This window comes from Oncorhynchus kisutch, linkage group LG6, assembly GCF_002021735.2.
Source record: "Oncorhynchus kisutch isolate 150728-3 linkage group LG6, Okis_V2, whole genome shotgun sequence".
In the NCBI taxonomy this organism is placed as follows: domain Eukaryota; kingdom Metazoa; phylum Chordata; class Actinopteri; order Salmoniformes; family Salmonidae; genus Oncorhynchus; species Oncorhynchus kisutch.
The window spans coordinates 60,588,674-60,660,762 of NC_034179.2; the positions used below are offsets into that span (position 1 = coordinate 60,588,674).

The window sequence follows — 72,089 nt, forward strand, 5'->3', positions numbered from 1 at the left end:
TATCCAATAAATGTCGTTCCACTTCATGATTGTGTCCCACTTGTTGTTGATTCTTCACAAAAGAATACAGTTTTATATCTTTATGTTTGAAGCCTGAAATGTGGCAAAAGCTCGCAAAGTTCAAGGGGGCCGAATACTTTCGCAAGGCACTGTATATACTGTACTCGATACCATCTACTGTATCTTGCCTATGCCGCTCTGTACCATCACTCATTCATATATCTTTATGTAGATATTCTTTATCCCCTTACACTTGTGTGTATAAGACAGTAGTTTTGGAATTGTTAGTTAGATTACTTGTTGGTTATTACTGCATTGTCGGAACTAGAAGCACAAGCATTTCGCTACACTCGCATTAACATCTGCTAACCATGTGTATGTGACAAATAAAATTTGATTTGATTTAACAGTATAGCTTCCATCCCTCTCCTCACCGCTACCTGGGCTCAAACCAGGAACACATCGACAACAGCCACCCTCGAAGCAGCGTTACCCATCAATCCACAAGGGGAACAACCACTCCAAGTCTCAGAGCGAGTGACGTTTGAAACGCTATTAGCGTGCACCCCGCTAACTAGCTAGCCATTTCACATCGGTTACACCAGACTAATCTCTGGAGTTGATAGGCTTGAAGTCATAAACAGATGCAAAGAGCTGCTGGCAAAACGCACAAAAGTGCTGTTTGAATGCTTACGAGCCTGCTGGTGCCTACCATCGCTCAGTCAGACTGCTCTATCAAATCATAGACTTAATTATAACATAACACACAGAAATACGAGCCTTAGGTCATTAATATGGTAGTCAAATAGTCAAGCTCCTTGGCTACTCCCCTGCAGAGATAGACAAGATTGTCCAGCAATGGCATGCCATCCATCTTAGTAAATGGAATGAGACAAAAAACACACTGAGCTTCTTGGAGTGAGATTTGGAAGTTCAGGGATGCAACTGATATCAACCCGTTTCAAGAACTTGCCATGGCTGCTGTGTCTGTGTTATCCTTGCCACACTCGAATGCTGAAGTCGAGAGAGTATTCAGCCAGATGAATGTGGTAAAAAGCAAACTTAGAAATCGTATGTCCTTGCAGACCCTTAACTCCATCCTGTACATTCGATATGGACTGAAGCTGTCTGGTGAGGCTTGCTATGAGCACCAGCTGCCTGATAATGTTTTGCAGCTTTTTGGCACATCAGCTTATTATTCATTTTAGTCCAGACTAGTTACCATAATTTTCTCACATTGCCATTGATAGTTTTTTCTATTGTCTCTTTTTGGTCCATTTAGATTGTTAATGTAGATTGTATACAAAAATATATATATATTACGGTTAAAAATGTTCATGTTTTACTGTGACCTGTTGTAGGCTCCTAAGTGGACCATAAGGTTACAAACCAAATTAAGAAAAATAAACTCCGCCAGAGTGTCTCTTTTGGGTCACTTTTGCCAGTCCCAAGCCCGGATGAAGGAGGAGGGTTGGAATTGTGACATAAAAAAAAACAAGAATCGACAGAAGAAAGTTCATTTGTAGTTTTAAACATATTTAGGGTGTTTTTTACTCACTTTTTGTCTGTCCCACGACGTTATTCCTCTCTCCTATAGCGTCCATCACAATTACATGCACATGGACAATTATGCTATGACGTCATTTAGCGACTTCTAGCAACTTTTAGGACAGCCAATAGGTACTTTCCTTACTGAGGAGTTGGCAACACTGTACTACTGTATCCACACTATAGTAGGATACCGTTGTGATATTGTTAGGCATGATTTTAGGTCTTCGATCAAAGTTGCATGTTGTACCTCGTTTCCCTTCAGTGAAAAGTAGTTATTTCATTGAATTAATCCATTTTTAAAAAGCATACAATTACGGTATTGTACACTAGCCTACCCTGCTATCAAACACAGTAAATAATATTGCCAACGTGCTTTCGACAATACGTTATCAACAAAACATTTTATTTTCAAATAGACCACATTTGCCTTAACCTAAATATTTCCTAAGATATCACAACTTAAATATAGCCTACTTACTCCTCAATTGGATCAAGTACATCTTGGTAATTATTTTCATCGTCTCTAATGAAACATATCTGGGGCAGGCAGACACTCGATAAAAGCTTCTGCCGCTTTAAACAAAAAAATGAATGTCTGTCGCCGCCAAGCTCTCAAATTCCGTCTCTCACTCTATGAACGATCACTGCAATCCAGATTCATTGGGACGTCCTTAACCAATTTACATTTATACTTGATAGTGGTATGGACATCCCAAGGAGCCCGAATAGCACGGACCCGCTGAGAAAGTCTATGAACTGCTCTATTCGACTGAAGGGACATCCCAAGGAGGCCGAATAGTACCTATGAACTCATGAAAGCCGTGGAAACAACTCTTATTGTTGTCTGATGTGGAACAGGTAACAACACAGTCTGTGATTGGCTAACAATATTTTGATATGTATACAGCGGGATAACCAACATAGTTATTAAAGTGACTATGCATAGATGACTATCTACGTGTACATACTACCTCAACTAACCGGTGCCCCCGCACATTGACTCTGTATCAGTACCTCCCTGTATATAGTCTCGCTTTACTTATTTTACTGCTGCTCTTTAATTAATTGTTACTTTTAGCTCTTATTTTTATCCGTATTTTTTTTCAACTGCATTGTTGGTTAGGGGCTCGTAAGTAAGCATTTCACTGTTGTATTCGGCGCGTGCGACCAATACAATTTGATTTGATAAAATAACATACTATGAGATGTTGAGGGAAAGACATTATCTATAGATTAGGCATAATCTTTTCTAGGCCATTAGCGATAAAGGAAATACACAAGCCATAGGCTACACTATAGTTCAAGGTAGCTACATTGGAATGTTTGCTTCCACGGGAAAAATTGTACAGTTCTAACATTTATGGTTGAGATTTAATTAGTATAAATATAAACTATGCACGTTTTGATTTTCATTAACACGCGATGCAGGCGTCAAGCAGATGTAAGACGTTGGTATCATGTCATGTAAAATCAGACAACGCAGGAGGAGCCAAACAGACATTAGTAAGGCGTTGGTATCATGTCTACTTGCACATTCATCTTCTGCACTTCTATCACTCCCGTGTTTAATTGGTAAATTGTAATTATTTTGCCACTATGGCCTATTTATTGCCTTACCTCCCTAATCTTACTACATTTACACACACTGTATATATATATTTTTTTCTATAGTGTTATTGACTACGTTTGTTTATATCAATGTGTAACTCTGCAGTTGTAAATGAGAATTTGTTCTCAACTGGCCTACCTGGTTAAATAAAGGTAAAATCAATTTCAGGTCAGGTCAACCGTACCGGTTGCCTCGGCTTTTATATGTCCCGTATCACCCTCCATAGCATGGGACTAAACCAGGTCAAACGAAGGCGTTGTAAATGTAGACACGTTATGCTATATGGAATCCTTGGGACGTCACTATGCCGTTGAAATAAAAAAAATGTTTGGGGGGTGTATGGACGTCCCAATGACCCTTTATAGCACTAACATACTGTTGGATTTGACAGTGAATGACTGGACTGCGGACGAATCAAAACACGATTTGTTCTTGCGTAGCGGGTTGCGTAATTATGTCAGTCTTTTCTCTAATATTCACTCCGGCGACACTTGGCATAGGCGGTTGGGTCATTTGTGGGCTAGCCTAAAACGTGTTTTTCTTGCATTGCGTCGTCTGTTTTTACTGCGGGTCAGACTGGACATCCTTATCTCTATTCTATTATTCCACCAGTGCAACGAATAAAAAAACGCTGTAAATCAACACTCTCCAATCGCGTCCAGTCGGCGAGAAACGTCCACCCACTTCACCGCATTGCCAGACAAGGAGCCTCTCAATGATGTCATCATATTATCATTCGGGAAAGGAAACAGACATGGCGACGATGACCGAGCCGCTCTGTCTAGAAAGAGGTAACTACACAGAAGAGCTTTTGTCAATAGCACAACCTGAGCGCATCATCGTACCACAATCAGACGCGTCTTGAGATAAACACACTGGTGTTTTATATGACATTTGTTGTGGGTTTATTTAGATGGAGTCCTATTGCGAACATTGCGGATTAGCGACCAGCCGAAACGTAGGCTATTAACTGACGTATTTATATAGGCTTAGCCTAACAACTTTGGCGTATGTACTTTATTTGCGTTATCCGTGTATATAGTAGGTGCATAGCATAGCCATATCACATCCACGCCGATGACACCTGGAGTTGTCATGCGTAATAGTGCGCATTTTTATTTCACTACTTTTTTATGCACAAATTGGGTGGAAAAGCTCTGCAGGCTGTAGGCAGTTTATCGCAGCTCTGGTTGATTTGATATGGTGTGTCATAGAACCCCCTTGTTTGGTCGATTCATGGGGGATTCCCGTTTGAAATATTTGATTGAACAATGGTGCCACAAAGTATTACATTGTAGCTACATTGTTCATCTGATCTGTTGCTAATAAATCCGTTTAATAACCACTGTTAGAATGAAACAACATTTTTACAGTAACACTATGAGTAACGTTGGTGTTCATTTACGGGCTACACTATGTATTCCAGTGCTCTACAGATCCTCAAATGGAGGGACCCACTCACTGTAATATATTCCCGCATGTGTTTAATTGTTAAAATGTTTAGTCATGAGACATATTGAGGAGCATATCAGTGTGCAGATTCCTCTCCTTTGTGGCCATTCATACAGTACATGCACAAATCATTGGAAGTAGGGGTATGCAGGCTTTTGCTCCAACCCTGATCAGTTGCTTATCAGGTATTTAATTAGCCAGATCAGGTGTGTCAGAGCAGGGCTGAAGCAAAAGCCTCTGAAGCAAAAGCCTGGACACCCAGTAGCTCTCCAGGAGAAGGGGTATTCTACCCTTTTTCAACTCACCCTCTCCTCGCTCCTCTCTAGATGTGTGCAGGGTGATAGAGCTGCTGGACCGGCTGCAGAGAAGCGGTGAGCTGCCTCCTCCCAAACTCCAGGCCCTGCAGAGAGTCCTGCAGAGCAAGTTCTGTGCTGCCATCAGGGAGGTAGATATTAGAATAACTTACCCACTATGTCTGATCTAGTTGTAGCCTATATCCATTAGAGGTAGGACAGGCTACCTAAACCCAGCATGTCTGATCTAGATACTGTAGCCTATATCGATCAGAGAAGTAGGATAGGCTACCTAAACCCACCATGTCTGATCTAGCAATATAGTTTATATTGTTTTTAGATTGGTTTGTATAGATGTGTATATAGTATGTATTCTTTGGTACTGAATTCCAAACAGACAAGGTTTATCATGATGTCACAAAACATGTATATTATGTAACAGTATATGTATTTACAATAAATAAAAGGTTTCATATTTACAGTGGTTACAACTAGGGTAGTTGTGGTGAACATATTACCGCCACACTGGCAGTCATAAGTCATGACCGCAGAAAAATTACACGTGAACGTTGAGTCACAGTAATCTCCTCTTATGCACCCTGGACATGTTTTGGTAGTTAGGTCCTAATGGCCTGGTACTCAGGGCTCTATTGTCCCTCTAACCTAGCGTTTCCCAAACTCGGTCCTTGGGACCCCAGGGGGTACACGTCTTGGTTTTGGCCCTAACACTACACAGCTGATTCAAATGATCGAAGCTTGATGATTTTGTTCAGCTAAGTTCAATTATATTCTTCTTACTATAATATCATATAAAATAATGGCACAGAACTTATAAGCATATTTTGTCAGCTAAATATACAAGCCTACAGCCTATGGCATGGAGCATAGCCAGATAACATACAGTAGGGCCAGATCATATTCTGTTCTTCGGAAATACATTTTCTTCATATCATGTTTCTTTAGACCTGACTAAAGTAAGTAATGGATTTACTATGATGGTGTTTATTAAATTGATTTGTTAGACGTTTTTTTAAATGTAGACATTCAAAAGGCATGCATTAGCGACTTGCTATGCATGGAGGCCTGGAGATGCTAAGTGTTTTTATGTTAATTAACGGTCAATTACAGTGAGACCAGCAGACTTTTTCATGATAGTAACTGGCTGACAAATGTAATGTAATGACCCCACAGTCCTAGTTACAACATGCATAAAAGATAATTCTTAGATACCATACTACCTATTTAATTAAAGTCCATATTCAAAGTTTATATTCGAAAACCCCAACCCTACCCTATTTTCAATACTGCAACAGCAACATTGACATATTCTGTGTATCACACAAGTTATACTCTTTCTATCTTTTACCTATGTAGTATGTCTGTTTGTATGCTGTTACAGTACACTTCACTACATACACTACAATACACTTCACTACACTCAATTGTGTGTCATACCAACCACACGCACATCTATAAACATTGTATCACGTTTCATACCTGTCACAACAAGTAGACTGCTCTACGCAACATATCTCAGTACACGCTCCACGTTTCCTACCTGTCACTTCAAGTAGACTACTCGACACTACATATCTTAGTCCACGCTCCACCTCACTTCTGTGTGATATATCGTGTGAGGTTTCATTTTGTTTATGAATTTACTTTATTATCGTCTGTGATTTATACATTTTGTAATCTTGTGTTTTATAAACAGGTGAAACTCATTAAAGTGCCAATGTCTCCAATGATTTGGATGTTTCTTGGTTTCCCCTCATGTTCTCTCTACATTTTCCAACAGGTGTATGAACAGCTCTATGACACTCTTGACATCGTGGGAGGGCCTGAGGTTCGTGCCCAGGCAACTGCCAAGGTATTGACAACAAATATTTAACACGCATACATAAAATGTACACTCCGGGAAAGAATAAACATCACAAATCCCATAACAGTCATATTAGTGTAATTGGCGTCCAACTTCTCATGCAATCTCACTTTCAACCTTTCCTCCAGGCCACAGTGGCTGCATTTGCAGCCAGCGAGGGACATGCCCACCCACGGGTGGTGGAGCTGCCCAAGACAGAGGAGGGCCTGGGATTCAACATCATGGGGGGCAAGGAGCAGAACTCCCCAATCTATATCTCCAGGGTCATCCCCGGGGGGGTGGCAGACCGGCAGGGGGGGCTGAAGAGGGGCGACCAACTGCTCTCTGTCAATGGAGTGGTAAGAGGGATTGGGAGGAGGGTGTGCTGTGTGTGTGTGTTTATCCTTACTCACATACACTATATATACAAAAGTATGTGGATACCCCTTTAAATTAGTGGATTCGGCTATTTCAGCCACACCCGTTGCATAAAATCGAGCACACCGCCATGCAATTTCCATAGACAAACATTGGCAGTAGAATGGCATTACTGAAGAGCTGAGTGACTTTCAACGTATCACTGTCATAAGATGTCATCTTTCCAACAAGGCAGTTTGTCAAATTTCTGCCCTGGTAGAGCTGCCCCCTGTCAACTGTAAGTGCTGTTATTGTGAAGTGGAAACGTCTAGGAGCAACAGCGGCTCAGCCGCGAAGTGATAGGCCTACACAAGCTCACAGTACGGGACCGCCGAGTGCTGTAGTGCGTAAATAAATGTCTGTCCTCGGTTGCTACACTCACTACTGAGTTCCAAACTGCCCCTGGAAGCAATGTCAGCACAATAACTGTTGTCGGGAGCTTCATGAAATGGGTTTCCATGGCCGAGCAGCCGCACACAAGCCTAAGATGACCATGTGCAATGCCAAGCATCGGCTGGAGACTTAGACTCTGGAGCAGTGCGTTCTCTGAAGTGATGAATCACGCTTCACCATCTGCTAGTCGGATGGACAAATCTGGGTTTGGCGGATGCCCCTGGTGGAGGAGGATTAATGGTCTGGGGCTGTTTTTCATGGTTTGGGCTAGGCCCCTTAATTCCAGTGAAGGGAAATCTTAATGCTACAGCATACAATGACATTCTAGACGATTCTGTGCTTCTATATTTGTGGCAAAAGTTTGGGGAAAGCCCTTTCCTGTTTCAGCAGGATAATGCCTCCGTGCACAAAGTGAGGTCCATACAGAAATGGTTTGTCAAAATATTTGTGGAAGAACTTGACTGGCCTGCACAAAGCCTTGACTTCAACCCCATCGAACACCTTTGGGATGAATTGGAATGTCGACTGAGAGCCAGGCCCAATCGCCCAATATCAGTGCCCGACCTCACTAATGTTCTTGTGGCTGAATGGAAGCAAGTCCCCTCAGCAATTTTCCAATATCTAGTGGAAAACCTTCGCAGAAGAGTGGAGGCTGTTTTAGCAGTAAAGGGGGTACCAACTCCATATTAATGCCAATGATTTTGGAATGAGATGTTTGACGAGCAGGTGTCCATATACTTTTGGTTGTGTGTGTGTGTGTATTGCAGAGTGTGGAGGGGGAGCACCACGAGAAGGCAGTGGAGCTGCTGAAGGCTGCCCAGGGCTCAGTGAAACTAGTGGTCAGGTACACGCCTAAGGTGCTGGAGGAGATGGAGGCCCGCTTTGAGAAGATGAGGAGCGCCAGAAGACGCCAGCAGCACACAAGCTACTCGTGAGGGAACACACAGACACACAAACAAGCAAGTACGTGAGCACGCTCACAAGTCTGTTTTTTATGTAATTATTTTTCTCCGTCTCTCTCGCTCTCTTCTTCTCTCCCTCTCTTTCTCTATCATTTTCCCTAACACAGGTCTCTGGAGTCCCGAGGCTAGCCACTCCCACCCTCAGTCAAGCCTGTTGGACCTGCCACCTTAGTTCTGCTCCAATAGGAGGTCAGATGATAGAGAAGAAGGAAGTAACCAAAGTAGCCAACTTAGATCTGTTATTTATATATGTTTGTGAAATGCATCTATTATCCCCCTCCACTGCCTAACCCTTAGCAGGGGACTGCCTAGCCCTAGGTCATCCTTTACCCTCTGTGATTTTCTCTCCCCGTGTGAAACCTGCATCCTAGCGTATGGCAACCACGTGTTTAGCGTAGGAACAGAGGAGAGTAAGCATGGCGGATGTAGTTTAAATACATAGGTCTATTTACTTTTCTACTCTATAGTGAGATGATTCTGTATGTATGTATGTACACTTTAGGTAGGGTAAGCATTCCAAGGCTTTCATATTTACTATTTGTTTATTTATGTACTTATTTATTCATGAAATAAAGCCGGTAAAGGTTTGAACAGTCATTGTTTGTGATCATATTTGTGTAGCCATATGATTTGAAAAGAAATTGGAGTTGTATTAGAAATTCGTTCTTGGGGTGGCAGAACTCATGTCAGAAAGGGCTAGCTGATGATGTTTCATAGTCAGATTTGCTTCAGATTTTGACACTGCAGTCTGCACAGAGTGCTTATCGCCACAATCAACTCTATTTCTTGGAGTTCAATGGTAATAGCAATTAAAGACAGTGCTTGACTTAGGCAGGAGCTCACTGGAGCTGAGTTCCGGCACCTCAAATGTTCTACTGCTTGAGCCCCTGTTCCTCTTAAAGAATATATGTTCAAAAGTATTGTGGAGCTCCTGCACCTAAATATAAACTGTACAGCCACCCAAAATGAGTACCGGAACCTATTTTGGTCTAAGTCAAACACTGATTGAAGATAGTGATTTATTCTTGAAGAATTTCACTTGTAAATCATGAGGAGTCGCCAGGGCCGATATTCATAAAGTGTTTCAGACTGATCCGAACTGATACTAGATCAGCACTTAAATGCACCTCCCTTCTTACACCCGGGAAAGGTCTTTTTGACGATGCCCATAGGTCTGTCGTTTCTTTTTGCTTGTCTGTCTTTCAGCAACACAATGTCTTCTGGCTGAAGGTTGGGCTTCTCATTTTGCCACTTCTGACGACTCTGCAGGGAAGGCAGATATTCTGGCACCGTTGGAAGAAAGAATGTGTCGGCAAGGCTCTGTACTTGCCTCCATTGAAGACTGAAGTGGTCTTTCTCATTGAACTCCCCTTGTGGTGGGGGAACCTCAGCAACCTTTTCGGTGAGGAGTGTCGCTGGTGTCAAGATGAGGGGGAGTCTGGATCTGTAGACACAGGAACCAGTGGACGAGCATTCACAATTGCTGAGACTTCTGCCATAAATGTGGTCAAGACTTTGTGTAAGCTTGGATGGACCCACCTTCAGCAACATGAAATCAAGGATGTGCCTCTTGACTCCGATCATTCTCTCCACGGGCAGGTCCAACATTCTGAGATTCCAACTTCCCACGTAGTCTTCGGCAAATGACGCATTGGTAGAGTGTGCTGCTAATGCAGTGACCCACAGACCAGCTTCTCTCAAAGCACCCTTCATGAAGTGGCGCCCTTGATGGTGGACCTGCGCGTGGTGGTGGCAGCGGTGGATGAGTAGAGTAGTCACATGGCCCATTCCAGGGAGGATGAGAGGGTTGATTTCCTCTTGACCAAGATTTGTTTGGGACAGGCATCCTCCAATCCTCAGTAGGCCTGAATCATCCATGTAGGGGCACAGACCGAAGAGTGGGCTCTGCTTAGGAATGGCTTTACCTTCTCTGATGCATTCCATTTTCTTGTGAAAGGTGCTGTGTTGCAGACTGCGTATTATGATTGTCTTGGTGTGATCCAGGTCTTCGATGGAGCAGGGTTTGTCACAGATGTGCCATCCTTTGCAGCATTCTGCTTTGTTTAAAAGAGTGAGCAACATGCACAAGCCAAGCTGTTGCATCTGTCAGTGCTCACCAGCTTGAGAACCACTCAAAGCGCTTGGGGTCAAACTTCTTTCTGGAGACGTTGGTGGTGTGGCAGGCAACTTGAAGGCGGATCTCGACATCAGATCCGGAGTCAACCAAGTCGAAAGTTGTCAGAGGTTTCTGGCTCTGCTGACCTGAGCAAGGAAGCTGGTCCTGTCAACCATATGCTGTGAACAGACATCATGTGGCTATGAAGAATATTCATGAATCTCATTAAAAAGATCAGCCGTACAAAATAATATAATGAAATGAAAGCTAAATTTGTTATGATTAATTTTACTTACAGACAATGCTTCTACAAAGTGATAGCAAGCAAAAAGTTATTTCTCACATGAGCCGAATACAACAGGTGAATACAATCCAACCTTACAGTGAAATGCTTATTTGCAAACCCTTAACCAACAATGCAGTTTTTAGAAAAAATAAGTGTTAAGTAAAAAAATAGATAGGTCTAAAATAAAGTAACAAATAATGAAAGCGCAGCAGTAAAATAACAGGGGGTACCGGTACAAAGTCAATGTGGGGGTAATATGTACATGTCGGTAGAGTTAAAGTGACTATGCATAGATAATTAACAGAGTGTAGAAGCAGTGGAAAAGAGGGGTGAGGGGGCAATACATATAGTCTGGGTAGCCATTTGATTAGCTGTTCAGGAGTCTTATGGCTTGGGGGTAGAAGCTGTTAAGTATTTTGGACCTAGACTTGGCGCTCCGGTACTGCTTCCTGTGCGGTAGCAGAGAGAACAGTCTATGACTAGGGTGGCTGGAGTCTTTGAACATTTTTAAGGCCTTCCACCGACACCGCCTGGTATCGAGGTCCTGGATGGCAGGATGCTTGGCCCCAGTGATGTACTGGGCCGTACCCACTACCATCTGTAGTGCCTTATGGTCGGAGGCCGAGCAGTTGCCATACTAGTCAGGATGCTCTCGATGGTACAGCTGTAGAACTTTTTGGGGATCTGAGGACCCATGCCAAATCTTTTCAATCTCCTGAGGGGGAATAGGCTTGGTTGTGCCCTCTTCACGACTGTATTGGTGTGTTTGGACTAGAGGTCGACCGATTATGATTTTTCAACGCCGATACCGATTATTGGAGGATCAAAAAACAAAATAACACCCCGGTGCCGATTAATCGGACGATTTTTATTTTACTTTTTTATTTTTTAATTTTTTTAATTAAATTCTTTTTTAGATTATATTTGTAATAATGACAATTACAACAATACTGAATGAACACTAATTTTAACTTAATATAATACATAAAATCAATTTAGCCTCAAATAAATAGTGAAACATGTTCAATTTGGTTTAAATAATGCAAAAACAAAGTGTTGGAGAAGAGAGTAAAAAGTGCAATGTACGAAAGCTAACGTTTAAATTCCTTTCTCAGAACATGAGAACAAATGAAAGCTGGTGGTTCCTTTTAACATGAGTCTTCAATATTCCCAGGTAAGAAATTTTAGGTTGTAGTTATTATAGGGATTATAGGACTATTTCTCTCTATACCATTTGTATTTCATTAACCTTTGACTATTGGATGTTCTTATAGGCAATTTAGTATTGCCAGTGTAACAGTATAGCTTCCGTCCCTCTCCTCGCCCCTACCTGGGCTCGAACCAGGAACACAACGACAACAGCCACCCTCGAAGTAGTGTTACCCATGCAGAGTAAGGGGAACAACCACTCCAAGTCTCAGAGCAAGTGACGTTTGAAACGCTATTAGCGCGCACCCCGCTAACTAGCTAGCCATTTCACATCAGTTACACCAGCCTAATCTCTGGAGTTGATAGGCTTGAAGTCATAAACAGCGCAATGCTTGACACACAACGAAGAGCTGCTGGCAAAACGCACGACAGTGCTGTTTGAACGAATGCTTACGAGCCTGCTGCTGCCTACCACCGCTCAGTCAGACTGCTCTATCAAATCATAGACTTAATTATAACATAATACACAGAAATACGAGCCGTAGGTCATTAATATGGTCGAATCCGGAAACTATCATCTCAAAGACAAGATGTTTATTCTTTCAGTGAAATACGGAACCGTTCCGTATTTTATCTAATTGTTGGCATCCATAAGTCTAAATATTCCTGTTACATTGCACAACCTTCACTGTTATGTCATAATTACGTAAAATTCTGGCAAATTAGGCGACCCAAAATGTTGCATATATACTGACTCTGTGTGCAATGAACGCAAGAGAAGAGACACAATTTCACCTGGTTAATATTGCCTGCTAACCTGGATTTCTTTCAACTAAATATGCAGGTTTAAAAATATATACTTCTGTGTATTGATTTTAAGAAAGGCATTGATGTTTCTGGTTAGGTACACATTGGAGCAACGACAGTCCTTTTTCACGAATGCGCACCGCATCGATTATATGCAACGCAGGACACGCTAGATAAACTAGTAATATCATCAACCATGTGTAGTTAACTAGTGATTATGATTGATATATTGTTTTAAGTTTAATGCTAGCTAGCAACTTCCCTTGGCTTACTGCATTCACGTAACAGGCAGGCTCCTCGTGGAGTGCAATGTAATCAGGTGGTTAGAGCGTTGGACTAGTTAACTGTAAGGTTGCAAGATTGAATCCCCGAGCTGACAAAGTAAAAATCTGTCGTTCTTCCCCTGAACAAGGCAGTTAACCCACCGTTCCTAGGCATTCATTGAAAGTAAGAATGTGTTCTTAACTGACTTGCCTAGTTAAATAAAGATTAAATAAAGGTGTAAAAATAAAAAAGACCGATTTCCGATTAATCGGTCGACCTCTGGTTTGGAAAATGATAGTTTGTTGGTGATGTGGACACCAAGGAACTTGAAGCTCTCAACCTGCTACACTACAGCCACATCGATGAGAATGGGGGCGTGTTCGGCCCTCCTTTTCCTGTAGTCCACAATCATCCCCTTTGTCTTGATCATGTTGAGGGAGAGGTTGTTGTCCTGGCAGCATACGGCCAGGTCTCTAACCTCCTCCCTATAGGCTGTGTCATTGTTGTCGGTGATCAGGTCTACCACTGTTGTGTCATCGGCAAACTTAATGATGGTGTTGGAATCATACCTGGCCATGCAGTCATGAGTGAACAGGGAGTACAGGAGGGGACTGTGCACGCACCCCTGAGAGGCACCTGTGTTGAGGATCAGCGTGGCGGTTGTGTTGTTACCTACACTTACCACCTGGGGGCAGCCCGTCAGGAAGTCCAGGATCCAGTTGCAGATGGAAGTGTTTAGTCCCAGAGTCCTTAGCTTAGTGATGAGCTTTGAGGGCATTATGGTGTTGAACACTGAACTGTAGTCAATGAATAGCATTGTCACATAGGTGTTCCTTTTGTCCAGGTGGGAAAGGGTGTAGAGTGCAATAGAGATTGCATCATCTGTGGATCTGTTGGGGCGGTAATGCAATTGGAGTGGGTCTAGAGTTTCTGGGATAATGGTGTTGATGTGAGCCATGATCAGCCTTTCAAAGCACTTCAATAAGATTCCATCTTTGATGGTTAGTTGGAGGGCATTGCAGGATTTCTTAAAAGCTTCTGGGTTAGAGTCCCGCTCCTTGAAAGCGGCAGCTCTACTCTTTAGCTCAGTGCGGATGTTGCCTGCAATCCATGGCTTCTGGTTGGTGTATGTACGTACAGTCACTGTGGGGACGACGTCATCAATACACTTATTGATGAAGCCAGTGACTGATGTGTACTCCTCAATGCCATCAGAAGAATCCTAGAACATATTCCAGTCTGTGCTAGCAAAAGAGTCCTGTATTAGCATTTGCTTCATCCTTACCACTTTTTTATTGACCGAGTCACTGGTGCTTCCTGTTTTAGTTTTTGCTTGTAAGCAGAAATCAGGAAGATAGAATTATGGTCAGATTTGCCAAATGGAGGGCGAGGGAGACCTTTGTATGCATCTCTGTGTGTGGAGTAAAGGTGGTCTAGAGTTTTTTTCCCCCTCTGGTTGCACATTTAACATGCTGGTTGAAATTAAGTCAAACGGATTTAAGTTTCCCTGTGTTAAAGTCCCCGGCCACTATGAGCGCCTCCTCTGGATGAGCGTCTTCCTGTTTGTTTATGGTCGTATACAGCTCATTGAGTGCGGTCTTAGTTCCTGCATTGGTTTGTGGTGGTAAATATACAGCAATGAAGAATATAGATGAAAACTCTCTTGGTAAATAGTGTGGTCTACAGCTTATCATGAGATACTCTAGCTCAGGCGAGCAAAACCTTGAGACTTCCTTAGATTTCTTGCACCAGCTGTTGTTTACAAATATACATAGACCTCCACCTCTTGTTTTACCTGCCGAAAAGTGTAAAAACCTGCCAGCTGTATGTTATTCATGTTGTTGTTCAGCCACAACTTGGTGAAACATAAGATATTACAGTTTTTAATGTCCCGTTGGTAGGATGTACGTGCTCGTAGTTCGTCTGTTTTATTATTCAAATATTGTACATTGATGGTAAAGGCAGATTACCCACTCCCCGTCGGATCCTTAAAAGGCACCCAGACCTACGTCCCCAATATCTCTGTCTCTTTCTCCTGTGAATGACGGGGATGACGGCCTTGTCGGGTGTCTGGAGGAAATCATTTTTTCAGTACGGGGTGAGTAATCGCTGTCCTTATATTTTGAAGCTCTTTTCAGTCATAAGAGACAGTGGCAGAAACATTAAGTACAAAATAAGTTACAAATAAAGCGAAAAAACACCAGGGCACAATTGGTTAGGTGACAGTAAAACAGCAGCCATCTCCTCTGGCTCCATTATCACATGATGGATGATGGAGTTTGACAATATCTGCAGCTCCACAGTGACTTTCACCATTTTGGAATGTAAACAATTATTTTTCTACAGGATTGAGCACATTAAACGAACAACACACATCAACACAGGACAGTGGCCCCCAAGTGGTCAACAATGGAATTCCAAGATAGCCTTAAGGAACTCAAACCCAACTACAGGGGTCAGAACAGTAGGGTATTCACTTTTTACATTTCAATAATAATGCACAAGGAGACACAAGTAAAGCCATTACAGTGCAATTCCGAGATCTGAGTACAGAAATGGGGATCAGGTTTCTTACCAAGCAGTATAAAATGTTCTATAAATGTTTAATGCAAGACATATAGACTATGATGCTGTGGACAATGACAAATACACTGACCTAAATGTAAGAAAATGAATTGTCTAAATATGTGAAGACACCAAGAATGACAAAGTTTCAATCATGTCTCAATATTCCCGCTTTCTAGCTTATGTAATAGCCTAACATGAAAGAATTGACAGGTCAATGACTTTATTACATTTAACCTAATTAATGTGGACCCAATGAACAATGTTATGCGGTTAATGTGTTTAAATGCAGTCCTTAACACCCCCACCTTGACAGATGGTAAACAGTGCAGGGGCTATAATAATGTGGAGTGAATCTCATTAACGCAACTGTTTGGATCTGAATTAATCAGACATTCAGCCGTCATATTGTTTTAAAATAAACTTTGTTGAATGGTCAATTTTGTATTGATTTTTTATTAATAAAAAAGGCACACATTCACACGTACTTGTGCTCACTTTCACACGTTTGTCACACTTTTAAGTAAAACATTTATGAAATAAATAGAATTAAAACATTCACAAGTTCACACTTCATTGGGTTATTTATGTATTTATCCCCATTCATGTACACTACACTCACTCACACACACACACACTCTCTCTCACATTCTCTATCTCACATACAGACAAACGCACACACACATGATCCAATTGCTAAAAGGCTGGATTTCTTCTAATCACCAATTGTAGAATTTCAATTACATTTGTCAACCAGCCACTCACTGAACTTAAGGCTACAAAATGATTAGGTAACATATTTATGAAACAACTTGTAAGGTTAGAGAACATAATTTTAAGATTGTGATGGTCAGAGACAGAAGAGCTTATAATCACTGATGTTCATTTTTAGAGATTTATGTTTACCTAAACCTGTCGCTGCTTTTATACAGGCAACCCAATTCTGATATTCCACTAATTGTTATTTTATGGCAATAATTGGGCAAAAATATCAAATTGGGCTGCCTGTGTAAACGCTAGCCCCTTACGAACCATCTTGATCTCTCAAACTTACATTGATAGTCTACACGGATACAGTCTTGCCTAGTCTTGCTAACACCTGCTATTCTACGTCCTTGATTTGAGACAAAGACAGTACAGTATTGTCTAGCACACTTTGTACAAAATAATAAAATGCAGTACTACAGGATATCTCTTAACGTAGCTCTTTATTAGCTAGCTATAACTGGCATGTTCACGTATCACCAACCAGGATCAAACTGCCCATGACCTAACCATTTATGTGGTCTTAACCAATCATAGCACAGTATGATGTGACGGTAAAATGCATTCAATTCCAATTCAGTATGTTTACACATATGAATATTACAAGTATGGAGATAGGCAGAAACTGCTTCTCCAATAGAAATCCCGATCACACTTGTAGGCGATGTCATGGCGACACTGGCTAAGCTCATGCAGAAACACATAATCGGGTGTGCAGGCTGTCAAAGCAAAGGCACTCATTCAATATAAAGTTCTTTTTGACTAAAATAAAAACGTTTCAGTTTGACACTTTCACGAGGTTGTAGTAATAACGCGTTCATCTACTTAAAACATTGGCTCGAATCTAAGTTGTGCCTTTAGATTTCTAGAAAATGAACCACTAAGGAATATTTTTTTCACTTCCCAAACCCCAAACAAACCCTGGTCTGCTTGGTCTGTTTCTCAAGCGTTCCCGGAAGTCTCGTGGTGTTGTGCCTCTGAGTTTAGAAACGATGTGCTTAAGAGTCTGGAACAGCTAACAGCTTTGATGTGTCGTCACAAAGCAACTATAATGAAGGGCTGTGCCTTCAGACTTCAGCTACACTAGTTGGATATACCGGTTTTGAATTGAACGGATCGTGAAGTTTTACGTTAGGACCGACCCAGCCCTTCTGTTTCCAGCCAGCCCTTCCGTGGTTACCACTAGTTACCACAGCCACAAAGTAAAAATTGGCTATATCGTAAAAATGTATCAACACGAAAATGAGCTTTTTGGTCTTGCCTTTTACTACAGTGGGCTAAATCAGCGTCACACCGAGTTTTTATTGGTTGTCTACTTTGAAACAAAAGTAAACACCTCACACATGGTTATGGGCTTAAAAATAGTTTTTTTTACCATGTCAGATATAGAGTTGAAATGTATTCAATTTTGAGTTTTCATCCCAATATTACACTTTATATACATCACAGAATACTGAAATATAACAAAACAATTTGACATAGAAACACAGGGTTTTCAACGTAAAATTTTTTTGATTAATTATTAGATTATGAAAAATATTAATAACATTCCACCCATGAGGCCACTAGGTAATTTGACAGCAGGAAAGGGGTACATTTAAGGTTGGGCATAAGGTTAACAGTGTGGTTAGGTTTAAAATCACGTTATAACCCCCTGGAGTCGATTGACGTGCAATTGTAGAAATAGGCAGGGTTTATGACTTTCCGTGATAAACAAAAACACACACACACACAGTAGCTAGCTAGCAGAAACCTTCGGTGTTCAGACATCGTATCATGATAGGGTGTCTAACTCATGACACACACTTTCTAAACGTTAAAACAACCATTTTACACTAAAACAAGTGACATATTAGACATTCTAGCTAGCTAGCTAGCTACTACTGTACTATCCATGTTCACTTCTGGCAAGTTTCCTTCCTGCCCCCTAATTTTGCTGATACATGAACATTATGTACCCTAAACATTAATAGATCATAGTCTGGCCCAAAAAGATCAGACTACAGCAAGTATGACCAACAAAACCAAAACAGATATGAATCATCTTTCATCAAGTCAACCTAAAATGTCTATCTAATGCAACATTTAGAAATGTAAAGATATAGAAAACAGAGCATGCACAAAATGTACTTTATTTTACAGGATGAAATGTGAAGGTGTGGAGACTCAGTGAAGATGTAGAGTAAAGGTGTCTTTCATCCCTCTCTGTACCCGGTGCAGTGGAACAATTCTTGTTCAGCCTCATAGTAGCATGATCCCAGTTCCGATTCTGGATTGCTGAACTCTGTTTCAGTATGATATGTTGGATAAAGGAATAAAGACAGACACCAATGTCAGGTTCAATAGCCTTGTTAGTGCATTGTACAAATCCGTACAACTGGAGTCCGGGGAACAGTCCGGCTAGTCGATTACCTATCAACTAGACTCCGTAACAAACTCCTGCAAATAGTGAAAGGACATTTAGATGTCTATGGGACAACCATAACATTGTAACCATTAACATTGTAAAACACTCAGTGGGCTAGGAGTTATTCCAACTTAAGACCCTAGGGAGGACGAATGACCTGTCGAACTGCAGCAACCTTGTACTTGTTCATATGAATTTGAGACTAAATGGGGGGTCCCTTACACAGACACAGACAACTGCAATTGGACAATAGAACAAATAGGTCTGAGCTTGCTTTATGCAGGGTGCATCATTTATTACGCACCTGTAGTTAAAAAATTATTCACACAGTATATGTCATCACTATGTTGATAGGTTAGTTTCAGTCAATTTGGAATTAAAAGTCTAGGTAGCCTAGCCAGCGTGTTTGTGGCACACCTTGAATCTCAGTGGCATGGGGGTCATGATGTGCTGAAGGATAAGTGGGCAGGCATTGCCAAAGACACCTACATGGGATTCTGATGTTAAGTTAAACCACCTCTGCCACTACTTCTTGCAGTACTTGAGGAACAACTTGTTTCCATAAACCATTCCATAGACATTCCCTTCCTAAACCAGACTATAGTCTTGAGACTCTCTCTTTCTCTCTCATGCTGGTGTAACCGATGCGAAATGGCTAGCTAGTTAGCAGTGGTGCGCGCTAAAATAGCGTTTCAATCGGTGACATCACTTGCTCTGAGACCTTGAAGTAGTGCTTCCCGGCTTTTGTGGAGCGATGGGTAACGATGCTTCGTGGGTGACTGTTGTCTGTGTGCAGAGGGTCCATGGTTCGTGCCCGGTTATGGGCGAGGGGACGGACGTAAAGTTATACTGTTACACTGGCACTAAGAAGACCTCCTTTACCATCAGTATAATTTGTTGGCATTGGGAAATGATACAACAGTTACACCTCATTAAAAGACCTAGAGGTTTCTGTTTTATGTTGTTTCACTTTGAAGACACTATCTATGAGTGGAGATGGCCCCTAGTAAAGTAGACAGTCGACATGGGCTATAATATATAGTAAGTAATGCCTTCTCAAAATAGCTCATGTTAAACTGTCACTCAAATAATGTTGTCTGATACCACTTTTGAACATTATGTGCTCATATATATGTGACAAAGTGAAAATGTAGAGTTTCCATCCACCTCACGTGCAATGTAGATATAAAAGAACGCAGCAGTTAGAGTAGTGAGTGAAACCATTCACTTCAGGAAAAGGTGTGATATAAATAAAGTTTCCTTTCATTATGTTTTGTTGAATTCATAAGAATATTTGCTGCCATTGTAGTAAGGTTGGCAATACGAGAGGTCTTTGGACTTACCATTTTTGTATTCTTTTCTAGTCGGTTTTGAGTGCTTCTCCCCTATTTGGGAAGTTTGTCTGCCTGCTCCTCAGTCAGAGTGATATTCTGAGAGCATGTTCATGTCTCCTTCCTCTGTATATAAAAAAACTGTTTAAAACTGTATAACACAATAGTGTCTTTGGAAAACGGGTTCATATATCCTAAAGTCAATAGTGAATGTGACTGTATATATTTATTTTGCCGTTAATGTATTTACACAGATGCACCTTGTGCTGGGGACAAAAGGCAACTAAAATGTGCTGTTTCGTCGCAACAATGCCACATATGTCTCAAGTTGAGGGAGTGTGCAATTGGCATGCTGACTGCAGGAATGTCTACCAGATCTGTTGCCAGAGAATTTAATGTTAATTTCTCTACCAATTATATTGATATGTTTATATACTAAACAAAAATATAAAACGCAACATGTAACAATTTCATTTATTTTACACAATGCCATACACGTGATCTGCGGTTGAGCTGCAGGTCAGACGTACTACAGCCTCCATCGTTTTAGGGCATTTGGTAGTACATGCAGCTCAACCGCAGATCACGTGTATGGCATTGTGTAAAATAAATGAAATTGTTACATGTTGCGTTTTATAGTATATAAGCATATCATTATAATTATATCATTATACAATTCATGGTATCAGGCAAGATTGGGTCTAGGCTTCAGGTATTATGGGAATAGCTATTCAGGGTTGTCGCTGTTTTATTTCAATCTAGCTCGCTAACCCGCTCTGAGCAAACCTTTCACTACGGCTGGCAGCGGCTAGCTGGAACATTAGTCTTGCGATTCATTCCATATCCATTTGGCTAGTCTGACAAGCCAACGTACTTCAAAATTGTCAGTCACGGGTCAATAATGTACAGATATTAGAAGTGTGTCAAACACATTTAATGACAAACCATGTAACTATTTAGGTAAACATATGAATTACCTGTTGCCCAAAGTTCGGCGCAGGTGTTAGCAACTGGTTTGCCATGTTCAGAACATGTGGCCACAGTGAGAAAGATTTGCAGTGGTGACGTCAGACCATCCGGTTAAGTAGCCAAAATTATATGAAAGTTAATTGATTGGGTTAAGGTGAACCATCCCTCAAACTAGTGGACCAATGGAGACTCATTGTCTACACCTCCCTCTAAATTACCACCCTTCACAAAAAAAAGCCCAAACTTAATCAAACTGGCAGTGAAAGCAAAGAAATCGAGAGCCAAGATGTGAGTAGCATAACCAAAAGGTAGAAAATGCAGGCAAGAGTGTAGGCAAAATGGATTCAATAGGATTGGTTGTTGGGAAAGATTAACTGAAAACCTTTAAATCATTTCGGTTTTGCTCTCACTTTAAAATAGTGTTTGCAAGTTTTGGGGTTTTGCTTTTGATGTTAAATACATTTTGCTTTCAATTGTTTAGCTTTTGATTAACAAATTTCACTCTTCCTTGAAAATACGTTTACATTAGCAACTTTTATCGTGTTTACAATTTATTTTTGTCTAAATGCAATACACATGGCGTGAAATTTGCCCCATAAAGTATGATTTAGTTCTCCCAGTCACTGGCCCACACTCCAGTACAGTAGGTGGCAGCAATGCACCATGTCGGATGCCAACCGACGATAAACCTGGTAGTTTAGATTACTGAAAAGGATGACCGACTAAATGTTCAATATTTAAAATTTAAAAAAAACTTTATTTCAGAAGAATCAGAACAATTCCATTCAGGGGGTTCCCCCATCTTGCTTTACAGAATAAAAATGACATGCACTTTGCAACACATTTCCTTACTCCCCCCCCCCCATTTTTAACCAGGTTTCCATCCAACCTTTTTATGCACGCAAAGTACGGCAGATTAAAAAGTAATGACAGGCCTGACGGAAACAAATGTCAACTAGACAAGATGGAATGTGTTGTTAAAATGAATGCGAGAAATGTCAGTGGAAACACTTATGCGCAAATATTGATACAATAACCATCATATCGACCTAAACTTGGGAGTCACGCGTTGACATGTGGTCCTCCCACTACGACTAGTCGGGAAAGCGTGCGGTTCATTAAACTACAGATTAAATCAATTAATATAACTCGCAGGGTGGTGAACTTGCACGGTAATTAGCTTGATGTTACTTTCCAATAAATATCCAGGGTCTTATTCTGGTGACATGATAGTCAATGCTTGGCTGCTGTTTGAAAAATAAAGACTCACTCTTTTGTCCACATCTCATGTAGGCTATGTGTGTGCTCTAGCAAACGTCGTGCTGTTGGTTAGAGGACATATGCCAATAACAAAGGGGGCACACGCTATATAACACATTTTTTTGTAACAATCAGTGGGGTTAAATGCGTTAAGGAAAAGCTAGTTCAATGGGTTTCGATCCATCGGAATTTAACCGCAAAATGCATTTTTATTTTCACTAGATCACGCACAGCCTTTTATTTGCAACAAGTCAATTGGATGGAAACATCTTTGGTGGGAAAATGCATATAATGCCTTATGCACAGAAGAATATTTGCATGAAAATCTGTCGCCAATTGGATTGAAACCTAGCTATTGGTGTACATTTTCTTGAGAATAGCTAGACATATGGGTTCAGACAGTTGAGTAAGATGTTCTCAGGGTTGTACTTTAAAGTGAAAAAGGAACATATGAAGGCTCAAATATATATATTTTTTATTTTCTCATCTGCTTTTGTGGGATCATGGATTGATACAAATCACTTGGGGGGGATGTTACAAAACCTAAACAACTTAGCCCCTATTAACAACCCCCAGAAAAACAACCCAGGTTGAATTAACACCAATAGATATTTAAGAAAAAGAAATATTTGAACATAACTATGCAATCTCTGCCTCACTCATAAAGGGATTGTAATCAGACAAGTACTTGACAGAGCAGAATGTCAGATTAAAGTTCCGGTTGGGGGAGAGCGTGAATGTCAAGGGACAGTGAGCACAGTTCTCAGTTTGGAACCGAGGGACGGGTTTGAAATAATTATTTTGTGGTGTGGACCTTTTGTGGGGGTTCAAATACAGAAGAAACAAAACCCTACTTAACCCATAAAGACAGTTTGTTATACCTACACTGCTCCGTTGTGGCTTCTAACAGGGCAGCAGCTCATTACAGTATCATTCACACAAAGAGGGAAGGGGTATGTGGGTTTGCTGTATATATAAAATAAAAAAAACAGGAACTTAAAAATGGCAACGCCCCGCTTAGAACTCGTCTGCCTGGGTCTCCACCTTGTAGCCGTTCTCATTGGAAACGTAGCCCTCCCCCGACTGCACAGACTCCTGGTCCATCATCAACCCATCCTGGCTGTTCTCCTCTGGCTGGGGCGGTGCTTCCCCCGCCTCCCCGTTACCCACGTCGTCCTGCTCGGCCGAGGGGGGCAGGAGAGAGCCATGCCGGTCCTCCCTGCGCTCCCCGCCACCCCGCTCCCTGTCTCTCTTATGCTCCCTGTCCTTCTCCCTGTCCCCCCTGTGCCTCTCCCGGTCCCTCTCCCGGTCCTTGTCCCTGTGGCTGCGCCTCCGGTCACGGTCCCGCTCCCTGTCTCTGTCCCGCTCCCTCCCGCCGCGCTCCTCTCCCACCTCTCCCCCTTCCTCACCCACACTAGGCTCTTCAGGCATCTTCTCTCCTCCCTCCCCCACCATACCGTCTCCAAGCCCCATGCCCTCATCCCCCTCGCCACCCTTGCCCCTCTCCCGGTCTCGCTTGCGCTCTCTGCTGCGGCTCCTCCTCTTCCTTTCACCCTTGTCTCTGCTCCTCTCCCTGCTATGACTGTCTCCCCCTGGTCCTCCTCCCCCCCGCTCCCTCTCTCGATCTCTCCTCCTGCCACCCCCTACGCTCTCCTCTGCGGGCCCTGCCAGGCCCAGACCCCTGTCGCCCCTCTCCCTGGAGCGGGAGCTGCGCCTGCGTCTTTCCCGGGACCGGGACCGCCGTCTTTCGCCACCACGCTCTTTCTCCCCCCCACGCTCGCGCTCACGGCTGCGCTCTCTGCGCTCCCCCCTGGGCTCAGGTCCACGTTCGCGCTCTCGTTCCCTGAGGTGAAGAGAAGGGCAAAAATAACAGTCAACTGACAAACCGCTACAGAAAACTTCAAGTCAGTCACACCAAAATGTCCAATCCCAAGTCTACCGCTAGCCCATACCCTCTAGACTTGCATAGATCTAAAATAATTGGATCGATGTAACTAAGGAATATGGTAATAAATCCCCTTCGTCTTCAGATAATTTTTCTATATTGCTACATCTATCCATTTCTTTCAGGTCTAATGGATAGGGCCTATTTAGAATAGGGTAACATAACCCTCTCTTAGTGGACCACCCCAAGGGCCCAGTGTAGTTACTCACCCTCCAATTGGGGGGTGGTCATCGTAACGTGAGGTGTCGTCTCTTCCAGAGTGCTTGATGTTGACGTCAGCCCCGCCTCTCCTTGTCCCACCAAGACCACCGCCTGGTTGAGGATACATTCAAATGTGTCTATGATTTGTATTTAAAACTGACTAACATGAAAGGGATTCATTAAATGGCCAGTGCAAAGAGAATCTGTTAATTATACAGTCACAGAAATCATGTGCAGTTCCTCACCTAGCCTGCGGGGATGCCATCCCTTCACAGTGCGGCCTCTCTCAACATCCACCAGCACTCTCCTTCCATCGATCTTCTTCCCGTCTGCATGCTTGTAGGCAGCTGGAGGAAAGGGGGGGGGGGGGGGGATGAGAGAAAGGTAGAGAGGGGTAAGATGGAGCTCTGCGGTTTCAAAGGTAAGGTTAACAAAGAGTGCATGAATATACTGACCAGGAGCAGGTGAGGTAGTGTGGAGCTGCTCTCTGGGCAGACAGACCATGTAGTAGTAGACCTTTTTCCACCACTAAATGCTGCATTTACCTGCACAGCGATCTTTTTTTGAAGAAGTATTTTGTTGTGCAAGCACTTTACTTAAGTAAATCTTTATTTAGAAAAAGTTAGAGGGATAAAGAAAAGCATTCTAGCCGCAAATTACAAGTGAGCCGGTACAGCAGATAGAAATGTTTTTTTTTGTGAACTACGCATTAAATCATAAAAATCTCAAAACATTCCATTTTATTATATACATTATATAATATATTTTAAAAAACATTGAAGTTTGGCCTATAATGATTGCTCTGTTTCACGTGGAGCACCAGAGACGGAAAAGTGAAACGCCGCTTAAAATAATTTAAATCTTACTTAGGTCAAGTGACCACACTGTCAGAGGGTCAACCTCTTACTGTTGCGTGGCTCCTTTTACCTTGAAGCTAAAAAGGTCATAGTTTAGACCAGGGGTACTCAACCTACGTGGCCCAGAGCCCGCTGCTTTTCTGTTCTGCCTCATAATTGCCAACCTGGTTTCCCAGGTCTAAATCAGTCCCTAATTAGAGGGGAACAATTGGGGGATGGGGGGGGGGTAACTGGCGTCGGGGTCCAGAGTTGAGTTTGAGGAGATTAGACCAATCAACGGTCTTGACATTGCCTACGACTATAAGCTAATACATCTAAGGAAGCAAGCAAAAATGCTCAATATCAATTATATGCATACCCTTAAATTATAGCGTGACGCATGAAAGGCTCAGGTAGCTTTGGCTAAGATTTACCTACAACTATGCATTTAAATTGCTCCATAGTGATATTGAAAATACACAGCCTTTCATAACTATAACTTTAATCTCATGGGATTCTGTGTAAAAATGCATTAAAGCTACCAGTGTCAGCTAGAGACCATTACCAATAATGCACTATTACTGAATATTGCGTGTCCCTAGCGGTTAGCCTAGAGTTTAAGAGTGGTGGGACAGTAACCAAAAGTTTGCGGGTTCAAATCCGAGCGGACTAGGTGAAAAATCTGTCAATGTGCCCTTGAGCAAAGCACTTATACAGAGTGACTTACAGGAGCAATTAGGGTTAAGAGCGCCTGCTAAATGAATTAAATGTAAACGAGTGGTCCAAGCAGTTGACAGTACTTTGATGTGGAGTGCATTTGAGAGCATGCGAAAAATGCTTGTGCACTTGAAATAAATCAAGACAGTAATTCATATAGCAACATACTATTTATTATATTACCCAACCTGACAAATTGATGAGAAATGCATTTGTGCATGTTCACCTAATTGTCACATCTACAACCTCTTACCCAGAAGGAACATCGAATAGGAGTCACCCCCATGGATCAAACAGCCACACACTTCGTCTAGCCTCTTATAGGTGGAATTGGGGATTTTATACCAGCAGCCAGGTTTCCACCCAATTGGCGACAGATTTTAAAACAAATTACCTTAAATCCGCATGAATGAAAACGTGAATTTTCCTACCAAACCGAATTGTTGCAGATAAAAATCAGCGCGTGATGACGACGTTCATGCATATTTATTTTTTATACAAACATTTAACAACCAATTGTCACAAACTGTTGCGTTTAATAGTAAATGTGCCTACGCTGGTCTTGGCGTGTGCTCTAGCCAACAGCTCGCATATACAGTAAGGGTAGGCTAGTCTACACAAGATAATGATGAGAGAATATTTTGTCAAACAGCAGTCAAGCATCATGTCACCAGCATAAGAACAAACATTTATTGGAAAGGAGAATCAAGCTCATCGCCATGCACTTTCATCACCATGTGAAGTTCATCATTCATCTATTTTATCTGTAGCCTATTAAACTGCATGGTTGCCAGAGTCATAGAATTGGAGTCGCTTGACTCCAAGTTTTTACTTCGATAAGACAGTAATTACTATCAATATTTGCCCCTAAAAGCACTAACAACGCTATTTCACACATTTAATTTTACAGAAAGATCCCACCTTTTCAAACTCCGCATTAATAAAATTGTACCGAAACTTCATGTTTCCATCACAGCTGTCGTGATTTGCTTTAATATGGTATGACTTTTCAAAAACTGGATGGAAACGTGGTTAGTTACAAACCAGGTGGATACTGCCCTGCAAATGTTGACACCTTAGGCACGTCCTGCAATAGCCATCATCACTGGCACGACCACTTCTGGTGTTCTTAGCCCCCAGTTCAGTGAGACATAAAATACCAGTGACATTTGTTTGAATATTTACTCCAATTGCCAGAATACACAACCTTGTATGACAATGCTGCTTATTACACAAACATATCTTCTTACCCTATACATGTTGTGCTTCAGACTATAGTGAGGCTAATGTAAATTAGGTTGCCTTACATACAACCTCTGACCTTGTAATACTTGTCTGGAGGGGGAGATATAGTGGAGGGAATCATCGCGATATGAGAAAATGTGTCAAGTTATATACACATACCTTAGTGGATGCTTTATGGGCTGCTGTGTTTGTTTTGACCAACTATCTTACCACCACCTGGACAAGAGCGCAGTGTCGGACTCAGAACCGCCGGGAGCATAGGGCTTCCAGTTGCAAGCCAAATTGGCAGGCTCCAGCCACTGCCAGATTTAACACCAGTCTGCAGCTTCCGAGTCAAACTCAGAACCCACACACACACACAAATATATACTCCCTTGGGCCAGACAGTCTTGGGATCAGTCTCTTATGACCGAAGAATTCGGCAGGATCCATGATGACCCATCCTGGCCTCTACACTGGTCTGCTCTGCTGTGGTAGACGATCCAATGGGAAACGGCAGAGGACTCTTTCCTCTTTATATCCAATTAGAGGGCCTTACCAGAACCACTCGCTTTTATAGCCAGAGGGTCTTACCAGAACCCCCTCTAGATCATAGCAAATCATCACTGTACTTTCATGACACCTCACAGGTTTATACTACCAGGGGGCCTTACCACAACCCCTCACTAATCAATCCGGGTTTGTCTTACCACAAACCATAACCTTCTCAACCAATCAGAGAGGACTTCACTCAAAGGGGGGTGGGGTTGCCTTAACGCAACCCCAAAAAGAAGGCCTAATACATTCTTACTATACAAGCACACATGGTGCATATCAAAAAAATTATAATAATTAAGAAACAAAAAGGAATGCACCTAGAGAAAATTAGATAAGTGTTTGGTGTAGGCTAGAATAAATGTAGGCAAGTTCAAGTGGTGACATGTTTCCTCACTTGACTGGCTCTATTAGCTATATACACCGGATCCTTACAATCAGCTGTGGTAAAGAGATCTGGGGGTGAGATGACTGCCATGTCTGAATGAGCTATCGCTATGCTCGTCAACATCTGCTCTTGCCTAGTTATATAGTAGGGACAAAGCTACATATGTGCATAAGTATGTGCCTTCCTGTAAAAGTGTTGAGTCCCCTCGTAAGCCTATTCCATTAAAGCCAGCTCGACGCACACAAGAAAAGACCTTAACTTAAAATGCTAGGGGATTTAGTTTTGGGCGTGTGGTCTTTTTGATGCAATGTTATGCAAAAAAAAAAAAAAACATTCGTAATGATTATGCAAGAGAACCCGATAAACTAAAATAGTAAAAGCACCTAGGCCTATATGTAAAAGTATTAAAAAGGATACATCTGAGGTGGCTTTAACACAAAAGGAAAACTCAAAAGGCACCCATTAACTGACTAATGGCCTGGGGGTGCGTTCAATGGTCAAAGCACCAGATCCGTCTTATCGATGTCAGTATTGTTCAAGCAACATTTAAGCAGCCTCAAAAAAATGTGCTTTGCCCATTGAACGTAGCTCCTCTTCCCTAAATAGGATGGAGGGTGGAAAGAAAGCTTACCCATCATACAAACCCATCATACCAACCATATACTGAGCTGTGGTAGTAGGGTGTAGATGTATCATAACCATCATCATCTGCAAGCCAGCTCTGGCCAATAGCCATCACAGATAGGCGGCTGCAGTGGCAATGAGAACAACAAACAGTTAATACACTGCAGAGCCAGCATTGACATCCCCTCACAAGTCAACCCTCACCTGAGTCACATCATACCAAGGGTGGGCGACCTTGGTCCTGGGGAACACTATTCCCTGCCTGTTCATTGCACCCTGGGTGCATGACCCTAAGTGTTCCAGCAATGAATCAGCGGCCACATTCCAGGCCAGCTACACTGCAGTCGCCTTGCCTCATCACCAACTAGCAGTCAGGCGTCAGATTCTTATTTTATATGATTTTTATCTGACATGTAAAACACCTACCCAGGTGTTGTGAGATCTGGCAAGTAGTCAGCCTGGAAGGTGGCCAGTAAATAGCAATCTTAGAGAGCAACTGATTTACACCTGGAACACCCTTCTGCCTGATAATTTGTTTAAATTCGATCAATGAGAATAATACCAGCTGGCATGGTAGCTCGCCAGGACCAGGGTGGAGGACCACTGATATGAGCTGATAGAAATGGCCTAGTGTCACAAAAGCACTGAGATGAGGGTACCCAAGTTAACCAGACAAGTTAGGGGGAAGAACTACCCTGTTGGTGACCTGTAGCTTACCGTTGGTTGTCCAACCAGGAAACCTACCTGTTCCACTGATGACTTAACACTCCTAACTATTACAGGCCTAACCTACAGCAAGCAAAGACATTCAAGGTGACCAGCAGAACAAGGCTTAGAAGTTGTTTATACATACAAAAACATAGGCCAAACCTTCCCACCAAATGGCACCGCCACATACAAGTGTCATGGCTGGACTAACTGCACTCACTCAGACAAGTGCAGTACAGAAACCCTTTCGTAGCCTTGAGTTAGTCAAGAGGTCATCATGCGCCACACAAACAGACATCACACAAAACTCAGCACCTTGTTTCCCCTAATTAATAACATATCGCCATTCCAAACTCAGTTGTAAAAATATAAAGGATGGATGGATTTTGGGGACCCTTGTGTTCAGAGTTTTAATCTTTAACTCGTATGGACTGTGGGTCCATATTTTTAACCCCCTTCCCAATAGGCTTGGGCAGTATACCGGGGTATTTGGAAAAAGACACGGGATGGTTTTTCCATACCGTCAACACCACTTAAACTATTTGAGGTTCATCAATACATTTTATTTGTAGCCACTTAAGTAAACACCCACAATCAACTTGTGCAATACGTTAGGAGACAAAGAACAGAGTTCTTCATTTCACCTGTCACATTATTATGAAGCTTACAGTAGTCCCCAGTCATGTGGTGCTTGTTGACAGGCACACAACTACGAGAGAGACCGGAGCCATGGGAGTGACTCACTGTTGTGCAGCATGCGCCAGGTGATTTAATTACACTATGGGAAGTCTAAAAGTTAACTGCCTAAAATGTGCCAACTTCTGCATTTGGTTTGCTAATTTAGTAGCTAGTTAGCCAACTAGCTAAGTGGTTAGCTTCTTCTAAATCAAGCACTCACTTGGTAAAAGCAGAGAATAACCTCCTGGATCAAGAGCCCCGCTGGCAAATATTAGTTTTGTGCTTGCAGCAAACTATCATTTGAGTTACAAAATGTTAGCAATGCGGTCGTTAGCATTCTAACCGGCAATACCGAATATCCCAGTATGACACAAGGTCGGTATGACAATCTGGATACCGCCCAAGCCTACTTTCCAGCTAGTTCTCCTTCTCTGACCCTTTTCATACCATTGTGCCAATCCAAACCATACTCTGCTGGCTTGGATACTTTCCATTCATGTCCTCGCAGCATAATCAGGACAGTGCAGTACAGCTCGGTGTGGCTCAGCAGTGAACACTGTTTTTTTTATTCTTTTTTTTTTTTAAACATTTGGCAGATATTAAGAGTGGCCCTAGGACTATGGATAAATGTGAAACCATCACTGATCCTGGCCCTTCAAAAGGGAAATCGCACCAAGGACAGCATAAGCTGCTTGTGCAGTACAGAAAATAGCTACATTTTAAAAACAGAGCCTAGCCAGTTTGCTCCATAAAAGGTGCTATTCAGTCAAGAGGGTTCCTCCTGCACTGGGCAAGAGTACAAGGTGCCGATGTTAACTAAAAGTCGGTAACCCCAACTGGTACAACTTGTAAAGCTATGGTGAAATTCTAACCATTTGTATGGTTGTAAAATTGATCTAGCGAATTTTTTTTCGGTACCTTTCTTTTCAGTCTTTCAAAAAAATACTATCCCACCCACGTACCCTCCCAGCATCCAGACTCATTTGAGATGAGGTGGGTTATGAGGGGGTTGGTCTCTCATGGTACTCACAGTGCATGTCTCTCTCGTGCTCGTACTCTATGAAGGCGTAGCCTCTGGGCTTCCCCGACCTCTTGTTGTAGACGATGTAGATCTGGAAGAGAGCGACTATAATAACGCTAGCTGAACAAGCTGTGGGGGAGGGGGCACACAGAGGACCAATTGCCACTAACAAATTATAAAACCAAAGGGTGGTTTAGGAGACAGAGTAAACGTACCCGTTTGATGGGTCCGTAGACCTCAAACTCACGACGAAGCTTGGATTCCGTGGTGTCATAATTCTGCAGCAATGATAAGACAGTTAACATCGATCCCATCAGAACTTAGCGGAAAACCCAGTTTCAAATCAAATTTTACTTGTCACATGAGCCAAATACAACAGTGTAGAGTTTACTGACAGCCTGGTCTTAGAGTTGTCTTCAGAACACACTTCTGGGCTTCATACCATTCAATAAAAAATGTAAGTTATGCTTCAAGAAGTGGCTTCCTGGTTTTCATTTTATTGCAGAGAATGTATGCTTAATTTGTTATTAATCACTACCTGGCTTTAGTATCAGTGGCAAAGACAGGATGGAAGAGAAGGTAAAGATGCCATGGAACATGGAAGGTAGCCTGTATAATGCACACTTACCACACGAGCCACAAACAGGGTCTTGAAGGCATCCCCCTGAGCATTGGGGTCATTGTGTGGATCCCCTAGAATGCAGAAGAAAATATTACAACCTGACTTTCATCAACTTCCAGTAAATCGTATGAAGGTCACAAAAGCTCATCCATGTCAACTTACAGAGCTTCAGTTCTGTCTCCACAACCGTCTGCCTCCTCTCGATCTTCTCCCTCCTCTGTAAAACAGAAACAGGTTAGCTAGGCCCCTCAGACTCAAATCCCAAATTGTCACTTTATATATACACATTAGAGCCATGTACTAGTACACCCCACAGAAGATTTCCAGTCTTATTCAGATACGCATTGAGGTTTGACTAAAAAAAGTCAAAAGAAATGGCCACAAAGGGAAGCGACCACTCTACCAATTCTCACCTTCCTCTCCAACCTCTCATCGCGAGTTTCTGCCCTAGTGGGGGGAGGGGCATCTCTGGGGTCCTATCAAAACAGTCCAAAAGTTAGAGGGCCAAAGGCATTCAATCAAATAATATACAAAACAGCCAACTACCCATGTCATTCACGAAGAGTTTCATTGCACAAGAGCTAGGTAGGTTAGCCTTACCTCAAAGTGCCTGATGAAGGGAGCGATGCCACAGTATGGCTGGTTGTGGTGTTTTTCATGGGGAAGCTTCTCCAACTGGGTCAGAAATGGTATGGGGTCCCGGGGCGCAAATAGGGCCAGCAGATTGGGGGGTAAAAACTGGGTCATCTTTCACCTGCAGCAAGAAAAATAGACGTTTAGTTCATAAACTACGTAGTTTCTAATAATATGCAGATGGAGTTGCATCAGTGTTGCCATTAAACAGTGTGGACAGAGCCACAAAGGCTTGGAGGACCATTGTGACAACCATGTGCAGCTCAATTTCTTCTGCAAAGGTAAGGCAACATCTTACTTTCATGTGTGGACCTAGATTCGAAGATAGTGTCTAGGAGAACTGATCAATGTTACCAAACAAAGCTCAATCTTCCCTTACCTGGAAGCTTCAAGGAAAATAACACATTTACAAGGATAGCTAGCTAGAATAGTGAATGGTTTAGGCTGACTGCTGGTTATTCATATAAACACAAAAATATAAAAAGCAAAAATGTCAGATTTTACTGAGTTTGTTCATAAGGAAAATCAAACAATTGGAATAAATGCATTAGGCCATAATGTATGGATTTCACAACTGGGAACACAGATGTAACTGTTAGTCAGATACTTTCTTGGGGGGTAAGGGCGTGGATCAGAAAACCAGTCAGTATCTGGTGTTACCACAATTTGCCTCATGCAGCATGACATTTGCATTGAGTTGATCAGGCCTGTGGAATGTTGTCCCACTCTTCAATGGCTGTGCGAAGTGACTGGATATTCCCACACGTTGATCCAGAGCATCCCACACGTGCTCAATGGGTGACATGTCAGGTGAGATTGCAGGCCATGGAAGAACTGGGACATTGTCAGCTTCTAGGAATTGTGTACAGATCCTTGTGACATGGGGCAGTGCATTATCATGCCGAAATATGAGGTGATGGATGAATGGCACGACAACGGGCCTCAAGATCTTCACGGTATTTGTGCATGAAAATTGTCATCGATAAAATGCATTCATGACAGTTAGTTGTCTGTAGCGAATGCCTGCCCTTAACGTAAACCCCCCCCCCCCCCCCCCCCCCTGCAGGCAATGGTATAAATAGTGCACACAGCCATGCATGCAATCGCTATAGACGTTAAGTCACTGAATTCTTCAGTAAGGCCATTCTACGTGGCACCATCACAGGATGCCCACCTTTCCAACAAGTCAGTGTGGCAAATTCCTGCCCTGCTAGAGCTGTCCCGGTCAACTGTAAGTGCTGTTAATGTGAAGTGGATAGGGGTTCTTGCAGTTGCAGGAATGCCCATATGCAGGAACGCCCCGAATTTCGGGAAGCAATTGCACCTTTCTCTAGACTAACACGAACAACGTCACAAAATGTAATCATAATATGCGCACGAACTGTTCCAAACAGTTTCGGATGAGGACGCCTTTAGAGCTAGTTGTCTGACTTCTGACTAGACACCTCAGTGTTGGGCTAACGTTAGCTAACAACGCAGTCAAACAATGGACCACCCTGGATAACGTTAGCTAGCCAATCCACCAAAGCATTTAAGTTAGTTAAATGCAGGAAGACCATACACCTAAAACGAAATATGGTACATTTTAACATGTCTATTTTAGTTAACGTTACATATTCCAGTTTAGTTAACGTTACATATTCCAGTCTACCTAAAGACTGTCCACCATAGCATAGGCCTCGTGCCGCCACTCAGGGGTACTATACATTTATACCCTACTCACCTCAGCTCTTCATTCAATCCCTTTAAAACTCCGAGAGCCCGAATCAGGCAACGTGGAATAAGAGCGTGCGCTCTATTTGTTCAAAGCAAGATGTTTTCCCACAGATGAATATACTTCAGCAACCGAGAGATACAGAGGATTCAGCTTGGTTAGCTTCTTGCCAGGGGGAGGGAAACGATCTGTCCTCAACTTAAAATGGCGGTACGCCGTAAAGGGACGACAATATCGCAACAGTTCCTCTAATGTTTCACGACACTTCGGGCTAACTTACGTTATACCTGGTTTCTCAGAGAGGAAGGGGAAGAATCTCAGGTTTGGCATGAAATCTTTCCAAATGTGAGATATTTGTTTTGAACGGAGCTGTCAATCCAGCAGATTGTAACATCTCTGAAAAAAATACTGTAACCTACCTCGGTGTAAAGATCACCAACAATCTTAAGGCTGTGAATTATCTTAATTTGAACCCTGTAACTGAATCTGTCTACAAAAAGATTATCCTCATGGTTAGGGAGGGATTTTATTTATTTATTTATTTTACCTTTATTTAACCAGGTAGGCAAGTTGAGAACAAGTTCTCATTTACAATTGCGACCTGGCCAAGATAAAGCAAAGCAGTTCGACAGATAAAACGACACAGAGTTACACATGGAGTAAAAACAAACATACAGTCAATAATGCAGTATAAACAAGTCTATATACAATGTGAGCAAATGAGGTGAGAAGGGAGGTAAAGGCAAAAAAGGCCATGATGGCAAAGTAAATACAATATAGCAAGTAAAATACTGGAATGGTAGTTTTGCAATGGAAGAATGTGCAAAGTAGAAAAAAAATAAAAAAAATAATGGGGTGCAAAGGAGCAAAATAAATAAATAAATAAAAATTAAATACAGTTGGGAAAGAGGTAGTTGTTTGGGCTAAATTATAGGTGTGCTATGTACAGGTGCAGTAATCTGTGAGCTGCTCTGACAGTTGGTGCTTAAAGCTAGTGAGGGAGATAAGTGTTTCCAGTTTCAGAGATTTTTGTAGTTCGTTCCAGTCATTGGCAGCAGAGAACTGGAAGGAGAGGCGGCCAAAGAAAGAATTGGTTTTGGGGGTGACTAGAGAGATATACCTGCTGGAGCGTGTGCTACAGGTGGGAGATGCTATGGTGACCAGCGAGCTGAGATAAGGGGGGACTTTACCTAGCAGGGTCTTGTAGATGACATGGAGCCAGTGGGTTTGGCGACGAGTATGAAGCGAGGGCCAGCCAACGAGAGCGTACAGGTCGCAATGGTGGGTAGTATATGGGGCTTTGGTGATAAAACGGATTGCACTGTGATAGACTGCATCCAATTTGTTGAGTAGGGTATTGGAGGCTATTTTGTAAATGACATCGCCAAAGTCGAGGATTGGTAGGATGGTCAGTTTTACAAGGGTATGTTTGGCAGCATGAGTGAAGGATGCTTTGTTGCGAAATAGGAAGCCAATTCTAGATTTAACTTTGGATTGGAGATGTTTGATATGGGTCTGGAAGGAGAGTTTACAGTCTAACCAGACACCTAAGTATTTGTAGTTGTCCACGTATTCTAAGTCAGAGCCGTCCAGAGTAGTGATGTTGGACAGGCGGGTAGATGCAGGTAGCGATCGGTTGAAGAGCATGCATTTAGTTTTACTTGTATTTAAGAGCAATTGGAGGCCACGGAAGGAGAGTTGTATGGCATTGAAGCTTGCCTGGAGGGTTGTTAACACAGTGTCCAAAGAAGGGCCGGAAATATACAGAATGGTGTCGTCTGCGTAGAGGTGGATCAGGGACTCACCAGCAGCAAGAGCGACCTCATTGATGTATACAGAGAAGAGAGTCGGTCCAAGAATTGAACCCTGTGGCACCCCCATAGAGACTGCCAGAGGTCCGGACAGCAGACCCTCCGATTTGACACACTGAACTCTATCAGAGAAGTAGTTGGTGAACCAGGCGAGGCAATCATTTGAGAAACCAAGGCTGTCGAGTCTGCCGATGAGGATATGGTGATTGACAGAGTCGAAAGCCTTGGCCAGATCAATGAATACCGCTGCACAGTAATGTTTCTTATCGATGGCGGTTAAGATATCGTTTAGGACCTTGAGCGTGGCTGAGGTGCACCCATGACCAGCTCTGAAACCAGATTGCATAGCAGAGAAGGTATGGTGAGATTCGAAATGGTCGGTGATCTGTTTGTTGACTTGGCTTTCGAAGACCTTAGAAAGGCACGGTAGGATAGATATAGGTCTGTAGCAGTTTGGGTCAAGAGTGTCCCCCCCTTTGAAGAGGGGGATGACCGCAGCTGCTTTCCAATCTTTGGGAATCTCAGACGACACGAAAGAGAGGTTGAACAGGCTAGTAATAGGGGTGGCAACAATTTCGGCAGATAATTTTAGAAAGAAAGGGTCCAGATTGTCTAGCCCGGCTGATTTGTAGGGGTCCAGATTTTGCAGCTCTTTCAGAACATCAGCTGAATGGATTTGGGAGAAGGAGAAATGGGGAAGGCTTGGGCGAGTTGCTGTTGGGGGTGCAGTGCTGTTGTCCGGGGTAGGAGTAGCCAGGTGGAAAGCATGGCCAGCCGTAGAAAAATGCTTATTGAAATTCTCAATTATGGTGGATTTATCAGTGGTGACAGTGTTTCCTATCTTCAGTGCAGTGGGCAGCTGGGAGGAGGTGTTCTTATTCTCCATGGACTTTACAGTGTCCCAGAACTTTTTTGAGTTAGTGTTGCAGGAAGCAAATTTCTGCTTGAAAAAGCTAGCCTTAGCTTTTCTAACTGCCTGTGTATAATGATTTCTAGCTTCCCTGAACAGCTGCATATCACGGGGGCTGTTCGATGCTAATGCAGAACGCCATAGGATGTTTTTGTGTTGGTTAAGGGCAGTCAGGTCTGGGGAGAACCAAGGGCTATATCTGTTCCTGGTTCTAAATTTCTTGAGTGGGGCATGTTTATTTAAGATGGTTAGGAAGGCATTTTTTAAAAATATCCAGGCATCCTCTACTGACGGGATGAGATCAATATCCTTCCAGGATACCCCGGCCAGGTCGATTAGAAAGGCCTGTTCGCAGAAGTGTTTCAGGGAACGTTTTACAGTGATGAGTGGAGGTCGTTTGACCGCTGACCCATTACGGATGCAGGCAATGAGGCAGTGATCGCTGAGATCTTGGTTGAAGACAGCAGAGGTGTATTTAGAGGGGAAGTTGGTTAGGATGATATCTATGAGGGTGCCCGTGTTTAAGGTTTTGGGGAGGTACCTGGTAGGTTCATTGATTATTTGTGTGAGATTGAGGGCATCAAGTTTAGATTGTAGGATGGCTGGGGTGTTAAGCATGTTCCAGTTTAGGTCGCCTAGCAGCACGAACTCTGAAGATAGATGGGGGGCAATCAGTTCACATATGGTGTCCAGAGCACAGCTGGGGGCAGAGGGTGGTCTATAGCAGGCGGCAACGGTGAGAGACTTGTTTTTTGAGAGGTGGATTTTTAAAAGTAGAAGTTCAAATTGTTTGGGTACAGACCTGGATAGTAGGACAGAACTCTGCAGGCTATCTTTGCAGTAGATTGCAACACCGCCCCCTTTGGCAGTTCTATCTTGTCTGAAAATGTTGTAGTTTGGAATTAAAATGTCTGAGTTTTTGGTGGTCTTCCTAAGCCAGGATTCAGACACAGCTAGAACATCCGGGTTGGCAGAGTGTGCTAAAGCAGTGAATAGAACAAACTTAGGGAGGAGGCTTCTAATGTTAACATGCATGAAACCAAGGCTATTACGGTTACAGAAGTCGTCAAAAGAGAGCGCCTGGGGAATAGGAGTGGAGCTAGGCACTGCAGGGCCTGGATTCACCTCTACATCGCCAGAGGAACATAGGAGGAGTAGAATAAGGGTACGGCTAAAAGCTATGAGAATTGGTCGTCTAGAACGTCTGGAACATAGAGTAAAAGGAGGTTTCTGGGGGCGATAAAATAGCATCAAGGTATAATGTACAGACAAATGTATGGTAGGATGTGAATACAGTGGAGGTAAACCTAGGTATTGAGTGATGAAGAGAGAGATATTGTCTCTAGAAACATCGTTGAAACCAGGAGATGTCATTGCATGTGTGGGTGGTGGAACTAATAGGTTGGATAAGGTATAGTGAGCAGGACTAGAGGCTCTACAGTGAAATAAGCCAATAAACACTAACCAGAACAGAAATGGACAAGACATATTGACATTAAGGATAGGCATGCTTAGTCGAGTGATCAAAAGGGTCCGGTGAGTGGAGAGGTTGGTTGGTGATTTAGACAGCTAGCCAGGGCATCGGTAGCAAGCTAGCATAGGATGGAGGTCTGTTGTTAGCCACCCCTTACGTTCCGTCAGTAGATTAGTGGGGTTCCGTGTGGTAGAGGGGATTAATCCAAATCACACAACAACAACAAAAATAAAAACAATAGATATAGTTATAGAGGCCCAAGAAGAAAACATAATAATAATAATAAAATTAAAAAAAATTAAAAAATTGTTTATTCAGATAGCAGCCGGTAAGACAGCTAACGGTTAGCAGGCCGCAGATGGGCGTTCAGGTAACGTCGCGACGGAGGAGCCAGCCGAATAACTCCATCGGGTAGATAACGTCGGCAGTCCAGTTGTGAAGGCCCGGTGGGGCTCCGCGAAGGCAGTAAAACGGGTCCGGATAGGTGACTGCAGCCCAGGTGTGATTGATGGAACTCAGGAGTGATGTTTGCTCCGGAATCGACGAAGGCCGATAGTCACACGGATAGCAGCTAGCTAGCTGTGAGATCCGGGTATGAATGTCCAGAGAGCAGTCGAAATCCAGGGACATGAAGAGAAAAATTGGTCCGGTATGTTCCGTTCCGAGCCGCGCCGTACAGAACTGGCGATAGATTTTCGAGCTAAAGGATAGCTGATGACCACAAACCGTGGTTAGCTGAATATTAACGATTTGCCAGTAAAGGAGCTAACTAGCTTCTGAACTAGCTTCTGGATTAGCTTCTGGCTAGTTTCAGGCTAGCTTCTTGGAGTTTCTGGCTAGCTTCTTGGAGGATTACAGATCTGAGGTAAATAATACTTTATGTCTGGATTTAAATCAAGGAAGAGTGGTTTTATCCAAAGCTGAGGGGCTATCTCGAGCATCCTATCTTTTTTCATCTATTGACATTCCCAAATGTACTTGCTGTACCTTAGATAGGCTTTTGTACAACTTCATATGGAAAAACAAGCCACATAAGATAAAAAGAGATGCTATCACCAACAGGGTTTGTGATGGCGGACTAAATGTCTTCGACTTCACTCTCTTCAATCAGATATCAAAGGTCAACTGGATTAAAAGGTACATAAAAATCCTCATAGTTTCTGGAATATTATACCTCATTTTGTTTTTCAGAAGTTCAGAGGGCTTAATTTTTTACTTCAATGTCCATATATTGTGGGTAAACTTCCTGTGAAACTGGCGGCTTTTCACAAGCAGGCTTTAATGTGCTGGGCTTAGTTGTATAAACACAACTTTTCACCTCATAAATGTTTTATATGGAACAATGGGTCGATATTACATAGAAACAAGATGTTATTTAACCATAAATGGTTCTCGAAAAACATTGTCCTTGTCAGCCAATTAGTTAATATTAGTGGGAATCTATTTACACGGAGAGAATTTATGGAAAGATACAACTTTGAGGTTTCAAGCAAGGAATATGACACTGTTATTAAAGCTATACCTAGTGGGATAAAAACTTTACTTCAGAATAATGCATATTTTGGAATATCTCTGATTGTAAGCGATATCCAGGTGAATGGCATTGGTCTACTAGATACGAAATTCAACAATCGTTTATTAAGGGATATTTTCTACAGAAAGTCTATTCCCTCTGCGATATTTTGTTGGGCTTCATCGTTTGATGGAAACTGGCGCCGTGCTTATGTAACGGATGTGAAATAGCTAGCTAGTTAGCGTTGGTGCGCGCTAAATAGCATTTCAATCGGTGACGTCACTTGCTCTGAGACCTTGAAGTAGTGGTTCCCCTTGCTCTGCAAGGGCCGTGGCTTTTGTGGAGTGATGGGTAACGATGCTTTGTGGGTGACTGTTGTTGATGTTTGCAGAGGGTCCCTGGTTCACGCCCGGGTATGGGCGAGGGTACGGTCTAAACTTATACTGTTACACTTAGCTCACTCCAGACAAATGTATGGTGACCAATAAAGTAAAGGAGATCTCCTTTAAGATTATCCATAGATTATATCCGTGTAATAGCTTGATTTCTAAATATATACCAGATGTTACCAGTGAATGCAGTTTTTGTGAACTAGAAACTGAATCTAATGAACACTTATTCTGTCATTGTTTTTGTAGTGAAGTGTTCTGGACTGATGTAAAACTATATCTTGGCCTCAAATTGCATACAACCATTGAAATTTCAAATTTTTTAATGACATATTATTTTACGACACTGATTTCATAAATCTCTTTATTTTATTTGGAAAAAGGTTCATACACAAATCAAAATGTATGAAGAAAAAGCCCCTTTTCTTATTTTTTTAATCTGATTTGGAAAACTATTTATAGTCTTTAAAACGTATACAAAACAAAATGTTTAAAAATGTATTCGCTTTATGTCTGTATTTGAATTGATATAATGTGGATTCGTTTTTTTCCGTTTTTTTCCCTCATTTCTTTGTGGAATCCCTCTGGCTGTTATGTTTTTGTTTTGCATGTTACTGTTAATAAAAATGTATATTTTTTTTAATCTGCTGACATTTAAAAAAATAAAATGTAAAAAAAGGGAAGAGAGAGGCTCAACTCAGGGGAAAATATGTCTCCCTCCAGCAGGTGGCGTTTTTCGTTGTTTCACCCATCAAAGCAAGGAGTTTTTGTATGGAGGTCAATGAAAGAGTGTCGAATTTGGTCAACAATAAAAAATAATGGCTTATTTTCAACCTGAGGTTTATTTGATCTAATAGATGTTTCGTAATGCTTAAGTTGTTATGAGTGTACTGATATAAGTAGGACACGTAACATCCTGACAACTTTGAGAAAAAACACTTTATATCGGGGTTGTCTCGAGATGGATATGCATATTCATGGTATAAGGCTAGTAGCATAGCATATCTCTCCATTAAATACAGGTGGCTGATGTCAACAACCCTCATCGAATTAAAAATTGTCAAAGACTAGCTCCAGCCGACCTTTTTTTACGGTCGGATGCCAAGCAGTTGTCATACCAGGCGGTGATGCAACCGGTAAGGATGCTCTCAGTGGTGCAGCTGTATAACTTTTTTTAGATCTGGGGACCCATGCCAAATCTTTTCAGTCTCCTGAGGGGCAATAGGCATTGTCGTGCCCTCTTCACGACTGTCTTGATGTGTTTGGACCATGATATTTTGTTGGTGATGTGGACACCAAGGAACTTGAAGCTCTCAACCTGCTCCACACCAGCCGCGTCGATGTGAATGGGGGCGTGTCCAGACCTCCTTTTCCTGTTGTCCACGATCAGCTCCTTTGTCTTGATCACGTTGAGAGAGAGGTTGTTATCCTGGCACCACAATGCCAGGTCTCTGACCTCCTCCCTTATAGGGTGTCTCATTGTTGTCGGTGATCAGGCCAACCACTGTCATGTCGTCAACAAACTTAATGATGGTCTTGGAGTAGTGCTTGGCCACACAGTCGTGGGTGAACAGGGAGTACAGGAGGGGACTAAGCACACACCCCTGAGGGGTCCCGTGTTGAGGATCAGCATGGCAGATGTGTTGTTGCCTACCCTTATCACCTGGGTGTGGCCCATCAGGAAGTCCAGGATCCAGTTGCAGAGGGAGGTGTTTAGTCCCAAGGTCCTTAGCTTAGTGATGAGCTTTGTGGGCACTATGCTGTTGAACACTGAGCTGTAGTCAACGAACAGCATTCTCACATAGGTGTTCCTTTTGTCCAGGTGGGAAGGGGCAGTGTTGAGTGCAATTTAGTTTGTGTCATCTGTGGATCTGTTGGGGAGGTATGCGAATTATAGTGGGTCTAGGGTTTCTGGGATAATGGTGTTGTTGTGAGCCATGACCAGCCTTTCAAAGCACTTCATGGCTACAGACGTGAGTGCTACGGGGCGGTTGTCATTTAGGCAGGTTACCATGGCATTCTCGAGCACAGGGACTATGATGGTCTGTTTGAAACATGTAGGTATTACAGACTTGGTCAGGGAGAGGTTGAAAATGTCAGTGAAGAGACTTGCCAGTTGATCCATGCATGCTCTGAGTACACGTCCTGGTAATCCATCTGGCCCCGCGGCCTTGTGAATGTTGACCTTTTTAAAGGTCTTACTCACATCAGCTACGGAGAGCGTAATCACACAGTCGTCCGGAACAGCTGGTGCTCTCATGCATGCTTCAGTGTTGCTTGCCTCAAAGCGAGCATAAAAGGCATTTGGCTCGTCTGGTAGGCTTGCGTCACTGCGCAGTTCACGGCTGGATTTCCCTTTGTAGTTCGCAATAGTTTGCAAGCCCTGCCACATCCGACGAACGAGCCGGTGTTGTAGGATTCAATATTAGTCCTGTATTGACGCTTATTGATGCCTGTTGCCTGTTTGTTTGATGCCTGTTTGTTTGTTAGTCTAAGGGCATAGCGGGATATCTTATAAGCGGACGGATAGTGTCCTTCTCCTTGAAAGCGGCAGCTCTAGCCTTTAGCTTGGTGCCGATGTTGCCTGTAATCCCTGGCTTCTGATTGGAACGTACGGTCACTGTCATTGATGCACTTATTAATGAAGCCGGTGACTGAGGAGGTATACTCCTCAATGCCATCAGATGAACATATTCCAGTCTGTGCTAGCAAAACAGTCCTATGGCCACATAGAGAAAATTCCTAATAAGACACTTTAGTCATCAAGATGTGATTTGCATCTCTGGCGGGTATCCCCCATTCAGAGGGTTGCTGTATGCCCTCGGCAGGCCACTTTTGCATTTCTGTCATTTAGCCTCCATTCAGAGGACCGCTTATACGTCCTAGGCAAGCCACCCAGCCCTGAGTTAATTTGAAAGACAATAGCCAGAAATTCTCTAATCTCAAATTCAACCTGCCACCTTCCAGCTAACCACTTCAGCCTAAATCTTTTGTGATTTAAATTTGATTTGATTTATTTTCCAATTTAAAAAAAAATAACCACACACAAGGAGACAATGCATTAACAATAATTGAGTTTGACACAAAAGTTATAATAATTTATAGTTTATAGCCATTGGCTACATCTTTTCATTAGTTTTATATACTAGGCTATATTTTCGAGGCAATACCAACTGTTCCTATCAACTGTTCCAGTTACTTTCTTAAAGAGATGCCATTCCCTAAACCGCTTCAAACAGTGTTGATCACTGTCATTAAGGGTGAAATTATCTGTGGTCATGAAACCCATCGTACTCTATTGTATTGACGCCATTAATACACAGCCTACATTTTAATTTAATAAAATTCCATTCCATGGCCTGTTTATTGCTCCAAACTATGTTCAAATCGAAGCCACAGTCAGCATACATATCCTGATTCCTGCTTACAAGCAAACCAGGTGGTAAAGGTAGGCAACAACACGTCTGCCACACTGATTTTCAACACTGGAGCACCTCAAGGGTGTGTACTTAGTCCCCCCCTGTACTCCCTGTTCACCCACGACTGCGTGGCCAAACACGACTCCAACATCATCATTAAGTTTGCTGACGAAAGAGGGCACGACAACACCTTTTCCCCCTAAGGAGACTGAAAAGATTTGGCTTGTGTCCCCAGATCCTCAATAAGTTCTACGGCTGAACCATTGCGAGCATCCTGATCGGTTGCGTCACCGCCTGGTATGGCAACTGCTCGGCATCTGACCATAAGACGCTACAGAGAGTAGTGCGAATGGCCCAGTACATCACTAGGGCCAAGCTTCCTGCCATCCAGGACCTATATAGTAGGCGGTGTCAGAGGAAAGCCCATAAAAGTATCAGAGACAACAGTCACCCAGGTCATAGACTGTTTTCTCTGCTACTGTAAGTCAAAAGGTACCGGAGCGCCAAGTCTAGGACCAAAAGGCTACTCAACAGCTTCTACCCCCCAAGCCATAAGAGTGCTGAACAATTAATCAATTGGCCACGGGACTATTACATTGACCCCTCCCCCCCGTTTGTTTTGTACACTGCTGCTACTCGCTGTTTATTATCTAAGCATAGTCACTTCACCCATACCTACATGTACAAATTACCTCAACTTACCTGTACCCCCGCACACTGACTCGGTAACGGTACTCTTTGTATATATCCTCGTTATTGTTATGTTATTGTGTTACTTTTTCTTATTTTTTTATTTAATTTTTTTACTTTAATTTATTTGGGAAATATTTTCTTAAATCTTCTTGAACTGCACTGTTGGTTAAGGGCTTGTAAAGTAAGCATTTCACGGTAAGGTTTACACTTGTTGTATTCGGCGCATGTGACAAATAAAGTTGGATCTGATTTGATGTGTTGCAACTTGCAAAGTAGATTTCAATAAATACATTGCTAAACTTTAGGAACCCATAGCCATTTAATTTTGGAGGATGTCAGCCTTTTGAACTGTGACCCCCAGATAGTGGAGTGTAAACTCGAACCACACCCTTTTTCCCCTCCTTTACGAAGTAATGTTATTTGCATTAGATATACATAGGTTGCTACAGTCTATGATGTATACTCTCCTACAACTTTGCCAAAAGAGAAATTCTTCTTCACAGAAGAAGATGGAAAGACCAACGTCATCAACAGGAAGTTAGTAACCATCCTCCCTCAAATGTGGTGGTAGCTGTAGAAAAATGGCGACGGAAGGATTTTGAAACTAAAGAACAGTTTAATTGTTTGTATTTACCACCACCGAACATTTTGAAATATCAAATATACACTAGTGGCACACGTTTAGTCAAAAGATAGATTATGCATTAATTTGTGGGCCTGGATTTTGAATCATGGAGAGCGATTCCATTGGTTCTTGAGCAAAAACCCCACCCATGCAGAAAGGAAAAGGTTTACTAGGATTGGTTAGTGGGCTTGTCGCGTCTACTTTATCATCAAGGCCAATCCATTAATTGTCATTGTTGTTGGATGGGGGAAAAAACCTTTCTCTACCACAGATAGTTTTTTACTGTGACTTGTCTTGTTTGTTTAGAATTGATTAACAGGGCAAGATGGCGGACTGAACACAGCGGTGCAGGTCGCCTCATAAAACATAATATTCAATATCTGTAAATTTGACTATATATTAGCACTTTACTCCACATACTTGTGGGTAATAACCTTCAATCTGGATAACAACACAAACAAATTATAAGGCTAGGGAAATTTATTGACCAATATTACCAAAACAAACAACAACCAAACATGGCAGAGAGTAAACATGGAGTACCAATCCCCAAAAGAAAATGCAGCTCCTTGGCGGACACAGATAATTTATGCTTTTCATCACCCAGAATTGTAAGGGTGGAAACCAATCTGTTAATGTCGATAAATGATAGCCTGGGCATACTTGAATTAGTCAGTAAAGATATAAAGGAGTTGAAGGCGAGCCTCGAGATTAGTGACGAAAAAACAGTGACAATGGAGATGGAAACAAACAAGCTAAAAGTCAATAAGATGGAAACGGACTTTAATGAACTTAAAAAGGAAAACATGTTTTCAAGTGAAGCCTTGCTTGACATACAGACTCAATCTATGAGGTAAAATCTGGTACTTACTGGTATCGAAGAAAAAGAAAGCAACAATTCTGAAATCGTGAAATAATTATTTCTTACTTAACTACAGATCCCAGGCGATGTTGTCAGCAAAATCCAACTGAACATGTACACCGTTTAGGACAGAGATATGAGTGCCCAATCGTTGCCAAATTTTCATTCTTTAAAGATAAAATGATGGTTAAAGCCTGGGTAAAAGACTCACTGGCACGAAAATAAACATGAATGATTAGTTCCAGAAAGAAATTGCAGAACGCAAAAAGTTCTGTACACACTCTTCAAGGAGAATAGATTAAAGGGGAAACGTATAGCTCTCATAGTCGATAAACTGTATATTGATAACCAAATGTTCCGAGACACCAATGCTCATCTAAATTTTACAAAGTTCCCATAGAGGAGTCGGATAATAATACTATCCATGGTAGGGATTTTTATTTAAAAAATATATATATATACATATATACAGTTGAAGTTGGAAGTTTACATACACTTAGGTTGGAGTCATTAAAACTCGTTTTTCAACCACTCCACAAATGTCTTGTTAAACAAACTATAGTTTTGGTAAGTCAGTTAGGACATCTACTTCGTGCATGACACAATAACATTTTCTAACAATTGTTTACAGACAGATTATTTCACTTACAGTTCACTGTATCACAATTCCAGTGGGTCAGAAGTTTACATACACTAAGTTGACTGTGCTTTTAAACAGCTTGGAAATTTACAGAAAATGATGTCAAGGCTTTAGAAGCTTCTGATAGGCTAATTGACATCATTTGAGTCAGTTGGAGGTGTACCTATGGATGTATTTCAAGGCCTACTTTCAACCTCAGTGCCTCTTTGCTTGACATCATGGGAAAATCAAAAGAAATCAGCCAAGACCATTCATCTTTGCCATAATGACCATCGTTATGTTTGGAGGAAAAAGGGGAAGGCTTGCAAGCCGACGAACACCATCCCAACCGTGAAGCACGGGGGTGGCAGCATCATGTTGTGGGGGTGCTTTGCTGCAGGAGGGACTGGTGCACTTCACAAAATAGATGGCATCATGAGGAAAGAAAATGATGTGGATAGATTGAAGCAACAGCTCAAGACATCAATCAGGAAGTTACAGCTAGGTTGCAAATGGGTCTTCCAAATGGACAATGACCCCAAGCATACTTCCAAAATGGCTTAAGGACAACAACATCAAGGTATTGGAGTGGCCAGCACAAAGACCTGACCTCAATCCTATAGAATATGTGTGGGCAGAACTGAAAAGGCGTGTGCGAGCAAGGAGGCTTACAAACCTGACTCAGTTACACCAGCTCTGTCAGGAGGAATGGGCCGAAATTCACCCAACTTATTGTGGGAAGCTTGTGGAAGGCTACCCAAAACGTTTGACCCAAGTTAAACAATTTGAAGGCAATGCTTCCAAATACTAATTGAGTAACTTGAAAGAAATAAAAGCTAGAATAAATCATTCTCTCTACTATTATTCCGATTTTTCACATTCTTAAAATAAAGCGGTGACCCCAACTGACCTACGACAGGGATTTATTACTTGGATTAAATGTCAGGATTTGTGAAAAACTGAGTCTAAAAGTGTTTGGCTAAGGTGTATGTAAACTTCCGACTTTAACTGTATATAGGAAAACAATAACATACTACACTATACCATTCAAGACAGGGAATGTTGTAAAATAATTTGTATTCGACTTTCTATTTATAGTATTTTATAAATACATTAAGACAACATTAGTAGAAAGGATCATTAGAAAAAGAATACATCTTCAGAGGATAAGGAACTGGAACACAAAAGTACTCAACATGGTACATCAACATGGTAGGAATAAAAACACAGCAAACAGAGGACATAGAAAGCACAGTATGTGGGTATGTGCAAGTGTATTGTAATGGAAGATCGGGTGTGTGTTTTTGTGTCTGGAAAAGTGTGGAGTTAAGGTTTGAAAAATAAAATGGATGCGAATACCAGAGCCCATGTGTGTCTGTGAGCAGGGGTTGTGAGAGAGAGCTTTCAATTTTGTGCAGATATGGGATATACATTTTTAAATAAATTACAAATATAGTTTAGTTATTTATTATCTTATCATGATGGAACGGTCCCCAACCCTATACCCTAGACACCCACCAGAGAGACCCACAAACTAAGGAGAAGTCCTTATCTGTTTTATGGGCCGTAAGTAGCCTATACACAGCCAAAACAGAAAGATAAATGCGGTCAGAGACCAACTAAAGCAGCACCGCCCCCTCAAGAGTCTGAGCCTGCCTGGCAGGGTTGATCCTACAAAGCCAGAGCCCCCTGATGGGTGAGCATAATATACAAGTAATTTCTCAAAGCTGTTAATTAGAACCTTGACGACCTTGTACCTAGCCGGTGGGGATTCCGGTGGGGTGCCCTCACCCAGATAGTGGCAGAGTTGGTAACACAAGCTGCAGTAACCCATGGTAACCCACCGGACAATCAGAGAGGGGGCAAATTACTGTGGCCCTGGTGGTACGGAATTATTAAAGGTCTGACTGCACAGAGATACTTGGGAAAATGGTGCAAATGTGGGACCAGCGTGTGTGTTTCGGGGAAAGGGTACCTGATCTCCAACAGCTAGGACTTGAAATTGGTTAATACATTTTTTGCCCACATTTTCCTAAATTTTGCATCCCTTTTCAAACAGCTGCAACTGTATTCGCACATCAAGTCCTTTCTTGAGTTGGGCTTGGGAATAGAACAACTGTTGAACATCTGAGCCCGTGGTTGTTTGTGGGGGAGAGGGGTCGAGTGTGTACGAGTATGTGTGTGTGTATGTATCCCACATCTGTTGCTATTTGGTACGATGTTAGGGACAATATAGGGTGAATTACAATACGTGCTTGCCAAAAATGTAATCTTTGTAATGGCAATACTGGTTATAGGTAACAAACCTTCGTATGAACCACCTCCATTATTACGCATATTATTTGTGAATTGTGGAAAGAATTGTGGAAAGTTTTTATATAAATGTATTGATAACTACACTACCGTTCAAAAGTTTGGGGTCACTTAGAAATGTCCTTGTTTTTGAAAGAAAAGCAAAAAATATTTCCATTAAATAACATCAAATTGATCAGAAATACAGTGTAGACATTGTTAATGTGGTAAATGACTATTGTAGCCAGAAACGTCCAAGATGGCATAGCAGTCAGACGTCTTTTGTCCTCATCTTGTCGTGTCCCCTGTATACATATATATTTACATCTTTCTTCGCATATCTTTTATTTATTTTATTTTCCAAAAACTCAACTTCAAAACGCATCACCAATTTAAAAAAAATAGTATTATTTACCTCAAATCTGAAATCCACAATAGAAGCTAGCCAGAAGCTATCCAGAAGCTAACCAGAAGCTAGCCAGTTTACTGGCTAACGTTAGTATTCAGCTAACCACGGTTGATGGTCATCAGCTATCCTATAGCTCGAAAAGCTATCGCCAGTTTTGCACAACGCGACTCAGACCAGAACATACCGAACCTATTTCTCTCCATATCCCCGGATTTCAACCGAAAGCTCTGGACATTTACACCTGGATCTCGCACCTAGCTAGCTGCTATCCGTGGGACTATTGGCTTATGTCGATCCCGGAGCAATCATAAATTATTCCGGAGCTAGCCAGCTGAAGAGTTCCATCAGCCACTCCAGGGCCGCAGAGCCCCACCTGGCCTTCACGACTGGACTACCGACGTTATCTGCCCGAGGGAGTTATCCAACTGGCCCCTCCGTCGCGACGTTACCTGAACGCCCATCTGTGGCCCGCTAATAGTTAGCTGTCTTATCGGCTGCTATCTGAATAGGTCTACCGGACAATATTTCTTGGGTCACTATATCTATTTTGCCAATTGGATTGATCCCCTATACGACACGGAACCCCACTAATCTACCGACAGAAACGCACGAGGTGGCTAAAAACAGACTATGCTAGCTTGCTACCGATGGCCCGGCTAGCTGTCTGAATCGCCGTTACCCCAACCAACCTCACTACTAACTGGACCCTTATGATCCCCCGACTAAGCATGCCTCTCCTTAATGTAAATATGCCTTGTCCATTGCTGTCCTGGTTAGTGTTTATTGGCTTATTTCACTGTAGAGCCTCTAGCCCTGCTCATTATACCTTATCCAACCTTTCAGTTCCACCACCCACACATGCGATGACATCACCTGGTTTCAATGATGTTTCTAGAGACAATATCTCTCTCATCATCACTCAATACCTAGGTTTACCTCCACTGTATTCACATCCTACCATACCTTTGTCTGTACATTATACCTTGAAGCTATTTTATCGCCCCCAGAAACCTCCTTTTACTCTCTGTTCCGGACGTTCTAGACGACCAATTCTCATTGCTTTTAGCCATACCCTTATCCTACTCCTCCTCTGTTCCTCTGGTGATGTAGAGGTGAATCCAGGCCCTGCAGTGCCTAGCTCCACTCCTATTCCCCAGGCGCTCTCTTTTGACGACTTCTGCAACCGTAATAGCCTTGGTTTCATGCATGTTAACATTAGAAGCCTCCTCCCTAAGTTTGTTTTATTCACTGCTTTAGCACACTTTGCCAACCCGGATGTTCTAGCCGTGTCTGAATCCTGGCTTAGGAAGACCACCAAAAATTCTGAAATCTTCATCCCTAACTACAACATTTTCAGACAAGATAGAACGGCCAAAGAGGGCGGTGTTGCAATCTACTGCAGAGATAGCCTGCAGAGTTCTGTCCTACTATCCAGGTCTGTACCCAAACAACTTTTAAAAATCCACCTCTCTAAAAACAAGTCTCTCACCGTTGCCGCCTGCTATAGACCACCCTCTGCCCCCAGCTGTGCTCTGGACACCATATATGAACTGATTGCCCCCCATCTATCTTCAGAGCTCGTGCTGCTAGGTGACCTAAACTGGAACATGCTTAACACCCCAGCCATCCTACAATCTAAGCTTGATGCCTTCAATCTCACACAAATTATCAATGAACCTACCAGGTACCACCCCAAAGCCGTACACACAGGCACCCTTATAGATATAATCCTAAACAACTTGCCCTCTAAATACACCTCTGCTGTTTTCAACCAAGATCTCAGCGATCACTGCCTCATTGCCTGCATCCGTAATGGGTCAGTGGTCAAACGACCTCCACTCATCACTGACAGAGGCTCCCTGTAACACTTCAGCGAGCAGGCCTTTCTAATCGACCTGGCCGGGATATCCTGGAAGGATATTGACCTCATCCCGTCAGTAAAGGATGCCTGGTTGTTATTTTTTTTAAATGCCTTTCTCACCATCTTAAATAAGCATGCCCCATTCAAGAAATATAGAACCAGGAACAGATATAGCCCTTGGTTCTCTCCAGACCTGACTGCCCTTAACCAACACAAAAACATCCTATGGCGTTCTGCGTTAGCATCGAACAGCCCCTGTGACTTATCAGGGAAGCTAGAAACCAATATGTGTCAAACTGCTTTGCTTTATCTTGGCCAGGTCGCAATTGTAAATGAGAACTTGTTCTCAACCTGCCCATGATTAACCAAACAACATTTTGAAAGAAGAAGCAAAGTACTTTTAGCACGTTTTCATTTCAGTCTCCTCCATCTCCACTAACCGAAGATAAATGTATGGATTTTTTTTCTATTAATAATGTTAAATTAACAGCTGTACAGAAATACTCATGTGAAGGCCAAATTACAGAGGATGAACTTCTTGATGCAATTAAAGTCCTTAAGTCCGGGAAAACTCCAGGGTTGGATGGCATACCAGTGGAGGTATACCAGACCTTGTTTTATATACTCAGAGGATCATAAAATACAGTAGAATTTGTTGGAGTGTTTTAACCACCCCAACAAAAATGGTAGATTATCAGATACTCAACAAGAAGGTCTGACTTCATTATTACTGAAACAGGTTTCAAGTGGTAAATTTAAAACTATAAAATCAACATAATTTAAGACAAGAAAGGGAGACAATAGAACACTATGAAAAATCTGGGAACCTAGGCCTGGTAATCATAGCTGACTTTGAAAAGGATTTTGATAAAGTACGACTGGAATTTATGCCTGGAATATCTCAATGTTGGATAATGTTGGTTACAGTTATGTACAGTGGGGCAAAAAAGTATTTAGTCAGCCACCAATTGTGCAAGTTCTCCCACTTAAAAAGATGAGAGAGGCCTGTAATTTTCATCATAGGTAAACTTCAACTATGACAGACAAAATGAGGGGAAAAAATCCAGAAAATCACATTGTAGGATTTTTAATTAATTTATTTGCAAATTATGGTGGAAAATAAGTATTTGGTCAATAACAAAAGTTTATCTCGATACTTTGTTATATACCCTTTGTTGGCAATGACAGAGGTCAAACGTTTTCTGTAAGTCTTCACAAGGTTTTCACACACTGTTGCTGGTATTTAGGCCCATTCCTCCATGCAGATCTCCTCTAGAGCAGTGATGTTTTGGGGCTGTTGCTGGGCAACACGGACTTTCAACTCCCTCCAAAAATTTTCTTTGGGGGTGACTGGCTAGGCCACTCCAGGACCTTGAAATGCTTCTTACGAAGCCACTCCTTTGTTGCCCGGGTGGTGTGTTTGGGATCATTGTCATGCTGAAAGACCCAGCCAAGTTTAATCTTCAATGCCCTTGCTGATGGAAGGAGGTTTTCACTCAAAATCTCACCATACATGGCCCCATTCATTCTTTCCTTTACACGAATCAGGATAATCGCCCCTTCTGGTACCTTAACAAAAACAGTAAGGTTGGGGAGGTTCAGTTGGGTGGTTGGGTGGTTGTGTCATGGTGTTCGTAAGTTATAGTGGCGGATGTGAACGGGGTGTTAACCAACCATCAATTCCCTACCACCTCACTTGCTGTTAGTTTGGCTCAACAGCGTTCTTCGCTGATTATAAGCTTAAGCGCTCAGTGTTATCCCTGAACAATGGTTTGATAGTGGACGTCTTTGGTTAGAGTACACATTAACTTCTTATGGTATAGGGGACACTTGCGTCCCACTTGGCCAAAAGCCAGGGAAAATGCAGCGCGGCAAAGTTAAATAAAATTATATAAAAATCCAACTTTCATTAAATCACACATGTAAAATAGTAAATTAAAGCTACACTCGTTGTGAATCCAGCCAACATGTCAGATTTTAAAAAGGCTTTTCGGCGAAAGCATAAGAAGCTATTATCTGATGATAGCACAACAGTAAACAAAGAGGGTAGCATATTTCAACCCTGCAACCCTACAAAACGCCGAAATAAAATATAAAACATGCCTTACCTTTGACAACCTTCTTTTGTTGGCACTCCAATATGTCGCATAAACATCACAATTGGTCCTTTTGTTCGATTAATTCCGTCCATATATATCCAAAATGTCCATTTATTTGGTGCGTTTGATCCAGAAAAAAACAACTTCCAAATTGCGTAACGTCACTACAAAATTTCAAAAGTTGCCTGTAAACTTTGCCAAAACATTTCAAACTACTTTTGTAATACAACTTTAGCTATTTTTAAACGTTAATAATCGATCAAATTGAAGACGGGTCTATCTGTGTTCAATACAGGAAGACAACAAACCAAGCTACTTTTCAAGTCTTGCGCAACTCTCAACAGTGTTACGCAGTTCCTAGATGGCCGTACTTCTTCATTGCACAAAGGAATAACCTCAACCAAATTCCAAAGACTGGTGACATTCAGTGGAAGTAGGAACTGAAAACAAGTTCCTAAGAAATATTGTTTCCCAATGAGAACCCACTGAACAGACAGAGACCTCAAAAAACATTTCTGAACGGTTAGTTCTCTGGGTTTTGCCTGCTACATAAGTTCTGTTATACTCACAGACATGATTCAAACAGTTTTAGAAACTTCAGAGTGTTTTCTATCCAAATATACAACTAATATGCATATCTTATATTCTTGGCATGAGTAGCAGGAAGTTGAAATTGGGCATGCTATTTATCCAAAAGTCAAAATGCTGCCCCCTATACCTTAAGAAATTAACAGGTTAGTTAAATCTGGATTGTGTTCCTGATAAGCTACGACTGGGGGTTTGGTGACTTTCACGTGGGAGCTGTAGAATTTTCAATCTATAGATGTTCTCCAGTTCAACAACGGGCAGCGTCAGTAAAAATCCCACTTCATTACAATAAACATCAACTTGTATTGGAAATGCCGGCCACAGACTATAGGCCAAATGTGACTGTAATGGCTTTATTGTGGTTGAGGTAGCTGAGGTGAATAGGTTGTTGTTATGATTTTTATGAATAATGACTAAATGATGTATACATTTAACGTGGAACTATAACTAACAGAATTCTACCCTGTCACTGTATGATTGTAAGACATTTATTAGAATCATACATCTATAAATCTGATGTGTGTAGTTTTAGTCAGAATTAGAACAAGGACTTTTTGTTCCTTTTTAGTATGTAAGCAGGGTGCAAGTGTGAAACAAATTATAAGAGGAGCTATCGACAGACAAGCTGTACTACTGTGTTCCTTACAGGACATTCTGTCCCCACCCAGGGAGGGGAGAGACCTTGGGCTTATTGTAGATTGTATAACAGGTGGCAGACAATGTATGAGTAGGAGAAGACTTGTGAACTATATTGTCATTGTTTCTGAGAGGAGGAGGGACATTTATGGCGAAATGTGAGGTATATAGACCAATGTACAGGAAATGATAAGCAGAGCTCTCGTAAATAAACATGCTGACTATGGTAGACTGGACTCTGTCTGTTTCATTTTAATAAGAACCTTACAAATTCTTAGTAACAGACAGAGTATTTTAATTGAAGTTCAGTTTATGAACATTGAGAACAAAATTATCTTGACAGTTGTGCACCATTGAGAGTGGCACTAGATATGAGGAGATTCTATTCATTGCCAAGTAGTCCACTGTACATGTGTTGTGGCGGCAGCGTAGCCTAGTGGTTAGAGCGTTGGACTAGAAAGGTTGCAAGATCAAATCCCTGAGCTGACAAGGTACAAATCTGTCGTTCTGCCCCTGAACAAGGCAGTTAACCCGCTGTCATTGAAAATAAGAATTTGTTCTTTACTGACTTGCCTAGTTAAATAAAGGTCAATAAAAAAGGCCATAGAAGAGCTAAATTCACAGAGAAAATCCTCCAACAACAATCAAACCAATCAAACCAATATTCATGACCTTTACTAGCTTTCTTACCGACAGGAGTTTCTTTCTCTCGCCTGGGCTCTGATAGTTTTGACTGGGTGACTGTGAACTTTTGGAGTTGGGCCAACATATGGGCAGTGTCTAACTGCCTGGGTGGTACAGTCAGCCTCGGCCCAACTCAAATGTGCTGCAGGTGGAATGTGTTAGCGGTACACGTTCTCTGCATCTAGGTGGACATATACCCTCTGTGTGTGTACTCTGCAGTTGGTTATAACGAGTCCCGGATCATCATGGAGAATGATTCCCGGAGGGGGTCCGCTCGTGAGTACATCTGCTGGGTTGGTTTTGACCAGGGCGCAGAGTTTCAGGATCAGCCAAAGGAACGCCATCCTATAAAAACACATAATTGGAGATATTGTTTGATTATTTCAGTTGGGGTTTTTTTGTAAACAAAAATGTTTTGACATAACATTTGCTGATTTCCCTATTTCGAACAGCATAGTGCAGGACAAGAGCAGTGACAACGAACATCTATCTTGTGGCTGGGAAGAGAAGAAAATATTTTCTTATTACTTCTGACTTGCTAGGTTTCTATTCAGTGCTGGCTAGCCCTCCTTCTATTCCCATGTGGGGAGTGTTCAACTTGATTTGGTTCCTGTGGACCCAGTGGGGCAGGAACTTTGTTGTGACACCCACGGGTTTGGTGTATATGTAGTACCACACCTTATCCCCGACCTCGAACACCTGGTGTGAGGCCTTTTTGTCATAATGGGTCTTGTCACGTTCTGCACTTCTTTCCAACTTTCCTTGAGTGTACGTAAAGGTAGTCTGGAGGTGGGTTTGCAAGTCCGTCACGTATTGATGAGCCGTGTAGGCGGTGGCTGCGGCGACATCTCCTGGTTGGTATAGGAGATGCAGTGGAAGCGTCATTTGCCGGCCCGTCATTATCTCGAATGGTGTTAGTCCCGTAGACCTGTTGCATGTGGCTCTGATCGCCATCAGTACCAGTGGGAGTTTGAGGTCCCAATCTGTGGTTGGCTGCCACGTTGCTCCTTTCTACCCTGCTGGAGCTCCTAGGGAGGTACGCAATGTGGAGTTTAGCTTTGACTCCCAGGAGCCGCCACAGTTCGGTCATTACAGTTGTCGGAAAAAAGGTTCCTCTGTTGATGTCTACGGTTTCTCCTGGCAGGCTGAAACGACTGAAAATGTGGTTGAGTAAAAGAACGTCCGTCCGTGGTTTCTGCTGTCATTGGTCGTGGACAGGCACCCACTTTGTGAATGCGCAAGTCACTGTGAGGAGATACTTATTGCCTCTTGCCGACCTGGCAGCTGGGCCGACCCAGTCGATCTGGATCGAGCTCTGTGAAGTGACATGGAGGGTTGAAATTGGCAGCGAACTAGACACCCCCTCACATATTGTGCCACGTCTTGTTCCATGTGAGGCCAGTGGGCCACCTGTTGCAATGTTTCACATGTAGCCTTGACACCCTATGGCCTCAACATGGCTTGTCGTGGGCTTGAGCTATCATTATCGCCCTCTGTGTTTTATGAACCACCCACCTTTGTGTGGAGTCGGTTTCTGAAACATAAACCAGTAGGTCATCTACAAGTGTACGGTGCTGTTTAGTGGCGTATAGCGAACGCAAGTTGTGTGAGACTGCCAAAGCCAGCTCGGTCACTGGGTGATTGATATGGTCAGACAAGAAAGCCCTCAAAGTGGCAAGGGACTCATCTTCATTTTGGTGTTGCATTGCAACCAGGTCATCATTCAGGAATGAATGATTTAGCAACACATTATGTTCGTGCGAAGATGTTTTTTGCGGTACTACATGGCTATGTGTTACCGCAGACACCATGGGCACCTTGGTGATCATTGTGTCCTGAACGTTGAACACCCAAGGGGTGCATTGAATTGCACCAGATTTCGCCATGCTGTCGGCATGGTCGTTGCCAAGTTTGTCACGACCAGGTGATTTCGAGTGTCCCTTGACTTTCTTCCAATGCACCTGTATGTCGTGTTTGGTTATGAGGTCATCGTTTTTTCACTTCTTTGCCACTCGAAGTAGTCATATGCTTTTATTTCCAAAACGGCAAGAGGCATAAGAAGGCAAGTCTGGCATAGTTTGAGTCTGGCGTAGTTTGAGTCGGTGCAGTTTGCCAGTTCTGACAAGTTGTGTTTCACTGCTGTTTGCAATGTGATAAGTACGCCAGCAACTTCTGTGAACTGGCAGTTTTGTTACCTAGCTGAAATTGAAGCGGTTTGCACAGAATGTTGTTGTGCCATACTAATCCCACACCAGCTTGCAAGTGGTCTAGTTGACGGTAAGAACAGCTATCCACTCCTCATTTTATTTTTTATTTTACCTTTATTTAACCAGGCAAGTCAGTTAAGAACACATTCTTATTTTCAATGACGGCCTGGGAACAGTGGGTTAACTGCCTGTTCAGGGGCAGAACGACAGATTTGTACCTTGTCAGCTCGGGGGATTGAACTCGCAACCTTCCGGTTACTAGTCCAACGCTCTAACCACTAGGCTACGCTGCCGCCCCATGAGAAGATCATCTTCATAGATCATTGTCCCCCTGGTGGCTGCATCTGGCATTGCCTTGTGCAGGAAGATGTTGAACTCTGAGGGGGAGTTCGCATACACGAACAGGCAACGATTGAACGTTAAGAGCTTGTTCGAGAAAGAGAAAGCCAACTTGTGTTGGTCACGAGGGTCGACTGTCATGGTCCAGAAACCATTCGCCACATCGACGGTGGAAAAGTACTTGGTGTTTGCCACCTTTAGCAACTCTTGGTTGAGGTGTGTCATTGGCCAATGCGACAACCGAACCAGCTTGTTGAGTTGTCTATAGTCAATGGTAAGACGCCATTTACCCATTGGTTTCAATAGGCCACACGGGAGCGCTGTACGTACTGTTACATTCCCTGGTTAGCTAATAGGGAGCCGATAATCTCTTCTACCGCCGAGTACGCTGCAAGCAGAATTTTGTATTGTCTCACAAACGTAGGAGCTGCTCCGGGTAGCGTTGGAATACAGCGAGTCTGTCGACCAGATCTCTCTGTGTTTGTTAAACAATTACCACAACTGATGTTGTTTAGTGTCATTGACAAGTGAGTCTGCCTCTGACAGTGGCTGTAGTACCTGTGCATCATCGGTTGTTACCTCATCAGTGTGTACCTCACATGCAGAAGGAGATGCGGTATCATCCTGTGTGACGATGGAGTATATCAAAAGCTTGTTGTCTTAATCGACATCCAGCCTGAACGTCGATGTGTCGTCAAGTGGTAATAAGGGACTTATTGTGATTGCCTTTGACAGACAAGTAAAATGCATCCCTCCCTCACCATATAGGTCTAGGGAGGAAGGAAGAGGCCCAATCCCAGGAACAACAAGTAAAAAATCATGGAAGGAGTAATCAATCAATCAATCAATGTTCCTAGCTGAGTGTGCCGAGGGAATGGAAATGTCTGCTTGAGTCAGATTCTGCACCAAAAGGTAAGTGGATCTAGCATTTAGCTCCAACAGCGGGTTTCCATTGATACTTAGCCCAAGTCGAATAGTCGTGGAGAGGGTAGGAAGAACGCAGTGGTGCCTTCCATCCAGTAGCCGGGCGCCCGTGTTCAGTCTTACAGAAACCTCTGTGGTTCTTGCCAGTATCACCACGGCAGACTCAGTTATCACTTTGCAAGCTTCAGGAATAGTCTGCCCGGATGCCATCTGCACAGGGTCGAAAGAAAAGGTGTGTTGGGCTGGCTGCGCCAAAGACCAAAGATCTTGGTGTATGGTATCCGAGTTTAACACCCAATCTTACCAAAATGTCCACTAGTGAAATACTTCCTTGGTTCCAATGTGGAGTAATAGCGCACACACCCCTAAAGTAGTGAGTGTCGTCTGGGGAGTCGTTCCCAGTGGGAATCTGAAAGTTTTCGGACCAGGTTGCCAGTATGGCATCCTCAACCATTGTGCCGTTTGGGCACACGCCACCTATCAGTGGAGGGCGGTATGTGTCGGCTGGTGATTCACCCAAGCCGCACAGGAAAACCTCATGTTCGGTTCATTTCCGAATTGAACTTGTCACCCTGTCATTTGCCACAAATGGCAGACTCATGACTAAGTTCACCTGGGGTACGTCAGTTGATGACGTCGAACCCTCGTTGTTGCATAATGTATTGCATGTAGTCTTTGACGAAAGTTGGCATAGTTATTTATGACCAGACTTGGTTGGTTTTCCAATCCATTAGTGGTACCAAACGGTCAATTAAATCTATCCCAATCAGCATCTGTTCAGTGTCAATTCTAGTCACCTACACAGGGTAGATATGTGACACGCTTTTGAAGTTCAGTTTTAGTAGGAGACGCTTGGTTAGAGACGAGGTAGCCTGGGTGAAACCTCGAAGTGTAGTGTCGCAACATTCCATTTCTAATTAGCCTTTTTCTGGGTCCACTACCCTTTTGAGTTCATCCAGCAAAGTTTGAGATATGAGGGAATATGAGGGAATTAGTCAAACCCGACTCTATCAGTGCATCACAGATCAAACAGTCAAACAGTCTTCTAAGACTGCTTTGAGGTATGACCTATTTGAGGTATGGCCTATTTGAGTTGTTTTTTTTCTCGTAATATCCCCAACAAAGTGGAGTGGGTTGGAAGAACGGAGTGGTGGGTCATCTGTGTCAATTTTCATGACAGATAACCCACCTTCGTGACCCAGTGGGTCCTCTATCGAATGAGAGAGGACTCAGCTGTTGCAACACTGCTTACCTTGACTGTCTCCACATCTGTATCAGAGTCTGTAGACAAAACCTGTGGGCTTGTGTTTAGATCGAGCGGGCCCTGGACAGGGATTTGAGTGAGGGCGGGGGTAATGTGAACGTTGACATCCTTGCGAACTGAGAAAATTTCAGAGGACTCGTTCTCCGGCAATTTTACACCTAGTCATGGTGACTTATCCTTGTCCTCTTTCTCAAAATTATTCTGCTGCTGTACATCTCTTATCAGAGCTTCTAGAAAGATTTGATTGTCATTGAACCCTTTGCTGCTCTTGTTACGCTTGTTACCCTTGTGCCCTGACCCTTTGTGAGGGTTAGGTGCAGGAACGTAGCGGCCAGATCGATCTCTACGGGAGCTGTTCTGTTGGGGACATTCTTTATAGCTATCGTTACTGCGGTGGTTATCGGTGTGGTGGTTACTTGGTAGCCACCCAACTTGTTCGTCATCTTTTGCCGCTCCTGTCCCTGATGCTGCAACTTCCAACTGCAGTGATTGTTCCCCCCCAAGCTTGAAAACTGAGTTGTCCGGGCTCTTAGCCTGGCTTGCTTTTGGATGCTTCAACAGCTGTGGTCGCAAGCTCTCGGAGTGCCAATATTGGCAAAACAACGTGGGCAATAGGGTCAAAATGGTAAATGAAGTTGGGATACATGTTTGACAGAAACATTTGTTTGTTGTTCTTCCATTCCAGTTTCAGTGAGCATGCCAAAGTAAGCTGAACAAAGCCTATGATAGTAGGCTTATGGGTGTTCATTCCGAGCTTGTTTGACATTGTTAGCCAATGAGCTGTCGTGTTTGCAAGTCGCAGAACCACTGATTTCATCGTTTTGCATGCGTTGCTGTTGTAGACGGATTAACCTTGTAACGTGTCTGTTAGACGTTTGCTTCAACAGGATAAGGTGTCATAACCGGTCCATCCCCCAAATCGTCAGTGATGTGTATGCCGAGGAACTTGCGGTCCCGTCGATGTGAATAGGGGCGTGCTCCCTCTGCTGTTTCCTAAATTCCACGATCAGCTCATGTTATTGTTATTTTCCAGGCACCACTCTCCCAGGGCCCTCACTTCCTCCCTGTAGGCTGTTTCGTCATTGTTGGTAATCAGGCCTACTACTGTTGTGTTGTCTGCAAACTTGATGATTGAGTTGGAGGCGTGCGTGGCCACACAGTCATGGGTGAACAAGGAGTACAGGAGGGGGCTGAGCACGCACCCTTGTGGGGCCCCTGTGTTGAGGATCAGCAAAGTGGAGGTGTTGTTTCATACCTTCACCACCTGGGGGCGGTCCATCAGGAAGTCCAGGACCCAGTTGCACAGGGCGGGGTTTAGACCCAGGGCCCCAAGCTTAATGATGAGCTATAGTCAATGAACAGCATTCTTACATAGGTATTCCTCTTGTCCAGATGGGATAAGGCAGTGTGCAGCGCGATGGCGATTGCATCGTCTGTGGATCTATTGGAGCGGTAAGCAAATAAAATATAATCAAATTTTATTGGTCACATACATGTGTTAACAGATGTTATTGCAGATGTAGCAAAATGTTTGTGTTTCTAGAGCCGACAGTGAAGTAATATCTAACAAGTAATATCTAACAGTTTCACAAAATATACGCAATATAGACAAATCTAAGTAAAGGAATGGAATTAAGAATATATAAATATATGGACGAGCAATGTCAGAGTGGCATAGGCTAAGATACAGTAGAATAGAAGAGAATACAGTATGTACATATGAGATGACTAATGCAAAATATGTAAACATTATTAAAGTGACTAGTGTTCCATTTCTTCAAGTGGCCAGTGATTTCAAGTTTATGTATATAGGTAGCAGCCTCTAATATGCTAGTGATGGCTTTTTAAAAGTCTGATGGCCTTGAGATAGAAGCTGTTTTTCAAATTGAAAGGGGTCTAAGGTGTCAGGTAAGGTAGAGGTGATATGATCCTTAACTAGCCTCTCAAAGCACTTCATGATGACAGAAGTGAGTGCTACGGGGCGATAGTCATTTAGCTCAGTTACCTTTGCTTTCGTAGATACAGGAACATTAGTGGACATCTTGAAGCAAGTGGGGACAGCAGACTGGGATAGAGAGAGATTGAATATGTCCATAAACACTCCAGCCAGCTGGTCTGCACATGCTCTGAGGACACAGCTAAATTGAGCTCAGGTGCATCTTGTTTCCATTGATCATCCTTGAGATGTTTCTACAACTTGATTGGAGTCTACCTGTGGTACATTAAATTGATTGGACATGATTTGGAAAGGCACACACCTGTCTATATAAGGTCCCACAGTTGACAGTGCATGTCAGAGCAAAAGTAATTGTCCGTAGAGCTCCGAGACAGGATTGTGTCAAGGCACAGATCTGGGGAGGAGTGCCAAACAAATTATGCAGCATTGAAGATCCCCATGAACACAGTGGCCAAAGATCCCATGAACACAGTGGCCTCCATCGTTCTCAAATGGAAGAAGTTTGGAACCACCAAGACTCTCCATAGAGCTGGCTGCCCGTCCACAGAGTTCCTCTGTGTAGATGGGAGAACCTTTCAGAAGGACAACAATCTTTGCAGCACTCCAACAATCAGGCCTTTATGGTAGAGTGGCCAGATGGAAGCCACTCCTCAATAAAAGGCACATGACAGCCCCGTGGAGTTTGCCAAAAGGCACCTAAAGGACTCCAGGCAATGAGAAACAAGATGCTCTGGTCTGATGAAAACAAGATTGAACTCTTTGGCCTGAATACCAAGCGTCATGTCTGGAGGAAACCTGGCACCATCCCTATGGTGAATCATGGTGGTGGCAGCATCATGCTGTGGGGATGTTTTTCAGTGGCAGGGACTGGGAGACTAGTCAAGATTGAGGGAAAGATGACCGGAGCAAAGTACAGAGAGATCCTTGATGACAACCAACCTGCTCCAGATCACTCAGGACCTCAGATTGGGGTGAAGGTTCACCTTCCAACAGGACAACAACCTTAAGCAAACAGCCAAGACAATGCAGGAGTGGCTTTGGGACAAGTCTATGAATGTCATTGAGTGGCCCAGCCAAACCACGGACTTGAACAGGTGTGCCGAGATTGTAGCATCATACGCAAAAAGACTCAAGGCTGTAATCGCTGCCAAAGGTGCTTCAACAAATTACTGAGTAAAGGGTCTGAATACTATTAAAGTTTTAGAATTTTTATAAATTAGCAAATATTTTGAAACATCTGTTTTGGCTTTGCCATTATGGGGTACTGTGTGTAGATTGATGAGGAAAACAAGCAATTGAATACATAAGGCTATATAACAAAATGCTATAACGTAACAAAATGTGGAAAGAGTCAAGGGGTTTGAATACATTCTGAATGCACTGTATAGTGTATTTACAATGTAACTTATTTGATTCCTTTACTATGCCACTTTTGTTGCCATTTGACTGTGTGAGAAGCCTGTCAATAAAACATTTGATTTGACTGGATTTGGTTCTTATTATATCACTTTAGTGTACTAAGAACCAAATCCACTCAAAGACATTTACATTTTTAATGACAGAATTATCACACAGTGAAATAGCAACAAAAGTTACATAGTAATCAAAGTGGCATAGGTTTCCACCAGCTTCCACAAGTCAAAATAAGGTTAGGGTTAGGCATAGGGTTAGCAGTGTGGTTAAAGTTAGGGTTAAGGTTAGGTTTAATATACAATTTTAAGAAAATAAATTATAGAAATGTGCGGGTTTATGAAGCTAGTGATGATCATTATTTTTGTACCCATGATATAATCGTGGAGGAGACTGTATCTGTATCTGTCTCTGTCCGTGCGTACAAGGGGAGATTGACTGCCCGCACTCATTGGAGATGGGGAAGTTAATAGTCGACCGAGGTACTGTCCTGCAGGCATTGTTAACAGAAAACAGGATCCCCCATTATAGCGAATGGAAATAAACATTTAAAGAATTCATAGACAATGAATTTGTTTAACACTTTATTGGTTTCTACATGATTCCATATTTGTTATTTCATAGTGTTGAGGTTTTCACTATTATTAGAAAATAGTCTAAATAAAGAAAAACCCTAGAATGAGTAGGTGTGTCCAAACTGTTGACTGGTATTGTAGAACAGACACATCACACAGGTGTGTGAACTAAAATATATATCCCAGTCAAGATTGAAGAATGGGACAAATAGACACAATGAATTTAAGTCAGTGCTTTCGCCCGTAGATGTTTGTATGAATTTGAATGGTTACATACAATACATGTTGACAGAATGGCTGTGAGACAGAGAGTGAGTGTTGCTGTACTCCCAGGTAAGGTCCTTGCTTCCGGTAGTGCTGAAGGCCCCACAATTCAGTCAGGCAGCATGAAAAAGATGTGTCTCACCATCCAGGACAATGCCACAGCATACATTGGCCTGATAGGGAGATCACAATAAATACATAATGTACCTTTCATCACGAAAGCCGTGTTAGCATTTATGTGCAATAAATGAAAAATTACTGAAAATCCAACCCTTTCTTTAGAGTCATTGATATATTTATTTTGATATGACCTTTGTTTCAACAGGGGTTCCCATTGAAACCAAGGTCTCTTTTACAAGGGGGCCCTGCATTTTACAATTTACACATTTTATAGAATACCAGCAATAGCTAAAATACACAAATCAAAAATACAGTCCTAGATGACATCTACATATCTCAGCTACCAGGTCTTCAATCAATACACTAAACGGCCTGAGTGGCCACCACAACATCCAATTTCAACGAGATCTGCAGATTGTTCCAGCAGCAGATTGTTCCACCAATTCGGTGGAGACCCGAGGATCCTCGAGACTTAACTAACCCTTCAAGCATGTTTTGTAACATTTCTTTATACTTCAACAACAAATATATAGCCATTTACATACAATATTCAGTTAATGATCATTGACTGTAATACCGCTAGGGTGGGGGGAGCTGTTGGCCGAGGTGGGAGTAGCCAGGAGGAAGGCATGGCCAGCCGTTGAGAAATGCTTGTTGAAGTTTACGATTATCACGGATTTATCGGTGTTGACGTGTTACCTTGCCTCAGTGCAGTGGGCGGCTGGGAGGAGGTGCTCTTGTTCTCCATGGACTTTACAGTGTCCCAGAACTTTTTGGAGTTAGAGCTACAGGATGCAAATTTCTGCTTGAAAAAGCTGGCCTTTGCTTTCCTGACTGACTGCGTGTATTGGTCCCTGACTTCCCTGAACAGTTGGATATCGCGGGGACTATTCGATGCTATTGCAGTCTGCCACAGGATGTTTTTGTGCTGGTCGAGGGCAGTCAGGTCTGGAGTGAACCAAGGGCTATATCTGTTCTTAGTTCTGCATTTTTTGAACTGAGCATGCTTGTCTAAGATGGTGAGGAAGTTACTTTTAAAGAATGACCAGGCATCCTCAACTGACGGGAGGAAGGCATGGCCAGCCGTTGAGAAAGGCAATGAGGCAGTGATCGCTGAGATCCTGATTGAAGACAGCAGAGGTGTATTTGGAGGGCAAGTTGGTCAGGATAATGTCTATTAGGGTGCCCATGTTTACGGATTTAGGGTTGTACCTGGTGGGTTCCTTGATGATTTGTGTGAGATTGAGGGCATCTAGCTTAGATTGTAGGACAGGTGTTAAAAGCATATCCCAGTTTAGGTCACCTAACAGAACAAACTCTGAAGCTAGATGGGGGGCGATCAATTCACAGATGGTGCCCAAGGCACAGCTGGGAGCTGAGGGGGGCCGGTAGCAGGCGGCAACAGTGAGAGACTTATTTCTGGAGAGATAAAAAATTTTAATTAGAAGTTCGAACTGTTTGGGCATAGACCTGGAAAGTATGACAGAACTTTGCAGGCTATCTCTGCAGTAGATTGCAACTCCTCCCCCTTTGGCAGTTCTATCTTGACGGAAAGTGTTATAGTTGGGTATGGAAATCTCAGAATTTTTGGTGGCCTTCCTAAGCCAGGATTCAGACAAGGCAAGGACATCAGGGTTGGCAGAGTGTACTAAAGCAGTGAGTAAAACAAACTAAGGGAGGAGGCTTCTGATGTTGACATGCATGAAACCAAGGCTTTTTCGATCAACAAATGAAGGTGCCAGGGGACATGCAGGGCCTGGGTTTACCTCCCTATCACCCGAGGAACAGAGGAGGAGTAGGATAAGGGCGTGGCTAAAGGCTATCAAAACTGGTTCGCCTAGAGCGTTGGGGACAAGGAATAAAAGGAGCAGATTTATGGGTGTAGTAGAATATATTCAGGGCATAATGTGCAGACAGGGGTATGGTGGGGTGCGGGTACAGCGGAGGTAAGCCCAGGCACTGGGTGATGATAAGAGAGGTTGTATCTCTAGACATGCTGGTTATAATGGGTGAGGTCACCGCATGTGTGGGAGGTGGGACAAAGGAGGTATCAGAGGTATGAGGAGTGGAACTAGAGGCTCCATTGTAAACTAAAACAATGATAACTATAACAATGATAAGGCATATTGATATTTGAGAGAGACATACAGCAAGGCATAAAGTAATCGCAGGTCTTGATTGGGAGAGCTAGCTAAAACAACAGGTGAAACAACAACAGCTAGTCAGCTAACACAACAACAGCAGGTAAAATGGCAATGATTAAGCAGAGAGGGTCGGATTATCTACACACAGAGCCTGAGTTTGCGGCTGGGGCCGACAGATAAAACGCAAATAAACAGAATGGAGTACCGTGATTAATGGTCAGTCCAGCAGGCATCAGCTATGTAGCCAAGTGATCATAGTGGCCTTGGGGCAGCAGTAGATGGAACAGTGAACGCTAGCACGCGGCGTTTAAAGTTAGTAGCCCGGGGGTGGTCTGCTCAGACGGAGGCCGGTTGAAGGCACAGCGGATGGAGTATTCGTCGGCAGACTAGACGTGGTGGTGCGGCGGGGCGCCGTGTCGACAGAGAATCCAAGCCAGATGGCGAAAAAGGTATTGTAGAATTTTGTTTGCTAGCCGGGAGATGTGCCTGGCTTACGGCTAACTGGTGCTAGCTTCGTGGGAGTGGTGTTAGCCACTATAGCCAATCGGTAGCAGCGGTGATCCGGTGCCAATGTCCAGAGTTTACAGCAAGGATCCTGCGGAGTATTGGGCTCTAGCCGTGTATGAGTGGGGTTCGGGTGAACAGCTGAGTAGGCCGGGAGGTGGGTCTCAGGGATAGCGTCGGTACTGGGTGCCACAGAGGGTGCAAGCTGTGAGCTAGCTAGCTGCAAGCTAGCTGTGAGGATCAGAAGTAGTGGCTCAGGGATTATGGCAGGAATCCGGCGTTGCTGTGGAGAGACAGTCCGATACTGGTAGGTTGGCGAGTAATATCCAGGCTAAGAACAGGGCTGGTGTCTGTGCAGAAGGTAAAAGCCGCAAGCAGTGGCAAAAAATTACTAAATAGCTTGTAGCTAATTAGCTGGTTAGCTTCTGAAAGTTCTTGAATGTGTTCCAAATTTAAAAATAATAGCGATTCCGTATCACATTGGGTGAGGCAGGTTACCGGAAGGTATAATCAAATAAAAAATCAAAAAGAGATATATAATGAAATATATATACAAAAAAAACACGAAAAATACAAAAGTACACGAGAGGACGAACAAAACACGCCTACACTGCTACACCATCTTGGGATACTGTGCTGACTTTTGCGTCAATGAAGTTGGCACTAAAAATAATTTTGGGTGGGAAGACGTCTGTTGTGCCAATGCAAGTGAGTGACGCAGCATATTACACTGAGCAGCAGAGAAAAGGCACCAACAAGTCACGTTCTCAAGACAACCAGAAGAGGGAGCCATTGCCCGGCACAAATCCACTGGACAGGTATGGAAGGAGATCAAAATGTGCTATTTGTCAAAGCACCACTGGGTTAAAGACTGTCCTCATAAAAATGAACAGGTTAAACTAACAGAGGAAAATATAAACACAGAGATTGAGCAACATTACATCAAACGAATCTGCTTCTGATACTGAGATCTTTATGGTTGAATCCTTAGGATCTGCTGTGATTGATACACAGTGTGTGGTGAAAAATGGCTTGATAGCTGTGTCAGTGAACTAAATATCAAAGAAGTACAAAATATGATTGACACACCAAACAACAGAGCTTTCAAATTTGTAGACGGGAGAACCGTTCATTCTACAAAGAGAGTCAAGATACCAGCAAAAATATGTTAACATGTGTTAACAGACACACACCTACCAGATGTCTCATCCAATGATATGGACACTGAAACTGACACAGGAAATGGAGCAGAGACCTTCAACCATGCCACTGGTAATACTGTTGAGGGTTCAAATGAACATTCAACAACAGACACATGTGTTAAGACAGCATGTTTGTTCCAATCTGAAAACTGGACAGAAAGTGGTATTCCACACACAGCAACCGTCATTGGACGAGCAGGAAAAGCCAAAGGAAAACACCAGAACTGGTCCAACTTGCAGTACTCTGAACCAGCTACACTTCCTGGTACAACAGGGTCAGCTGACCTGTCACTTTCAGATTTCAACCAATGGAAAATCGCAAAAAACAGAATGACATTCAAAATGATGATGTACTTGAAACAAAGGATGTGTCATTTGACTCTAAACTAGATGAGCTCAGTAATTTTAGGAAAAATTGAGTGTTTGAGGAAGTCAAAGACATTGACCAAAAATGTGTCTCAATAAGATGGTTGTGTACCCTTAAAGACCTGAAATAGTGCCAAAAGGCTGCTAAACAACTCCCAAAAGACTCATCTAGTGGCTAGAGGTTTAGAGGAGCTGGCTGCTAAACAACTCCTAAAAGACTCATCTAGTGGCTAGAGGTTTAGAGGAGCTGGCTGCTAAACAACTCCTAAAAGACTCATCTAGTGGCTAGAGGTTTAGAGGAGCTGGCTGAATATGTTGAAAACATATACTGCCATTATTTTCACCACAAAGAATAACAGTGTGATTTTAATATGATTTGACTCTTTGCAGGCTGTCAGGTTGTCTAGTCACAGAGGAAGGCTGTGCTTCTCTGGTCTCAGCTCTGAGGTCAAACCCCACACACCTGAGAGAGCTGGACCTGAGCTACAATCACCCAGGAGACTCAGGAGTCAGACTGCTCTCTGCTGGACTGGAGGATCCACACTGCAGACTGGAGAAACTCAAGTATGTAGAGGGTTTATGTCAATGTTCATATAAGACATGTTTGACTTATCAGGCTAGTTAATACAAACATTCTTATCACCTCTTGGACAAAGTTATATGCTGACTGTGTGTGTGTCCTCTGTGTGTGTCCTGTATGTGTGTCCTGTGTGTGTGTCCTGTGAGTGTGTCCTGTGTGTGTGTCCTGTGTGTGTGTCCTGTGTGTGTGTCCTGTGAGTGTGTCCTGTGTGTGTCCTGTATGTGTGTCCTGTGAGTGTGTCCTGTGAGTGTGTCCTGTGAGTGTGTCCTGTGAGTGTGTAACATATCTCATGCAAATCATAATAGTGAAAAAGTAACAGTGAACGAAAAACCACAGACAACTAAATTACCGTCAAACACTCAGGGTTTATTTGGTAAACAGACGGTAAAGGGGTGCGGGAAAAGGGGCTGAGCTGGACCCAAGGAAAGAAACAATTATCCAAAAACACCCCTAAGCTAGACTAGCCTACTTCAATATAGCTAACTAACTAACCAAAAATACAGTGGGTGGTCCACCCAGTTCTAACTAGAGTTCTTAGACAAAGTAGTCCTACGGGTAGTGTATGATATAACATAATTCCGGACAAATGTAACAAAAACCAAAAGAGAACTCAATCCACAGAGAGAGATTGAGACACAGAGAGATTGAGACACAGAGAGATCGAGCTCCAGATAAAACAACTGACTGTGTCAAGGGAAAGGGGATGTGATTGAGAAAAGGAGCAGGCGTCTTCAGATTAGCGACTGGGGAATGATGATTGTTAGGACAAACATTCTTACCACCCTAAAGTGGACAAAGTTATATGCTGACTGTGTGTTTCCAGTGTGTTTGTCCAGTATGTGTGTGTGTCCAGTGTTTGTCCAGTGTGTTTGTCCAGTGTGTTTGTCCAGTGTGTGTGTGTCCAGTATGTATGTGTGTCCAGTGTTGGTCCAGTGTTTGTCCAGTGTGTTTGTCCAGTGTATGACCAGTTTGGGTGTGTCTTTGTCCAGTGTGTGTGTGATACACACACACACACACACACACTGGACACACACACACTGGAAAAACTGGACACAGACACTGGACACACACTGGACACACACTGGACAAACACACTGGACAAACACTGGACACACACATACACTGGACACACACACACACACACACACTGGACACACACACACACTGGACACACACACACACACTGGACACAGACACAGGACACACACTGGATAAACTGGACACAGACACTGAACACACACACACTGGACACACACGTGTGTGTTTGTACTGTGTGTGTGTGTGTGTGTGTGTGTGAGAGTTCAGGTGCATCCCCCAATGACTGTCTGTTCTTCTGCTTACCGCTACAGTGTGGAACATGGTGGAGAGAACACAATGAAACCTGGACTTAGAAAATGTGAGTGTTGACTGCTGTGAAGAATATGACTAAGAATAAGTTTTAATTCAAGTTAAGTCAAAGTTACCTTAACTTTGACTGTGTGTGTGTGTGTGTGTGTGTGTGTGTGTGTGTGTGTGTGTGTGTGTGTGTGTGTGTGTGTGTGTGTGTGTGTGTGTGTGTGTGTGCTTGTGTGTAATTAATGGGAATAAGTGTGTTAAATATTACCAACATATCATCATTCAACAAGTCTCAAGTTACCTTAACTTCTCCTTTTGATACCTAGAAACATCTACATTAAATGATTTAGTGACAAGTGAGTTAACATTCTAATGTGAATGATGATGATTTCTAATATTGTGTCTGGTTTCATCCATCAGATGTCTGTGATCTCACACTGGACCTAAACACAGTAAACAGACGCCTCTCTCTGTCTGAGGAGAACAGAAAGGTGACATGGAGGAGAGAGGAGCAGCCGTATCCTGATCACCCAGAGAGATTTAAAGACTGTAGACAGGTGCTGTGTAGAGAGGGTCTGACTGGGCGCTGTTACTGGGAGGTAGAGTTGAGTGGGAGGGAGGTTGTTATAGACGTGACATATAAAGGAATCAGCAGGAGAGGAGGGGGTGACGATTGTTGTCTTGGATGCAATGACAAGTCCTGGAGTCTGCGCTGCTATGACAACAGTTACATTGCCAGGGACAATAATAAACCCACTATCATAGACGTTCCCTCCTCCAGGTCCCACAATTCTCGCCTGTGATTTTATCCACAGATCAAAGGGACAAGATCTAGTCCCCTCTATACAGGGATTGGGGTTTGGAATGTTGACTCCTCAGTGTGTCTGTAAATTATAACCACACACACACACACACTGGACACACACACACACACGCTGGACACACACACACTGTCTTGGCCAAAAGTTTTGAGAATGACACAAATATAAATTTTCACAAAGTTTCCTGCTTCAGTGTCTTTAGATATTTTTGTCAGATGTTACTATGGGATACTAAATTACAAGCATTACATCCCTGTGCCTTTTGCAGAATATCAGTCTGTCCCTGGTGTTTTTCCTGGAGAGAAGTGGCTTCTTTGCACCCTTCTTGACACCAGGCCTTCCTCCAAAAGTCTTCATCTCACTGTGCTTGCAGATGCACTCACACCTACCTGCTGCCATTCCTGAGCAAGCTCTGTACTGGTGGTGCCCCGATCCCACAGCTGAATCAACTTTAGGAGACGGTCCTGGCGCTTGCTGGACTTTTTTGGCCGCCCTGAAGCCTTCACAACAATTTAAACGCTCTCCTTGAAGTTCTTTTTGATCCGATAAATGGTTGATTTATGTGCAATCTAACTGGCAGCAATATCCTTGCCTGTGAAGCCCTTTTTGTGCAAAGCAATGATGACGACATGTGTTACCTTGCAGGTAACCATAGTTGACAGAGGAAGAACAATGATTTTAAGCACCACCATCCTTTTGAAGCTTCCAGTCTGTTATTCAAACTCTATCAGCATGACAGAGTGATCTCCAGCCTTGTCCTCGTCAACACTCACACCTGTGTTAACTAGAAAATCACTGACATGATGTCAGCTAGTCCTTTTGTGGCAGGGCTGAAATGCAGTGGAAATATTTTGGGGGGATTCAGTTCAT

The 72,089-nt window shown here is 42.8% G+C and overlaps 2 protein-coding genes across 2 annotated transcripts; one reads left to right on the plus strand and one right to left on the minus strand.

The window, feature by feature from the left end:
- Positions 1-3,576: 3,576 nt before the first annotated feature.
- Positions 3,577-9,135, plus strand: lin7b (lin-7 homolog B (C. elegans)). Its single transcript, XM_020486104.2, has 6 exons — positions 3,577-3,951; positions 4,939-5,057; positions 6,704-6,775; positions 6,916-7,125; positions 8,344-8,507; positions 8,646-9,135. Exons 1-6 carry the CDS (start codon positions 3,876-3,878, stop codon positions 8,665-8,667), a joined length of 663 nt encoding a protein of 220 aa, XP_020341693.1. The 5' UTR covers positions 3,577-3,875; the 3' UTR covers positions 8,668-9,135.
- A 12,791-nt stretch (positions 9,136-21,926) lies between these two features.
- LOC109893078 (U1 small nuclear ribonucleoprotein 70 kDa-like) lies at positions 21,927-34,542 on the minus strand. Its single transcript, XM_020486105.2, has 10 exons — positions 34,333-34,542; positions 32,577-32,730; positions 32,390-32,452; positions 32,139-32,193; positions 31,983-32,047; positions 31,570-31,632; positions 31,364-31,445; positions 24,849-24,950; positions 24,612-24,714; positions 21,927-24,300 (listed from the first exon to the last, which is right to left on the minus strand). The coding sequence occupies exons 2-10, from the start codon at positions 32,721-32,723 to the stop codon at positions 23,475-23,477; spliced, it is 1,506 nt and encodes a 501-aa protein (XP_020341694.1). The 5' UTR covers positions 32,724-32,730; positions 34,333-34,542; the 3' UTR covers positions 21,927-23,474.
- Positions 34,543-72,089: the final 37,547 nt, after the last annotated feature.

Excerpts from the sequence above, each read along its gene's own strand:
- lin7b (XM_020486104.2), top strand. The coding sequence starts at position 3,876 with ATGATGTCATCATATTATCATTCGGGAAAGGAAACAGACATGGCGACG. Across the intron at positions 3,952-4,938 it reads GCCGCTCTGTCTAGAAAGAG|ATGTGTGCAGGGTGATAGAG; the intron begins GTAACTACACAG and ends GCTCCTCTCTAG. Across the intron at positions 6,776-6,915 it reads GTGCCCAGGCAACTGCCAAG|GCCACAGTGGCTGCATTTGC; the intron begins GTATTGACAACA and ends CCTTTCCTCCAG.
- LOC109893078 (XM_020486105.2), bottom strand. The coding sequence starts at position 32,723 with ATGACCCAGTTTTTACCCCCCAATCTGCTGGCCCTATTTGCGCCCCGG. Across the intron at positions 31,446-31,569 it reads TCTACGGACCCATCAAACGG|ATCTACATCGTCTACAACAA; the intron begins GTACGTTTACTC and ends GCTCTCTTCCAG. Across the intron at positions 24,301-24,611 it reads GACCACCCCCCAATTGGAGG|GGAACGAGAGCGCGAACGTG; the intron begins GTGAGTAACTAC and ends TCTTCACCTCAG.